The sequence below is a fragment of the Melitaea cinxia genome, chromosome 2 (assembly GCF_905220565.1).
Source record: "Melitaea cinxia chromosome 2, ilMelCinx1.1, whole genome shotgun sequence".
Classification (NCBI taxonomy): domain Eukaryota; kingdom Metazoa; phylum Arthropoda; class Insecta; order Lepidoptera; family Nymphalidae; genus Melitaea; species Melitaea cinxia.
This window is the reverse complement of record NC_059395.1, coordinates 5,776,458-5,834,320: the sequence shown is the minus strand read 5'-3', so window position 1 is coordinate 5,834,320 and position 57,863 is coordinate 5,776,458. Positions and strand designations below refer to the sequence as shown.

Below are 57,863 nucleotides of genomic sequence, written 5' to 3'. Positions count from 1 at the left end.
ACAGGTATATGTCATAGTATAGTTTATTGTATCGATACGAATAGCTAGCGTCAGAGTTTTATTATTTTAATTAATTTATTGAAATTCGTTAAATTTTTATATATTAATATATTATATTTATTAAAAGTTTGGGGGGAACTTGGGATGGGGTCGGAACCACGCTTGCGATGATTCTGGTTTTGCAGACGTCTATAAGCTACGACAATCGCTTATCATCAGGTGAGCCGTACGCTTGTTTGCCGATCTAGTTACATAAAAAAGAAAAAAAAGAGATTCTTATAATTTGATTAATTACATAAAATAAGTTAATTTTTAAACATCGCGGTAATCGTTTATAATGAGTTAGTTGAGTAGTTTCTTTATGACGTTATCGCGTAAAACTATCGTCCTTAAACCAACTTTACAGACAACCAAATTTTTTTCTATTCTAATTTTTTTCTTTATTTATGTGCGCGAATCTATACATACAAAAAATAAATTGAAATGTCTATCTGTGATTTCAAAACAACTGTGTTGTTACAAGTGCATATAGTTATTTATACGATACTAAAACACAAACAAATGGTTTTAAAATTTTTGTGTCCGTTTATCTTTCTATTTATGCGGGCTAATCTTCGGAACAGCAGAACCGATTTTAATATGACTTTCACTAGAAGATAGAGGTTGTGGATAACTTTTTTCCGGAATTCCAAAACACCCTGTTTACCACACCCGAGTACCTACCGGCCAGATAGATATGAAATAACCAAAGGTTTTGTATTAAATACGAAAAATTTTTTGAGAAAATTTATACATCTATACTAATATCATAAAGCTGAAATGATTGTTTGCTAGTTTTAATGCGCTAATCTCAGAAGCTACTGGTTCGAATTGAAAAATTATTTTTGTGTTGGATAGCCCATTAAAGGCTATTTTTTTCCTCACATTAACGCGGGTGAAACCCTGGTCACAGCTAGTTTTCAATAAAGGGACATTGATTCACGGACGAATGGGTCAAAATACTATCAATAAATTATTTAGAAACGTGATCGTTGATTGTTTTGCGCCTATGATCCAATAGTTCCAGTGTGCATTCGAAACAGGCACGACATTAATTCTGCCCATACAGAGCTGCAAGGCTAAATCGAGACTGTCTTTTACCCAATGAGATCTGTAATACATTATACCGCTCTACTCTTTGTTTCTGAGTCATAGTTTTATGTCATACTTTTAAACAGATGAAGTCTGATGAGTTTGTCTGTTTATTAATTTAAGAGCAATCTTTATAATCGATATATCAATCATTTAATATATTTAAAAAGGAACTTACAACCTTCTCTTTCTATTTTCCAACATTGAACTTTTTCGATAATAAGTATATTATAATTGTGTTTGCTCGCAAACTAAAAAAAAACGACTTCAATTACATCGACGAGTAATACAATGTAGTTCGACGAAAAAATAGTCAAGTAACTACGCGTTATCAAAAATTACTCAAAAAGTAGTTATTAGATCTCCACGACAAACATCAGCTTTCGATTAAATTTCACAAATTTAAAATTCAAATTAAAAATTATTAAAATCGGTACACCCGGTAAAAAGTTATTGCGGATTTTCAAGAGTTTCCCTCAATTTCTCTAGGATCCCAACATCAGATCCTGGTTTCCTTATCATGGTTCTAAACTAGGGATATTTTCTTTCCAACAAAAAAAGAATTATCAAAATCGGTACACCCAGTAAAAAGTTATTGCGGATTTTCAAGAGTTTCCCTCGATTTCTCTGGGATACCATCATCAGATCCTGGTTTCCTTATTATGGTACTAAACTAGGGATATCTACTTTCCAATAAAAAAAGAATTATCAAACAATATTCAGTATTCAACCTAATAATCAATGAAACAAATTATGAAAGAAAACTGAGTACAACTTACGAGTAGATACTAGAGTAGTTATTGTTTTACTTGGCAACAACTTCAAAATTATAAAATATTTATTTAATAATTTCTGATTAACTAAATCAAAATACGAATTACTTTGTACTAAGTAAATTTATTTTTCACTTTTTAGTTTCCTTTTTGAAGTCGGTTTTTTTTTGTTAAAAATTATTTTATTTTACAATTTTTAGTGATGGGTAGACCTAACAAGGATGCTTTTTCTCGTATGTCGGGGGTTCGGAAAGATACACAATACACAAGCACAAACACCCAGATCATGACAAACATCTATATGGCCAATACAAATGTCTGTCGTGCGCGGGGATTGAACCCACTAACGCCAGCGCAACAGCCGGTGCTGTGACCGCTGCGCTAACGCGTTGACATACTATGAGTAAAGTTCGCTATCAGGTGTACGTAATAACAACCGGGACTGACAGCCTAGCGTGTTCACCGAGGCTAGATTGGGATTGTGGTTCACAAGGATTAACAACTAGACCAAAAATAAATATTTATATAAACATAAATATCCACTCCGAGCCAATAGAACCCGCGACCGTCGGTGTTTAGGCGCCGCCGACACGGCACATGCACCATTATATCAAAGCGGTCGTCAAACAGCAAAAGGTAACTGCTGTAAATTGTTGAGAATTTCCCTCGAGTGTTTATGGGCTCCATCATCAAACCTGGTCCTGCGACACAGATGATCACACAGCAGGTAATTGCTATAAATCGTTGAAAAGTTCCCTCGACTATCTTTCGTCTCCATCATCAGACTTTAATGGCACTTGTAACTTATATAGGTGCAAAGTTCTCATCAATAGAAACGAATTAAGTTCAAACAGCAGGTAATTGCTATAAATCGTTAAAGAGTTCCCTCGACTAACTTTTGTCTCCATCATCAGACTGTAATGGCACATATAACTCATACAGGTGCAAAGTTCTCATCAATAGAAACGAATTAAGTTCAAAAAACAGGTAATTGCTATAAATTGTTGAAGAGTTCCTTCGACTATCTTTCTTCTCCATCATCAGATCGACTCCAGACCTTTATTAAATAGTAGTGCTTTATAGTACTTAATGAAAACATGATTAAATTTACTAGTCACCCTTACGATTTTTGAAAGTTTCCCTCGATTTCTCAGGGATCCCATCATCAGATCCTGGTTTCCTTATCATGGTACCAAACTATGAATATCTCCTTTCCAACAAAAAAAGAATTATCAAAATCGGTTCATAAACGAAGAAGTTATCTCCGAACATACATAAAAATAAAATATATATATACGGTCGAATTGAGTAACCTCCTCCTTTTTTTGAAGTCGGTTAACAAAATAATTATGTTGTTTAAAACTTATTATTACATGTATCTCTGAATAATGTAATTTGACATTTTTTTTCAAGAGTTATTTAATAATAATTATATATTTTTGCCGCGTTGGCGTAACGGTCACAGCCATTGATTGTGCTTGTTGCGCTGGCGGTCGCGGGAAGGGGAATATATCCGCCAACCCGCAAACCGCCAAACCGCCCGGAGCAGCGCGGTGGATTAAGCTCTATTCCTTCTCCTATATGGGGAAAGTGGCTTATGTCCAGTAGTGGGATATTACAGGTTGAAGCGATATATTTTTTTTAATCTACAAAACTCGATAATTATTGTTCACATCAGCTATAAAACCTTAAAATATTTTAACTAGTAAATCTTGTTCGTATCGTCTCGACCAATGTGCGTCACTGGGTCAATATTTAAGCACGAATAACGCAAGTGAATACCAAATATTAAAGAATCAACGATTATATTTTCTATATATTAAAATATTCGTCTTTAGCATTGTGATTTTATTACTAGTATAATAAGAAGATATTTTATATATGTGTGTTGAGGCCTTTTTGTTTCTGACGAACGATTCAAGCCTCTTTCTAATAATACTGTAACTTGAGCCTATATAGGGTAATTTGCAAATGACATTTTGTGTCACAATGTCTACATGACAAGTGCTTGAGGAGCGGTACATACTAGATCGTTCAATAAGTCCCGAGACTAACCTGGAAATGGCGCATATATTAAAAACTCTTTTGATTTTTAAAAAGTACTGGCTATCAATACAAGAATATGTGTCAAATTTTTAAAAATGGAACAATAAAATTATTGATTTTGAAACATTTAAGTGACGCTACGGTTGTAATTTCGATACAATGGAAAAAAACGAGTTTCGCGTGTTGATAAAACATTGTTTTTAATGGGAAAAAATACCGTTGAAGCACAGCAATGGCTTATAAAATGTTATGCAGGATCAGCTCCCTCTAAAGCAACCATTTGTCGGTGGTATGCCGACTTCAAACGCGGTCGCATGGACACCAATGATGGGGAACGCTCAGGTCGTCCAAATGGAGCAGTGACTCAACAAAATATTAACCAAGTCCTCAAAATCGTATTGGAAGATCGGAAGGTAAAAGTGCGAGAGATAGCCGAGATAGTGAAGATTTCAGCTGGTAGTGTTTTCACTATTTTACATAAAAATTTGGCCATGAAAAAGCTTTTTTCTAAGTGGGTGCCGCGTTTGCTTACAACTAATCAAAAGGAACAACGTATCAATGATTCAGAGCGATGTTTGGCGCTGATGAATCATAATAAAAAGGATTTTTTACGTCGGTATGTAACAATGGATGAAACCTGGATATACCATTTCACTCCGGAATCCAATCGGCAGGCAGCGGAGTGGAGAGCGGCTGGTGAAAGCCGCCCGAAGCGTCTAAAGACTCAGAAATCGGCCGGTAAGGTTATGGCGTCTATATTTTGGGATGCGCATGGAATACTTTTTATCGACTACCTTGAAAGGGGGCAAAATATAAATAGTGACTATTACATGTGCTTATTGGAGCGATTGAAGTACGAAATTGCGGATAAACGGCCTCACATGAACAAAAAGAAAGTGGTGTTTCACCAGGACAACGCGCCTTGTCACAAGTCCGTGAGAACGATGGCCAAAATTAACGAATTGGGCTTCGAATTGCTTCCTCATCACCCTTATTCGCCAGACTTGGCCCCCAGCGATTACTGGCTGTTTGCAGACCTCAAAAAAATGCTTCAGGGTAAGAAATTTGACTCAAATACTGAAGTTATCGCAGCAACGGAGGCTTATTTTGAAGCCAAAGACAAATCGTTCTACACACATGGGATAGAAAAGTTAGAAAAGCGTTGGAGGGACTGTATCGCTCTTGGAGGAGACTATGTTGATGAATAAAAATTAATTTTATAAAAAAGACCTTTTTTTAGTACTTATTCTCGGGACTTATTGAACCACGTGTTGTTACGACTATTAGACAGTCCCGTTACACTTTAAAAAATTATATAGGTACATTCAAAAGAATTACAATATTCAAACGTAAGCACAAAGACAGTATTATCACTGATTAAATAATTAATTATTAGGCTTAATGGCTTTCAGTTGTGCCAGGGGGCACTGTTGATTTCGCCAATGTCACGTGGGATAGAAAAAACACGAAGTTATCACTGATACTGATAACAAGGTAGACCTAGGTACTAGGTTAGTATATATAATTATATTTAGGCTAATAAATTATTTATTTTTGAAGTGAAAACTTCTTAACGGCATTTTTTTAATATATTAAGTAGTTAAAAAAAAATTTGAATTTAAATCATTTTTATATTTCGAATTCCAACAACAACTCCACCTATATACATCCTCGTTGGATATAGAAGTAGCTAATGGTCCATTGTACAATTGTATTTTGTACTGCAGAAGTTACTTAAATAAGAATGAAATGAGTGTCAAGAAATCGAGATTTACAAGTACCGATAAATCAATGACAACGGCTGCTTAAAAATATTCTTATCTTATTCCAAATTAATTTGTTTAATACTTAAACTTTTATTTACAACAATCAACAAAAATCTTCGGTATATATGAAATATAGACAATACGATACAATTGTATTGTCACTTTGTCAATAAAATTATTGTAAGTAAATATGTTACTTTATCCATATATATATAAACCAGCACAAAATATACTTATACGTATTAAAAATTTAAAATTGTACAATTAAGTAATAATACAGAAAAAAATATTTATATCTGAACGTAAATTAACAATAATAAATCATATTGACTGAACTTTTCCGGTGTTGGGCCGGCAGTACTATCAAGGGTTATCAGTTTTGTGATACTGTTAAAGGTTCCCTTGTCATGTTACAGACAATCAGTGTAAACATAGGGCAAAGGGATAAAACACATAAATCATTTATTTCCTTAAAACCAATATATATATATTAATCATTTTATATTTCAATAATCACAACAAAAAATCTTAATGTTGAAAAAATTATGATTTTTAAACGACGTTTCCTAAATGAACTAGAACATATATGTAGGTAAGAGTTAGAAGCATTTAGAATATTTTTTCAACGTGCTAGTTTTTCGGACGCGTGGATTAGACGGCTCTCCTGATAAAATATAGCCAATTTTAATTAGTGATCACGTAACATTATCCCGTTGAAACGCTCCATTTGTATTCTAGTTAGCCATTACAAAGAACCATCTTTATAATATTAGTGTTGACAAATATTTGTCTACATTCGCAATCAAGAATAAAATGTCTTTAATAAATTAGCATAAAACTCTATGATAAAACTACTATAATTTTGTCGAGGATAACAGAACCTTAAAAATTAAAAATAGAATATACGACCCGACCTTTACAATGACGGTCAGAGGTGACCACATAAAATACGAGTATTTATTTCACTATCTACGAAGGTAGACGAGGTAGTTGAGAATTCGAAAAAGTTCTGATGTCACTTGTCGCACGCGAAATTAATGTGAATATTAATAATTTAATGATGTTTTTTGAAATACAAAAAAAAAAAAAAAAAATCGATATACTTTATAATGATGAATCGCAAAAGTATTGTTTTTTAAGTTTTTTTTTTTTTGTTTTTTTTTTGTGTTTGTTATATTCACAACAAGGTTCGTTCATATAAAGAAAATAAAAATAAAAACAGATATTCACGAAAAAAAAAATATGAGTAAGATAATTTGTAATAAGAACTAAATACTAAGTAAACTAGAAACTTCGATCAATATTATATCGGGAAAATAATGTTATTTCAGAGATGCTTCTTATATTTGGAAATCAGGCTTACTTGTTAAATGCGGTTGTCATACTTTATAGAAAAGTTGGTTCGGAGGTTTTCTTTTTACTATTAAAATATACTGTAATGCATATTTCTCCGAAATATATAACATTAAACCTATAAATATAATATACAGTAGATAAATAATAATTGTGATTGAATAGGAGTTGTCTTGACTTCACATTTTTTGCAAAATTATTAATAATTTTTCATTAATAATTATCTTTGACGGTTCGCAGGAAAGTGGACAAAAGGTGCCAATCAAACCACTAATTGCAAATTCATGCGACGTTTCGATCCTTTATTGGACCATCATCAGGCATCTAAAAAATACATACAAACATTGAAGAAAGCCGTACAACTAATTAATCCATACAACAACAAAACAAAGGGAACTAAACCATCAGTACCTTTAGTCAATAGACATCTCCTTATTGTTGTTGTGTGGATTAATTAGTTGTACGGCTTTCTTCAATGTTTGTATGTATTTTTTAGATGCCTGATGATGGTCCAATAAAGGATCGAAACGTCGCATGAATTTGCAATTAGTGGTTTGATTGGCACCTTTTGTCCACTTTCCTGCGAACCGTCAAAGATTACTTATAATAAATGGACACAACAATAAATAATTAATAATTATTTTTCATATTATTTAAATGAGTTACTTTTTTACCTTTGACTTTTTATGTATAGTGCTTCTGACATTTTAGGTGACTAACTATATTATTCTAAAGCATAAATTTATAAACGATTTATAAAATAAATTTAAAACATTTATAATCTTCAGAAAATCCATTATCATTAATACTGTAATTTATATGACCGTAAATTATTTTAATGCGTGTTCAAGCGTCTGCTGTTGTTTGGGTTTTCTTTTCAAAACTTCTGTTATTTTATATAAGGAAATTAAGCTACAAAATTAGAAAAAAAAAATGTGCTAACTCTTGAAATATGATATTTATAATTTCATAACAAAATAGTCAAATTTTATTTGAATATTTTTTCCATTTCTTTTAAAATTGAGGGATTGAAACTGTTTACTGTTTTCAATACCAAACGACAAATAACATTTATATTCAAGCTACTTTTTTGTGATGTATTGGTGTTCATCTTGTTGGTGCAACTAAATAAATAAATAGTTATACCTTTGTACCATATGATACTCTGTTAAAATCAATCTGATATGTATTATTTCTGTTTTGATGTACAATAAAGTTTATTGTTATGTTATATTAAATTTAAGAATAGTTTATTATTAAATTATTAATTATATTACAAATTATTTTATTATAATTCTTTATTACACAGTAGAATTGCTTCGCATATTAGTCAACAAAGTTCTATTAATACAGTCGTAACTTCGTAACAACGCTTTATGACTATTTTAATAGCATTTCCGGATTGTTAGATTTTAACAACACATTCATTGTTTTCAAACATTGTAATATAAATTCTTATAAAGTACATCTGCTGTTTTTTACTCATATGAATATCTTATTGTTTCTATCTGGAGACAAGGCCTAATAAAATGAGTATAAGCCTGACTGCTCACTTAGTTATGGCATACAAGGATAAACAGACGTGATCAGAATGATTTTAACATATGTTGATGATCTTTAGAAACGGAAATAAAAAACAAAGGATCTGCTTTACGAGATGGGTATTTATTATGTTGGCAAGTTATAATTATGTACATTGAAAACTCGTGTACATGATATTTGTCTTAAAAGTAACTATAATAATCTTTTATATTATTGTTTCTTTTTAGTGTAGCTATAATTTTAAATAGTATTAAACATATGAATCTGGCTAACTGTGTCTTATTTGGGAGTTGATAGCCACAGAATTTTACTATTGTAGCTACCTTCATTTATGTTTGAAACTGTATATACCTATGTACGTTTAAAGACTTTATCACTAGTTGTTAAAACAAATCTTTAGAGTTCATTACATCACAAACAATAAACTGTGACTTTTGATGTCACTGGTTGAGAATAATAAAAAAGTGGACTTTGATGACGAATAAGAATTAATACATGTCATCAGTATTTGGTGTGTGTTGGAAACAGCTTCTTAGTCTAAAGCTTTACTGTACAATCTTATACTTAAACAGAATCTCCTGTCATGTAAATATGAAAATTTTACTGTAATGCACTTATCGATCTTAAAATATATATAGCTGTCGATAATAGAAAGAAGACCTCAACCATATGTTACAGTTTTTTATAAAAATTACAAACAAATTATTAAATCCTTAAAAAAAAGAACTAAAGAGGATATATGTATAGAAAAGCAAAAGTTATAAAAATATATATAATACGTTAAATGTTTACTACCAATAAGGCAAAATAACCAACCAGTTATATACTGATTATAAATTACCACTTATTTGTCAAGCTATTTTTGCACGAGACACATGGAAATACCACAGATTTTACTCTAGCGTTTGAATTCATTAAAAATATTTAAACAGAGAGATTTACAGATTTCAATTGCATTTTCAGTTGTTATAAATTAAGTTTAATAGATTTAGAGCTATATATATTGTATGTGTATGGGAAAGAGTTTCTGTTAGTCTTTATAACATTTTTATTAGGAGTCAAAATATCGATATATGCATGAGTATAATCACTTCAGCCTATCGCAGTCCACTGCTGGACATAGGCCTCCCCAAGTTCGCGCCACACATCCCGGTCTTCCGCAATCCTCATCCAGCCTACACCGGCAATCTTACGTAGATCGTCGGTCCAACGGGCCGGAGGACGTCCCACACTGCGTTTGCCAAGACGCGGTCTCCACTCTAGGACCCGTCTACTCCAACGGCCATCGGTCCTGCGACACAGATGACCAGCCCACTGCCACTTCAACTTGCTAATTCTGTGGGCTATGTCGGTTACTTTCGTTCTCTCGCGGATAGTCTCATTTCTAATCCTGTCTTTGAGAGAGACCCCAAGCATAGCCCGTTCCATTGCACGTTGAGCGACTTTAAACTTGTGGACCAGTCCCTTGGTCAGTGTCCACGTCTCGGCTCCGTATGTTAACACAGGCAGGACGCATTGCTCGAAAACTTTTGTCTTCAAGCATTGCGGAATCTTCGAAGTGAAGACTCGACGGAGTCTGCCAAACGCCGCCCAGCCCAACCGAATCCTCCTATCGGCCTCCTTCTCGAAGTTGTTGCGGCCTAGTTGGATAGTATGGCCTAGGTAAATATAATCCTGAACAACTTCGAGAAGGGTACCATCGACCGATACCGGTATCGGTATGACTTGGTTGTTAAACATAACTTTCGTCTTATCCAAGTTCATACAGAGACCGACACGTCGGGAGGACTCGTTTAGGCCGGCCAGCATTTGGCCTAACTCATCCAGCGTCTCCGCAAAGATGACAATATCGTCGGCGAAACGAAGGTGAGAGATGAATTCACCGTTGACGTTGATGCCCCGTTCCCCCCAATCCAAGGTCTTAAAAACATCCTCTAGCGCAATGGTAAACAGTTTCGGTGATATTACATCCCCCTGTCTTACCCCGCGCCGGAGGGAAATAGGTCTTGTTCTTTGGTCATTGAAATGAACGGTCATCGTCGCCGCGTCGTACATAGATTTTAGTACCTCGATATATCGCCAGTCGATATGACATCTCTGCAGAGAGTCCAGGACAGCCCAGGTCTCGACGGAGTCGAAGGCTTTCTCGTAGTCCACAAATGCCATACACAGCGGTTGATTATATTCTTCCGTCTTTTGGATAATCTGCCGAACAGTATGGATGTGGTCCACGGTGCTGTAGCCATTTCGAAACCCAGCCTGCTCTGGTGGTTGGAATTCGTCGAGTCTTCTGGCGAGACGATTCGTAACAACCCTCGAAAACAGCTTATAGACGTGGCTCAGAAGTGAGATCGGTCTGTAATTCTTTAACAGAGACTTATCGCCTCTCTTAAAGAACAGCACCACCACACTCCTGGACCACGCCTCCGGCGTAGTACCTCGGTGGATGACGGCGTTAAATAGTCTTGCCAAGGCTTTCAGGACAGGTCGCCCTGCGGCTTTAAGGAGTTCAGTGGTAACTCCGTCATCCCCCGGGGCCCTTCCGTTTTTAAGCTGCCCGAGCGCTGCACCAATCTCATCCTCTTCGAAGTCCGGGATACACTCTGAATAATGGCGCAACAATGGTGCCCGTGGATCTTCGGTGTCCCAAGTCGCAGGCTTGCGTGCGCTCGACGAGTACAGCTGTCCATAAAAATTCTCAACCTCTTCTCGGACCTGAGGGCGAGAGCAGACGGTTCTGCCATCTGCTGTTTTAAGCTTCGCAAGAAGGCTTCTCCCCAATGGTCTTTGGAAAACTTTGGACCCCCTATTCTGCTCAATCAGAGTAGCAACCTCTCTCGTATTTGAGCAGCGGAGGTCTCGGCGAATAATTTTCCGTACCCTCTTGGAAAGAGCCCTCTGTTCTGGCGAAGCAGCCGGCAACTCGCGCCTCTGCCGCATCAGATCCAAGGCTTCGGGAGAAAGTTTGGACTGCTTCGTTGGCTTTGTTGGTGGAAAGTGCCTGCGACCCAGTGTACACACCGTCTTCACCACGTTGTCGGTTATCTCGTCCACGTCGCTAGTAGTTTTCAGCGAATCGAATCGGTTTTGGAGTTCCAACTGAAACTGCTCGGAGCCACATAGTATTTGGGGCAGCGTAGGTCGGAGAGTAGATTTCATCAAGCGGGTCCGCTCCTTTCGGAGACATATATTCAGAGTGCCCCGTACTAGCCGGTGGTCGCTGCCGGTGTTAAACCTGTTAACCACTGAGACATCTCTGAATATATGCCTTTTATCCGCTATGATGAAATCTATCTCGTTCCTCGTCACAGTATCGGGGCTTTGCCATGTCCACCTCCTTTGGGGCTTCTTCTCAAAAAATGAGTTCATCAAGAAGAGCCCCTCCGATTCGAGGAAGTTGACAAGCGTCTGCCCCCTGTGATTCCTGTGCCCCAATCCGTGTGGTCCGATGCTCGATCCGTCGCGGCCTTGTACTCCCACTTTAGCGTTGAAGTCTCCCATAACAACGCTGTAGAAGGTCGAAGTAGTGCCATGTATGGCCCTTGTAATATCTTCATACAAGGCTTCGACTTCATCGTCAGAGTGTGCCGAGGTCGGCGCATATACCTGTATCACTTTCAGGGAGTACCTGTCGGTGAGCTTAAGTACAAGGTACGCTACCCGGGTCGACACACTACTGACTTCCACAACGTTGTTAGTGAGAGTCTTGTGAACCAGAAAACCGACGCCACCTTGGGAAAGCCCATCACCTTCACGGAAGTAGAACAAGTGCCCGGAGTCCAGGATCATCGTGTCCTCTCCCTCTCTTCGGACTTCAGACAACCCCAGTATGCTCCACTTAATGTGACTAAGTTCTACCTCAAGTTCGGTGAGGTGATGGTCCAACCGTATCACCAAAATCGGTACAAACCGTAGAATCTCGTCCTATTTTTGAATTCGGTTAACAAACACTTAAAGAATGTCTGTATATTATAAGTTATTTCAAGTTATGGTCATCTTATTCGACATGTTGTCGGTCGTTCGGAGAGCTGTCATTCGTGTCAAGGTCACTTGACACGAATGAGTATAATATGGATATCGAAAAACACTACGATTTTCAATTTACAAAAGAAAGCTAGTGTATTCGCTCTTTTTGCTTCAGCCTATAATATCCCACTACTGGGCATTGGCCTCTTTCCCCAGAAGGATCAGAGCTTAATCCACCACGCTGCTCCGATGCGGGTTGGAGGATATATTCCCTACTATGAGTAACAATCGCTATCAGGTGTAGATGATTACAACCGGGACCGACAGCTTAACGTACTCTAGGCACGGTGGGGAGACCCACAAGGACTGCACAAACACCTAGACCACGGCAAACATGTGTATGGCCAATACAAATGTTTGTCCTGTGTGGGGATCGAGACCAATGCTATGGCCGTTGCGCCAACACGTCGCGTCGTCTCTTTAAAAACATAAAATTATTTTCCGTGACTTTTTAAATTTATTAGCGTTGACAAGACGAGTGAAATTTTAGAATCATAAATTCAATCAATGAATAAAACAACATTAAAAATACAACAGAAACAACATATACAAAATCGAAAGTAATCAAGTATCCCTATTCTGGGAGCTGTACCGGGTATTGAGGAAATGCCTAACCAATTGATGGTCTTCATATAAGGTATACATTAAGGTCAATACGCAAGAGACGGCAAACATGGGGTCCGGCGGTTTCGTCAACGCAACATGAAAGTGACCTTGACACGAATGACAGCTCTCCGAACGACCGACAACATGTCGAATAAGATGACCATAACTTGAAATAACTTATAATATACAGACATTCTTTAAGTGTTTGTTAACCGAATTCAAAAATAGGACGAGATTCTACGGTTTGTACCGATTTTGGTGATTCTTTTTTATTCGAAAGTTGATAGTACATAGTCATATAGCTATCCCTAATAATGTGTACTGTACTATATTTGTTGATGTTAATTTAAGTCAGCCTTTTTAGTTTGAGAAGAATCACAATTCTTTAGGTTCTTGTTGACATACATTTTAAAAGTATTTATTAAGTTTTTTGATGTTTATTTGTACCATTTACGTTACGAATCAGCTGCAGTATCACGCGAACTATAATTAAATTATTAAAGTAACAAATATGGTATGATATTTGTAAACCGAATATATTAAAGTATGTTTTTTAATTTCGATTTGCTTTTAATATATATATTTTATATATATACATAATTATATTGCCTTTAACCAAACATAATTTAAGTAATAAATTTGTTGTAAGATGACGATTCGGAAATGAATAATATCCTAGTTAAATAAAAAAAAATTGTTTTTCAACTTTTTGGATGCATAGTATTTATTTATATATAGCAGAGGCTTACGTTTTAACACGCGTAATTCGCAATCCAACTTCAAATTAGCGATAATAAGTGTTTTTGTTATTTTAAGGGTTTTCATTATATACATAGCAAGATGTTTCTAAGACGTTCACATAGTTTCGTTATTGAATTGTATTTGATAAATATTACTTTAGGAGTGTCACTGACTTTCGCATTTATAACGTATATGCGGATTAAAATAATTAGTAATGTCACTTTTATTTTATATTGAATTATATGAATTTTAAATTACTTTGAAATGTTAAGAGCTTACTTCGATTTCTTATCGAATTGACGAATTACTTCAATTTAAAGTGTTACCACAGCCTTTGGAAAAATGTATTTTTAAAATAGAAAAGATAGAATATAATTGTTTTTGCGGGCAAACGAAAGAAAAACCGACTTCAATTATATCGACAAGTAATATAACGTAGGTAGACGAAAAAATAGTCAAGTAAATACGCATTATCAAAGATTTCTCCAAAAGTTGTAGTCAGATCTCGATAAAATTTAAATGTGACCACATGATAAATATCGGCATTCGATTATATTAAAAATCATCAAAATCGGTACACTCAGTAAAAATTTATGCGGATTTTCGAGAGTTTCCCTCGATTTCTCTGGGATCCCATCATCAGATCCTGGTTTCCTTAACATGGTACCAAACTAAGGATATCTCCTTTCCAACAATAAAAGAATTATCAAAATCGGTTCATAAACGACGGAGTTATCCCCGAACATACATAAAAAATATATATCCTCCTCCTTTTTTGAAGTCGGTTAAAAATCATTTAAAGCTTAATCTGCTTCATTATTTATGAATAATGTGTGTAGAAAAATAAAATGGTAAAATTCTTAAATATTCTTCGAAGATTTTACGTCCAACATAAGTATAGTATAGATAATACAAAACTGCGTAACAATGAAGTGAATTTTCTAAATTAATAAATTAATTTAGTAATCAAAACCTTTTTTTATGATATAAAATATAATATAAATATTTATTTTACAATCAATTTATAAGGCAAAGGTAACAATTTTCATCACAACTTCAAGTTACTAAATAAATATTTCAACACTTAAAACGATTGCCAATCAAAGAGATGCTAGTTATCTGCAGCTTGCAAAATTCGCATTTGAATACAAGCGATATTTTATCATACGTATTTTTTAAAATATATCAACCGTTTTATTTTTACCGTTTTTATGTGTATACAAACTCTTTGGTTCTCTAATTATTTTGCTAATTTAAAAAGATTTGTTGTTATAACATAAATAACAAATATTTATTTTTTAGATGTACTTACGTATTGTTGGTGAGTTATCATTTTCCGCAGCCTCTCCATTTTGACTGATTATGATAAAACAGAAGACCAAAAGCGTTTTGAAAATATTTTGAGCCATCGTAATTTTTTTTTCCTTAAAAAAACTACCTATTCTAAAATTTAAAACAGTTCGCAGGCACAGATCAAACACTATTATTTTCGATTTTCTTTTTTTTTACAATTTTCGATTTAAATTTGAAATCAGCCGCGTCCGCTGTTCCGCAGAATCAGTTGGCAATGGCGGGCTGGTCGTTCGTCGGACGAATAGGTACGCGTCTCATTTTGTTTGAAGTGAAAGCCTGAGACGTTGTTTTATTCGGGCATGGTTTTCGACATCCCTCAGCTGACCCCCCTCCTCGGCTGACTATTTACAAACACCACGTGGGTCGCGCTAGCCTGTATTATCCTACACTTGGATTCGTCTATGTTATGTCACAAATATATTCAATAAGAGGGCTCTTGTTTTCTTGTTGTTTTAAATGCCATTTGTACTATTTTTCGATATCTTAATTTTTTAACTTTCTTAATTTTATTATCTTAATTAAGATTCATAAGTTGTTAGGTGCTATGGAACAATTTAATTTAGATTTTACTTTTTAATTTGAATTTTCATTATAACAATAAAATTACAGCCATTGTGTCTTATTTAGAGGTTCTTTGTTCTCAATCTATAAAAAAAAAATATAATTGGTTTTTATACAGTACGTGCTAAAAAAAAAAGTTATTTTTTCGATATTACAAATCAAATGCAAATCAGGACTTACGTATCATCCTTATTAAAAACTAGGTAGTTTATTTACGTACTTATGTATACTTGAAATATTAATTTGCACTATTCCCGGGACCTGGCTTACACCGAAATTAGATAATTAAGTATTAAAGTAAATATTAAATTAAAATTTTGCGTTATAAATATGTTAATAGTTGAGAACTTTAATAATCCAAGTTTTCAATTTTCATTTACATATCAAGTTTCATCACAAATAATTTAATAGTTTTTGGGTGAATTAGTTGTCTATCTATTCCCATCCACATCTCCACATCAGACTTTCATACTCTTTCACAACTTTGAATAGCCTGAACCAAATCCTATTTTACGGGTTCTTTGCAGTATTGAAATATATACGTGGCAATATATATGTAATGAATGTCTTACTTTTGTAATACAACTGAAAAAGTCACAGCAGCAAAGTGTGACGAACAATAAGAATATTTTTATATTGCAATATAATTTAAGATTATTTTAATTGGAAAAATATGAATGAGTGGTATTTTTAAAGTATTTAATATGTATGCTTCTAGTTGTGAGAAAATAACAAGATATTTTCTTAACTAATCTTACATAGTTTTAAGGCATTTGACTATTGTAGTTTTGTAGGCTAGCTGGCATTTATTTTTTATTTATGTATATTATATTTATTTCTATTACATATATATTAACTACTAGCTGTACCCCATGGTTTCACACGCGTTAATTAGAAAAAAAAGCCTATAGCATTACTTTATAAATGGGCTAACTAATACTGAAAGAATTGTTCAAATCGGACCAGTAGCTGCTGAGATTAGCACGTTCGAACAAACAAACAAACAAAATCTTCAGCTTTATAATATTAGTACAATATTACTTTATATATATTTAATAAACAAGCGTATCCGAACGATATCCGTAGTATACGGCGTATGTGACATTAGCTCTTTCTCTCGCGATTTTTACACAAAATAACAATGGCATTTCTAAAGGAACGATCTAGAAAGAGCTAACAGCGCATGATCAAGAGTTTTGACAAGGGCTAGTGTGACGTAATTTTGTGATTTAAAGATTGAATGGTAAAATAACGAAAATTGCAAAATCATTCGCTAAAGTTTTATCTATTACTTTTTTTTTAGATTGCTACTGCTTTTTTTTAGATTTTTAAAACTTTTTATTTGATAATTTTAATTTACTTTAAAATTGTCTAATAAGATTAAAAAGCCATAAAGTTTACGATAATAATTATCAAAAACACAAATTATAAGTATTTTTATATAAACTTTATTTATATTATAGTATCTATACAAGCTTAACCCTTCTTAACCCTTCCAAATGTTCATATATTACAATATTACCTTCACACGTAAACGATTTAGGAAAATATGTTATTGGTACGTACCAATTACAGAAATTGGAGTACATTCGCGATTTAGGTATCACTATTGATGCTAAGTTACGTTATAATGTACATATTGACAATATATGCAGGTCGGCACGCAAGATGTTGGGGTTTATTTTTAGAAATTCTAAACAATTTAAAAAACTTAAAACCAAAAAAATATTATTCACTACATTAGTAAGGAGTAAGCTAGAGTATGGAACACCCATTTGGAACCCAAACTACCAGACCCATAAAGATAGATTGGAAAGTACACAGAGACGGTTTACGCAATTTTATTCTATTGGACAGAACAAAAGAGTACTACATATATACATATACATAATACGAAATACTATACTATTCGCTAGAATACAGAACAGAATAAGAATACTATACTACTTGCGGCTAAATAAGTGTCGGTTAAACTCACTCTCAAACCGGCGCAAACTACTCGATATGGTTTTCTTACACAAACTAGTGAATGGAACTGTGGATAGTTCAGAACTCCTAAGCAAAATTTCAATTAACGTTCCCTCTCGCATACCACGATATCCCATTTCACTATTTGCTTATAAAACCCAGAGAACAAACCTCGGTTATTATTCCCTCATCCCTAGACTAAGTAGGCTCTACAGAGAATTTAAAGTTAAAAACGAGACATTAGACATCTTTGCAGATAACCTAGCTAATTTAAGAAGAAAATATTAGTTATTTGATTATTCAAATCAAAAGCTATGTAGCACTAATATTAATTTATATTAATTTATAATGATAATAGTTATTTAGTTTTTTATATTGTATGTATTTTTTTTTTTTTTTTGTTTAAATCCCGAATGTTCAAAATCTTTTTAATAAGCAGACGACTTAATTATCTAAAGCGCATACTGCAACTACCTTTAAGAGGAATTATATGTATATATTTAATACCTTGGCATATAACTGATTGTATTTTTTTAAACATGTAACTCTGTTGGTGGTTCTTACTAAATAAATAAATAAATAATCAAGCTTTGATTTATACCAATATTTGAATATTACGTAATAATAAATTACGACTGTTAATTTTTAATAGACGTCATCAAATTTGGTAATAATGCTGTTCAGCACGCAAAGACAAACTTACTACATTTTAATTATTGAGTCATTTAGGTTTGATTTTCCCTGTAGTTTAATAATAATTGATAGCCTTCACCCATGGCCGATGGCAAGTTAGGATTACTGGATAAGCTACGGAATGCCAATTAGTCTAGCCGATACCAATTGTACCAACCTAGGTCATATTATACTGTCTTAATTTCAACACTTGCTTACTCATCCATTATTACTGGAAAAGCCAACTCCACATGGTCTGTAATAATATAATTCCTTTCCTGCCCAACCAAGTACAAAAAGGAGGGGGTTCTCAATTCGGTTGGTATATATTTTTAAGTATGTACATCGATTACGCCAAGGTTTTTAATCTGATTTACGTGATTCTGTTTTTTTTTTTTGCTCAACGCAAATAGTTGCCATTTGATCGCATATAACTTTGATTCAGTTTTTATTTTCTGAGCATTTTTGTTAACGTCGTATTTCGATTTAATTTTTATGTGTGTTGCCTTATAACTTTTTCCTGGTTTTAACAGAAACAACGGTTCGTTTATTATTTAATTTCCTATAATTAGTAAAATATGTAACAATAAAACACCACTCAAGTAAAAATGGGTCAATCGCTGTATGTTGCTGTTCTTTTAAATATAAATTTGGTATTGATGTTTCTTTCCCATCCTCGTACAGCAGTAAGATTACTAACCCTAGATCTTGTTTTTGTGCATTCAGGCTGTATCATCCCACTATTGGACAAAGGCATCTTTCTCCACGTAGGAGAAGGTTTGGAGCTTAATCCACCACGCAGCTCCACTGCGGGTTAGCGGGTATGTTACCTACTATGAGTAACGATTGCTATCAGGTATTTATGATAACAAACGGGACCAACAGCTTAACGTGCTCTTCGATTCACGGCGGAATGACCCATAAGGAAATAAATTCAAAGCGGAAAGGAATATTTGTACAAAAACGAATATACATCCTAAGCGGGATTCGAACCCGTAAACCGTCGGTGTTTTAGGAGACTACTTACACCACTACATCAGGGTTAATTTAAAAGTTATAATTTACGCTAATTTTAGTAACTGTCAGCTGCTTCAATTCTTCAATTTTTGTACTGCGCAAGGATTGTAAGCTAAGTATTCGAATTAGAATTATTATTTTTTTTTAAGTTTCGGTTTAAGCTAGTTATCGTAAGTTATCGTATCGTTTAGCTAAGTTATCGTAGTTCCATTAAAATTCAGAAGCCATGACACAAGTTCAAACTCCATGCACAACAAAGAATCGATAATTTATTGAGATAATTAAACATCTTCCCAAAATCTGTATTAGTACAACTATTGACTTATAATGCTGCTCTCAAATCGACACCAGCAATTTATACTAAGCTAACTCTTAAAAGTGAACTTTACAATAGAGGCTTATAAAAGGGAAAAACGTGATACCTTTTATATTAATTAAGAAACCTTTTTGAAATTTGGTGTCTTTAATAGTTAATTTATTCATTGCAATTTCACAATTTTTTTATTACATATAAAAACACATTTTATCAAGTTCGCATTAAAAAAACAAACTTATCGAAAAGTATAATTGGCGTAGTATAAATTGTTGGTGTCGAAATGTTGTATTTCTGTGGTGAGTAAAGTAACCAGAGCTCTTGTAAAGGGGACGGAAGTTGATCGCCAACGCGCTTGCAGTGCTTCTGGTGTTGCAGGAATCTGTAAGCTATGGTAAGCGCTTATTATCGGGTAGACCGTACACTTGTTCACCTCTCTAGCGTTATAAAATAAATTTAATGTTCCTATGTATACGCATATATAGACTGTCTATAGGTCTGTGTGGTCTGTCTGTCTAAAACTACGACCAAGATGTTATTAAATAGGCATATGTATGGTAACTCATAAAGTTCAAATTTGAAAAATGTCAATGACATATAATATGATATCGACATTATTATATCTACTGTTTACACAAACCCAATTAAAAATGATAAGGATTTTATAATAATAGTGTCTCGAACCATCACAACTTAACAAGATAAATTTATTCTTCGCTAGCTAGTAATTTCCGCGCGACTTCAACCGCAGAGTACCCGATTTGGATTGTTCTTTTTCTTTGCTTAAAATATAACTTCTTCGTTAAAATATAGCTTATTTCACTCAGTCAACGTAGCATTCTACTGGTAGTATTTTGAAAATCTGCCCAGTAGGTTTTGAGTCTGTCCATTACAAAGAAAATAAAATTCAAGTATTTCTTTTTTATTATATTAGTATATATTACATTGCTTCTTTAAAATAGTAAACCATATCATTTTATTTAAATACATCAATGTATGTAAAATTGGCTCAAAGTTCAAAAGTTCAAAGTAATCATTATTGTTTAAGTATTGTATCTTCTTTGATATTCCTGAGTCAGTTGTTTACCCGCTTTCATAAAATAATGACGTTAATAGCCTTATAATTAACTTAGATTATAAGTTATGAAAATATTATAATTTAAGTGTATATTTGTGTGATTTGAAAATGCGTTTCGAATTTACGAGAAGACAGTGGTTGACGGTGGTTGTTATATCGATTGCAGACTTTTGTAATGCAATATGTGTTGCGTTGCAAGCTCCGTTTTTTCCTCATGAGGTTAGTATAAATTACAAAAATATATATAAAGTAAATTACATATTTAAAAAGTTAAGTAAATAGATGTTCCACATTTCTATGTGTAGAATTTACGTTTCTATGTGTTGTTATTCTATAACAATATTCCTAATTTATATTTTATTTATTTTTTATTTTACTTTTTGCGGTGGACTGCATAAAACGCATGAAATCGATCTTACCATTCAAGCCATCGTAATAGTTTAATTTGTTCACTCAAAAAATAATAAATGAATGTCAATCAATCGTAAATTTCAATCAACTTGTTATATAAAATACGTTGATAAGTAAAATAACGACTAATCTAGTTTAAAAACTGATTATACGAAAATTAGTTTTAATGTCCCATTTTATGAATTATTCACATAAAACGAAAATAAGAAAAACTATAAAAATAACAATATGGCGCGTAGACTATATTCAAGTAATATCAAAACTACACTTTTGCAGAAAGAATCCAATTTTAAATGTACTTTGCGATTGTGAGGGTGCCTGCATTTTTATTGCTTCCATACGTATTTTCTTCGCGTTAGCGCGAAAATTTGAAATAAGTTATCGTAGTTCCATTAAAATTCAGTCATCCGTTAAAATATCTGTGTATTATGTCTATGTACTCGTATGTCTGTATTTTGTAATATTTGTATAGCGAACTGAGGTAGGGCACAGCAGGAATTTTCTACTCAAAATATGGAGCAGCCCGACTGGGGTAGTACCTCGACCTTACAGAAGACCACAGCTAAATAATACTGTTTTCAAGCAGTATTGTGTTCCTGTTGGTGAGTAAGGTGACCAGAGTTCCTGGGGGGATTGGGGATTGGGTCGGCAACGCGCTTGCGATGCTTCTGGTGTTGCAGGCGTCATATAAGCTACGGTAATCTCTTACCATCAAGTGAGCCGTACGCTCGTTTGCCGAACTAGTAATATAAAAAAATAAAAAAAAAAGCTTTTAAATGGCAAAAAAAGTACATATAAAGATATAAAATATGTATATTCCAGCCCCAAAAATCCTCCCTTCCGTAGTAATAGAAGTTTAGGGACCTCGAAAATTTGTCGAACTTATCATGACACAAATATGATCACATCCCAGTTAACTAGATCTATCATAAACCTACACTAAAAGTTATCATAACTTGATACTGTTGACCGTCATTTAGGTCTAAAAAATAAAATTTTAATTTTATATTTAAAGTGCTCTAATTTAAAAAAATTTTTAACGTTCAGTATTATAAATTTTACTGACATTATATTACCTGCCAGCATTACCATCATGACTCAGCAAATCTATATTTTAAACCATATATATTGATATACACTAAGGTTAAGATTTTTGCTCCCTTTTTGGACAAAACTACACAATTACTCCATATAAATTATATATCATTTTATAGATAATTGCTTGTCCTACCGGCATCCACACTAAAAAAAATTATTATTGCTTTTGTTTTTGTAAATTAGTTAATTAATAAAATTATACATATATGAAGGCTTTAATATTGAAACAACGTCAACATGATAGACGGTCGAATTTTTTTTTACTTATTTAGTGCGAATTATTCGCACAGGTATTGCTAGTAATATTTTAATTGTAAATAAAATAAAAATCTTTCGGTAAGATAAACCTTGAAAAGGCTTTTCCTCCTTTCTCTTTCGACTGGTTACAGTTAAAATTTTAAAATAGTACTTTTAAATCATTGAATTTTTTAATCATTGAATCATGAATTTAAAAATGCGTCACATGCCTTTGTCTTGGCTTATACATAAAATTGCGATTTGATCTCAGCGTAATCCATCATCGTATATTATATGCTCATATGTATTCTAAATACTAAATACGTCAAGGTTATGACCCACCTGCCTAGCGTGGTGACTATGAGCAAAACACATGAGTTCACGCCATTTTCGGTGCGAACTTGTGGAGGCCTATGTCCAGCAGTGGACTGCGATAGGCTGATGTGTGTTTGAGTATATAGGAATTTCTTACGATCCATATAACGTTGGTATTGTTTTTTTTTTTCATACTATCTGTTGTTAGATATACAAACATAAGGATATGAATAAAATGAAATGGTTGTTCAAAAATAATCTTCATTACAACAATATAATATTTTTAAGAGAAATATTTCCCTATTATAATAAATACCTGATAATCTAATAAAGTAGCCTAAGTTACCCCTTACTACATCAGCTATCTGTCAGTGAAAGTCCCGTCAACATCCGTCCAGCCGTTTCAGAGATTAGCCGGAAGAAACAGACAGACAGATAGACAGACAGACAGACAGACAAAAATTCTAAAAATGTTATTTTAGTATATGTACACATCCATATACAGCGGTTATTGTAATATTACAAACAGACACTACAAATTTATTTATTTGTATAGATGTATAGATTTACTTAAAACCAAAATTATTTTTAACTGAAAGATTTTCAACGTTACCTTAAACGAGAGTTTACTATAAATATTGATGGATACCTTCCTTAGATTTTCTTTCATCAAATATAAAGCTCATTTAGCCTAAAAAAAGACAGTAATAAAATATAGAACGACAAAAACTGTTCTTTTGATATTTGATGTTTACTAACCTAATTATTCTCAGTTATATTTATAGTAGAATATAGCAGTTTTTCAAATGTTTTTAAGCTATTTTAATATTCCTGTATTCTGACAAACAAACTAAAAACAATGAAATAAGTTTACAATCAATATCTTTATGATCGGATATGTACATATTGCTAATAAGGGCTTAGCAAATATTTTTGCTGTTAAGTGTAAACATGATATATTTTACGCGTACGTTATACATATATATCATCGGCTGCTGAGAATGCAGAAGATAACCTTTGCGTCGGTTATCAAAAGCACACAATACAATTACAGCCGTAACTTTACGCACAGTATTTAGGACGTACATAAGTTAACTAAAAACGCTTGTTGTCGTTCTCATTTTCTCTGAACGATATAGGTTATAACTAAAGGTTTGTCGGTTTGAGATGCATTTTTCAAAGATCATAGGGATCTCTTTAAGAATTTTATTGTAGTCATAAATGTCTGTGCGTGATCAAGAGATGTCTCGTTACTAGTAACTGTAACTAAAACAAAACTGCTTCTTTAATTATTTTTTTTTTTGTCGTCGAAGTAACTTCACAAGCGCTTACCTCACGAATACAAGACACTAATAAGTAGGCGATAGGGATTAACGTAAACTTTACAAACTGCGTTTAATTCGAATGAAAACATTTAAGTCTGGCACATGGATTTTTATTTTAATTGCTATTATAAGATTGATCGTGTGGTGTCGGCCGCGTAGAATAGCACCACCCCCTTTCTTCCCGTGGGAGTCGTAAAAGGCGACCGAGGGATAAACCTGGCTCAAAATCATCAGGGTCCTAAGGAAGGAAAACTTTATTTAAAAACCGGAATGGGGTCTCCGTCAAGCATTCGTGGCATAGCTCTAAAATGCGAAAGACTCCTGCAGCCGAACTAGCTCCACATGTATCGACTCGTCGTTCCTGTGGGCCTAGCCAGTGAGGTCGAGAGGGTGGCGCAGAGCTTAGGCAACTCTGCGTTTTTTTGAAGAGTGTCCTAGGCGACACAGTGTTTGTCCAACATGGTCTAAATCGTCTGTAATAGACGGACTAAGGCCAATGATGATGATTATAAGATTACAAAAACAGCAATGAAAAATGTAAACGTAAAATAAGAATAAATATAATCGTATACCATATTACTTAATAATTTAATTTTAATTAAAATTAATAATTTTATTTTCATAAATAATATAACAGCAACAAATCTTCAATAATTTATGGCTCCAAAAATACAGAGCAAAATTTTTAAGAATCGTATTTCTATAATCTATAATAATTAACTGAGGTAGGGTAACAGCAGGAAATTTCCTGCTCAAAATATGAAGCAGGGGTAGTACCTCGACCTTACAGAAGATCACAGCTAAATAATACTGTTTTCAAGCAGTGTTGTGTTCTTGTTGGTGACTAAGGTGACCAAAGCTCCTGGGGGATATTGGGGATAGGGTCGGTAACGCCCTTGCGTTGCTTCCGTTGTTGCGAACGCCTTGAGATGAGCCGTACGCTTGTTTACCGACCTTGTTATGTATAAAAAATATAGCTATTCTGTATTATATTTCAATGCTAAAACCGTTTTAACAACTTTTTGAAATATACTCTAATACAAGTTATTATCCTTTCATGATCACAAACACTATGATTTATGTAAAATGGGATTTATAATATTAAAGTGCCCCTTTGGTCATGGTGCTTGCCGCCAAATATCAAAAACTCGAAGAAGAAGAAAAATGTCAAAAATCCAGTTTGACATATAAATCACAGTATTTCCTTAATTTTTTTAAATAAAAAATAACGTCTAATGACCACGAAATAAGTCTCAATGAATATAAATTTAAGACACAAGTTACCGACAGATACCAACTGTGATCGAAAGAAACACGTTTTTTTTTATAAGATTAATTTTAGAGTTAAATCTATTTACGCTTAAATTTAACAAGTACTTGAACTGTGTAATTGGACTTCAGGTCATTTTATCTTATCACCAGTGCCTAAACAATGTTGACGCAGTGGGCGAATGTAATATTTGACATCCAAAGTTAATTATCTTATTGGTACAATTTAAATAACACTTACGAAACAACACGATCTTGTAAACAGTTATTAGATGAGTTGAATAATAGTTTAGAAAACTTTTCATATTCCTCACAAGTAGATTTTGAAATTTTTGTTTTTTCTTACCAAGTTCACCATATTACTAAAACTGTTTTTTCCATTAATTCTTACGTCTGTAACAGACTTGTGTAAAAAGTTTATATTAAAATACAGAGACTTAAAAACAACAGATAATATTACTGTCTAACACACACTCAAAATGTTAGATAATAAAAGCGAAGAAAAAATTCCAATTCCAGGAAACTTGAATCGAACATAAATCAATAATTTCTTTAAACATTAGGCTTCTAAAGCACTAGTGAGTCATCGTTTCACAGAGTATTTTGTATATTATATAATAAATATTTATATTTAAAGAAACTCAACAGTTAGTATTTTAAATTCCCATCAATCATTTTTAATTCTGTTTTTAATCGGACATCAAATACAGCGCTACTAAACCCACTCCACTTTTTCATTAAAATTTCTTTCCTTGTATATAATTAATAATTTCATTGTATATTTTAACTATAATAATAGCCTTATTAAGGGAAACTTTAAATGTATTTACTAAAAATCGCTTGTGTAATTTTATATTATACACAAAGACCAGAGTATTTACTCATTTAGGAATCGTGTCATTTCTTCCTTTAGTGATTCTTTTTAAGATGATAAATTATACGAAGATTGCTTTCAACAGAACTGACTTAAGTGTGTCTAGCAAATAACATATTTTTTTAATTTTTTCCAGGCTGAATTAAAAGGTTGTTCAGCGACGGAGTATGGTCTCGTGTTTGGTATTTTCGAGCTGGTGGTTTTCATAGTCAGTCCATTTTATGGCGCACATCTCAACAGACTTGGACCTAAGTTGGTGTTTAATGCAGGAATATTAACAACTTCGACATGTGCTATACTGTTTGGGTAAGACTTAATTTTGACATTTATATATATTGTTATGAATTAAGCCTTTGGATTATTCCAAAATTGGAACCAGATTTGTAATGACAATTTAATTCGAGCTGAACACAACAACATTTAACAATAGTTTACCTAAACGATGTTAATTTAACTAGCCGAATAGGAACCGTGTATTTTCTCAGAGAGAGGTAGGAAACTAACTTATTGTTGGCGAATATGTTCCCTGCTATGTGTAACGATTGCAATCACGTGTACATGATAACAACGGGACCGACAGCTTAACGTGCTCTCCGAGACACGGTGGGGAGACCCACAAGGACTATAAAGCAGACCGGAAATAAGTATTTGTATACACAAATATTCACTCCGATCAGGAATCGAACCCGCGAATGTCGGTGTCTAGGAGCCGCCGACACGGCACACGCACCATTCAAATCAATGCAAATGCAAATCTAAAAAACCTTTCATACGTGTTTTTATTGCATTTAATAACATAAATACTAAATTTCCTTTTTAACCGACTTCCAAAAAAGGAGGAGGTTCTCAATTCGACTGTTTTTTTTTTTTTTTTTTTTTTTTTTTTATGTATGTTACATCAGAACTTTTGACTGGGTAGACCGATTTCGACAAATTTTGTTTTAATCGAAAGGTGGTGTGTGCCAATTGGTCCCATTTAACTTTATTTGAGATCTAACAACTACTTTTCGAGTTATATCTAATAATGCGTTTTTACTTGACGCTTTCTTCGTCGACCTATGTTGTATTATACCGCATAACTTTCTACTGGATGTACCGATTTTGATAATTCTTTTTTTGTTGGAAAGGGGATATCCCTAGTTTGGTACCGTGATAAGGAAACCACGATTTGATGATGGGATCTCAGAGAAATCGAGGGAAACTCTCGAAAATCCGTAATAACTTTTTACTGGGTGTACCGATTTTGATAATTTTTAATTTAATCGAAAGCTGATGTTTATCATGTGGTCACATATAAATATTATCGAGATCTGAAACTACTTTTTGAGTAATCTTTGATAACGCGTAGTTGCTTGACTATTTTTTTGTCGATCTACGTTGTATTACTTGTCTATGTAATTGAAGTCGGTTTTTTTTCGTTTGCGAGCAAACATAATTATTTTCGTACCAAATATAGTACGCCTCTTTACTCTTTTAAGGGCAGCAGGACAAAAACACTTAAAACTTATTCAAGTTTTATTTTTTATGTTTAGAGTATGTATTTGTGCGTAAATTAAATGTTTTATTTATTTATTTATTTATTTTATTTTATTTTATTTATTCAGAAAAACTTACAGCTATACATAACAAATTAAAAATACAATTAAAAAACTAAAAGCCATTTATAAGTTTTTACAATTAACAACAAAAGAGTGCTGTACTAATTAAGAGCTTGAGTAAAACAAAAATTAAACTTAGGATGGTTTGAGAACTTAGCTGGATCATTAAGCTGCTTAGACATTATTAACTATCGGAAGAGAAGTATTCTGTGGTCACCAATCGTCTAATAGAGTAAGGTTTAATGAGAAAAACATCAACGTCACGATGGTCGCGCAAAAAGTCATTAAATCGCGTAGTAGATCTGCAAATAAAGGAATTTCGACGATAATTACTATGACAAGGAGGGACATAAAATGGGACAAAATTACGAAGGAACCTACTGGGTACATTAAATTTAATTATGTTGTGCAAGTCTGTGTTATCTATAATATTGTTGATAATTTTATTTAGATATACTAAATCAGAAACATTTCGACGTAATCTCAAGGGAAGAAAGTGGTATTTTTTACATCTGCTTTCATAGTCAACTAAATTATCACCACATTTATACTGCAAGTATCTTAAAAACCGTTTCTGGATACATTCGATTCTATTTACATACGTACTATATGTTGGGTTCCAGATTTCAGAACAATACTCAAGTATACTACGTACGTATGAGCAGTATAGAATTTTTACAGACTTGAGTGTTCTAAAGTTTTTGCAAGATCTAATTACAAACCCCAAAGCCCTTGAGGCCTTTTTTACGATATATTCGACATGCTCGTTGAATAACAACTTGCAGTCTACAACTACACCTAGGTCTTTAATTTTATTTATATGTACCATTGTTTGATCTTTTAGGATGTAATTGTATCTAAGTGTGTTTAATTTGCGAGTAAAATTCATGATGTGGCATTTCGAGACATTAAGATCTAATTTATTAATTTGGCAATAATTGTTGAATCTATTTAGGTCCTCCTGCAGTAATCGACAGTCATCCATTGAAGAAATACGTTTTATTATTTTAGCATCATCAGCATACAATAAGCAAAGAGAATGATGAAAACATGATGATACATCGTTCAGAAATATGGCAAAGAGAAGTGGCCCCAATAATGAGCCTTGCGGCACTCCAGAGGGAACAGACACCCAGGCAGAGACGTAGCCGTTTAAAGCTACTGCCTGGGAGCGATTATTTATATATGAGGAGAACCAACGGAATAGATTTCCGTGTATTCCCGCCATATAGATCTTTTGAAGCAGAATACAGTGGTCAATACGATCAAAAGCCTTACTAAAGTCGGTATATATTATGTCAACCTGTGCACCCGAATCCATTGATGAGCTAACATAGTCATATGTAAGAAGAAGATTAGATGTAGTCGAGCGACCCTTCAAAAAACCATGCTGCTCTGGAATGAACCAAGCCTGAATTGTAGCATAAACCTGTCGATAAACGATATTCTCAAAGATTTTGGCAAAAATGCAAAGTTTCGAGATTGGTCTATAATTTTTTATGTTAGTTTTATCGCCATTTTTATATATAGGGGTTATAAACGCCGACTTCCACATGTTTGGTACATAGCCTTCATCCAATGATCGTCTAAAAAGCATACTCAAAGGGGTAACAAAGCTTTTAGCACATTTTAAAATCATCAAAGGAGGAATGTCATCGGGGCCGGCACCTTTATTTAAGTTAACGGATTCCAAAAGCTTGAGGAGCTCGACATTATCAATATGTATGTCTCCAATATTGTAGTTATTTATTTTCTGCGTCACGGGGTAGGTGAAGTTGGAGTTCGGACTAGACTTAAGAAAGTTAGCTTGGAAATAATTTGAAAACAAATCACAAATTTTGTCACCAGTGGAAGCAGTTTCACTATTATAAGACATGGAGGAAGGAAAATTGGAAGATGTTTTGCTATTGTACTTTATAAAGGACCAAAAAGCTCTAGGATTAGTTGTTATAGCATCTTCAGTTTTATTTATGTAAGCTTCATAACATGAATGTTCAAGAGACTTAGCCCTTTTTCTAAGTAGTGAAAAAGTCATATAGTCGCTTTGGTTCCCATAAAGTTTAAATTTTCGGAAAAATTTGTGTTTTTCTTTTAGTACTTTAATAAGAGCCAAACTGTACCATGGAGGGTGAGAATTCGGCTGGATAAATTTATGAGGTACATAGGTATTACGAAGATCATATATTGTGTTATAAAAGTATTTCACAGCGTCATCTAACGACTTATTGTACAAGCTTTCAGTCCAATTAATAACATTTAAAGAAGTACTAATAGAATTAAAGTCGCCAGATTTGTAAAAGAACTTAAGTCTCTTTTTCGATTTTAAGGAACTTTCAAGGGAGTTTGATAGGCATATACATAGTGATCTGTGATGGGGTATATCGTCAGGTACCAGGGGGTCGTCGCAGGGGCTGATATCAAGTTCACAGTTTGAAAACACTAGGTCTAAGAATCGATTATTATTGTTACGAACCTGACTACGCTGAATGAGGTCGCATTGAGCTAGGGTGTCGATAAAATTTATTTGAGCTCCACTGAGAGATATTCCACCCACTGTGAGGTAGTTTCCTTGTGGGTCCCAGTCTATATGTGGCAAATTAAAATCCCCCATAATAATGAATTCATCATTTGGGCAGGAGTTGATTATGTCAGATAAGTTATTTGAGAAATTTTCTAATTGCACAGAGGAGGAGTTGCCCATGTTCTGTTTACACAAATAAAGAGTACATATATGTATTTTAGCAGAAGATTTACCATTTGCGTAGGGGATAATAGTTACCCATAGATCCTCAGACGTAGAATGCCACTCTGGACGACCGATCATCGCCAAATCACGACGAATACCCAACAAGACACCCCCTCCCAGTGACTGATTAGTTAGAGAATAGTCCCGGTCTCGACGCCATACCGTATAGCGATCATCAAATAATTCCTCGTCGCGTACACTTCCCAATAGCCACGTCTCAGTGATCGATATCACGTCATAATTATTAAGTAAAACATTCCTTTTAAAACATGAGGTTTTAGTACGTAATCCTCTTGCATTTTGATAAAAAATGCTTATTTTAGAATCCATTTATGAAAAATATCCATTAATAATGGAAATAGTTACGGTTAAGTTTATTTTGAAATAATATCTTATTCCAACATAAAAAAAAAAAATACTAACGCAAGAGGGCATGAAAAAATCATTATTATAAAAACAATTTTAAAATAAAATGTTATGATTAGAATGAAATAAATAAACAAGACGTGTATTATACCAATTGAACTATGCAAGAGTGAATTAATCATATTATATATTAGTGATTCCATATATAATATGTAGTAGCCACCAGACAATAAGCTTAATATAGATATAATATTCAAATAGTATTCGGTAATAATCTTATAATAATTGAACAATGATAAAATGCAGCATCTCATCAAAAAGCAGTGATGCGGACTTTTTACTGCTAGTATAATATTAAAATGTTCGCACAAATTGCAATCGACATGATATATTTTACGAATGTATCGATGTAAAGTTATTACTAATGAATAACCACAAACACACATGCATTTATGTGAATAAGTAATATAAACCGCTAATAAATATCTTATACATACACCTAAAATAGTGCAATATTCTGTACAAGACATCATCACATCACCCAATCTCAAATTCATCACATTTATCAAGTAGATATAAAAGATTAACAATATTAATATATCAATTCGCATTACATAGGACCCAGCCATAACACTTAAATACCTCTTAAGAAATATAATTGTGGGTATTTTCTTTACTAACAGTAACATATAATAATAACATGAACATCGCCTTCTAAAGAGAGTATAAAATAAAATTAAATTTGTGCCAGTACGTAATTTGTACTGTGAGTAAAAACTATAGAACGTAACAAAATTAAATAAAAACAGCGCATAGTATCGTCTAATATATTGCGGCAACGATATCGTCTCGAGTGGCGGGTAGGTGCTGAACTCAATAGTTGTGAGTCCGTCAATGTTGGCCCGTCGGACTGACGTAGCGCATGGGATATTAGACAGCAATAACACACGAGTGTAGTGACTGAGGGGCGATAACCGTGTACAAAAGAAATTACTTACGGATGTCAATAGATTAGCAGCGATCCATCTATTCATAACTCTGTGTAAACAATAAGATACAAATTCAACGCCAGCAGTTCTCAAACCAAATAATAAAATAGAAATATAGAGAATTAAAATAATTACGTGATTATGATAACATAAAGTTAGCAATAATTTAAGATACATTTTTTTATTTATTGAGTTATCCTTGCAAGATCTTTTTCGTTTTTTATAAAAAATACGGGCGATGAATCAGTCTTTCTTGCCATTATTTTTGAATGTTTCACCCATATATATTTAAATCCGACCTCCTTCGCACGGGATTTGGCTTTGCCGAGCAAACTTTTATAATGTTGAGTTAGATGGTCATTTATATAGAACGTAGAGGATGAGGAGTAACCGATATCGGATATATTTAGATTACGTTTCCGCGCAACAGCCACCAGGTCTTCTTTCATATAGCGATTATTAAAACAGATTATGATTGGCTTGGCCATATTAGGTGATCGCGTTGGTACGCGGGCAATGTAGTTTATATCCTCTTTCTTAATAGGAAAGTTGACACAATTCCCAATGTTTTGTACCAAGCTATATAGGTTTTCATCCTTTTTTTGTGGGATACCCTTAATCTCGACATTATTGGCTCTTGCCCATTGGTCTCTCTCTTCCAGTTCGGAGTTCAATCGGGCTATTTCCTTTTGAATAATGGGTATATCGGAGGCAATCTTCTCAACATCTTTAACTTTGGCTTCGAGTGATTGGACTTTATCAAGAAGCTTATCCGTACGCTGATGAGCCATTTCAACCGATTGTTTCAAGTCCGAAAGGTCATCTTTTATAATTTTTAAATCTTGACTCAGGATAGGAAGTGACGCAAGTTGCACCAAAATGTCATTCAACTTCTCCTGCATACTATCCAATTGGTTAGGTATTTGGAGATCTGGATATGCAATAGAGGGAACTGGCGAGACTGAGGGACTTGCTTTACATTTTGGACAGCGCCAAGTATTTTTTCTTTCGCCCAAACGCCTGAATCCAGTCTCCGTAACTCCAACGCAGCCAAAACCATATTGTTTTTTGCAAATATGGCAAATAGGTCCGTCGGTATGAGACTCGTCACAGATACTACAGTGAAACATTTTGAGAACAACTGGAATTTACGTGGTCAACGACTAGGTGCACTCAAAAAACACAAGCGGTGCCAAGCGATGCTAGGCGATGACTGCTGAAATACTGCTTTGCTTGAAATATACCATGTGCCAATGTCTTTACAATTATTATTCCTAAACAATTAAATTTAAAAACAAACTAGCTTAAAAAGTGAGTAATTTTATTTAATAATTTTGGTTAATATTAACAACTCCAGGTTACTAGACAAAGTGGACGGACACATACCATTCGTGACGCTGGCGTTCACGATAAGAATCATAGAGGCGATGGGGAACGCTGCCTTCCTGACGGCTTCCTTTGCAATTATCGCGAAGGAGTTTCCCAACAATGTCGCCACTATGTTTGTAAGTTGTCATTAGTATTATAATTATGAATAATGAATCTGATTCTTGATTCATGGATTTATTATTAACGACTAGCTATGCCCGCGTCTTCGTGCGCATGGAATTTAATGAGAAAGTTATTGTTTCGCATAGTTACAAAATAAATACATTTCTAAAATAAAATTAGCCTGCCAGTGAAAGTCCCGTCAAAATCGGTCCACCAGATTAGCCGGAACAAACAGACAGACAGTCAGGCAGACAAAAATCTTGAAGTTTATATATTCATATGCATTTAGTAAAAAGTGGTTTTAGACACTCCAGTTTTAATTATTTCTCTATATATATGTTTTGTAGTTTTACTTTAAGAAAGAGAAGAAGATATTCCAACCATTCTAAAAAACTAGTCTAAGCACTATGACTGCACTATGGGATGAAAAAACTAGAGATTTGACTCTCGTAGGGTACGGCTATCGTTATTATACTTATGTTTAATTAATGATTTCGTTCAGACCGCACTTTAAGGTTATCTACATAAGTAAAATAAAAAGAAGACAAGTAGATACAAATAAATATTTGAGTCTTCTTATTGACTATTGTGTCAAATACATCATCATTTTAGTGTATTTTTTTTAGTATATTGTAAGGTTAAGCTTTCACACTATGATACCTATAATATTTATGTATATATTGTTTTATTTATTATATATTAATTTATTATATATATTATTTTAACCATAAGTTTCGATGATAATGAGTAGTTAATATTATTAGCATTAAAAATCAGAGCAATGACGGTAGACATCAGTTTTGCTAACTACTTTTAGCTACTACAGAAATTTTATAAAAATATATCATACACTAGCTGTGCCCCGCGGTTTCCTTGATAAATGGATTATCTAACACTGAAAGAATTTTTCAAATTTGACCAACAGTTCTTGAGATTAGCGCGTTCAAACAAATGAACAAACTCTGCAGTTTTATAATATAAGTATTGATTAAATTTAACTATACTCCATATAAAGAAGTCTGTAATATACTTTTATTCAGTTATATGTTGTAAAAAGAATGCATGTATTACTGTAAAGTCCCACGACCATGATTGCTGTAAAGTAGCCGAAACGTCGACCATGTAAAAACCCAATAAACCGCAATAAAATCCGAAAAAGTTGTTTCATCATAATTAATTAAATTCGCGTAAACATTAGAAAACAAGAATGCATTTAGTTTAATGATTTTTGAGTAGTGTTAAAAAATATTAAGTGTTAAATCTGTACTGCATTTTGAGCGCCGTTAACAGCTTAAAACATTTACGTCGTGTTAAATCAAAGAGTAATTTTTCTCGTTCTAAGTTTATTTATAATGTCTTAGAGTATCATATTTTTAATACCTATTTAACAGTTTAAAAGTCTAAAGCAAGTATTTTTATTATCGTCTTAGTCGTAAAGAATTCAAGCAATTGAAGGCTTTTTTTAATATTATCAGGCATCATTAGAGACGTTCTTCGGTCTGGGTCTCATCGTGGGTCCAATGCTCGGTGGGGCCCTTTACAGCTGGGGCGGGTACTCCCTTCCATTCGCTGTACTGGGTCTTGCCCTTTTCTGCACTGCCATACTTTGCTACCTGACCTTGCCGAATACGCCTGACGATGAAGATATTAAGCCTACTGGACGTAAGTTAATTAATTTACGTACAAACAATAATTATCTAAAGGTACAAAATAATTCAAATATTGTTCAGCCAAAACAAACAACATCATAGAAATCAAATGCAATTAAAATAAAAATTTGTGAAAAGGCAGTCATATCGCTAAAAGAGTAATCTCTTACTGTCTATCTTTTGAAAAGACTATCAAAATTATTAAGTTATAAAAATGTTTATTTTGAATAGATATTATAATTAAATTTTTAAGAGTTTAAGATGATTGTCTACTTAAATTCTAAAAATAAAAAAGCTCTTGTTATTAATTAGGTAAAATAATTAATATTTTTTGCCACAGCAACAATGGTATCATTGTTGAAGATTCCTGGTGTACTTCTCGCTGCAATAACTATCGTATCGACTAGTTTGAGCATTGGATTTCTACAGGCGACTCTAGAGCCTCATTTACGACAGGTGAATACGTACACTTCATGAGTGATTTCTTCATCAAACATAGTCATTAAAAAAAGAAAGTTAACATTTAAAAAAGCAATCTATTTAATTGTACTCGCCACATTATAGCATACCCAAAAAACTGTTTTAATACCATCATTATTAAATTGAAGCCTAATTCTTGATTTTGTTACACCAAATTATTTCGTAAAGTAAACAGTATTTTACCTAAACTTTTAACATAATATATAAAGTTTTCAGTTCAAATTTCTTGAAAGATAACAAAAAAGATATTTTTCACTTCATATCATAAGTAAACAACAAATATTAAAGCAAATAAATAAAATAATAAACGCTTTACACTCAAAGGCTTGCTGTGTGGTTACAGCAGTAAGAATATGGCCACTCCCTCTCTTACCGTGGGTGTCGTAAGAGGCGACTAAGGGATAAAACAGTTCCACTACCACCTTGGAACTTAAAAAGTCGACCGATGGCGGGATGACCATCTAACTGCTCGCTTTGAAATACACAGACCGAAGACGGGCAGCAGCGTCTTGGGTGTGACAAAGCCAGCCCTGCGGTCACCAACCCGCCTGCCCAGCGTGGTGACTATGGGCAAAACACATTATTTCACGCCATTTTCGGCGCGAACTTTTGGAGGCCTATGTTTAGCAGTGGACTGTTTTAGGCTGAAGTGATGATGATGATTCAACGGCTTCCACTAGGGTTATTTCTATACGACAGCCAGTGCAACAGCCAGTGCTGTGACCGCTGCGCGCGTCATCAAGCAAAGCTATTCATAAAATCACCTTTCAATCAGAAAAACAAGTGAACTATTTTTAAACGACTATTTCAGTTCAAATTCTCACCAGTGATCCTTGGTTTACTCTTTGTAATAAACGGAGGTGTCTACGCACTATCAGCTCCAACCTGGGGTTGGCTCTGCGATCACCCCTCTATCAAGCCAAAATATGTAACAGTACTGGGGCACATATTTATAACGGGCGCGTTCCTGCTAGTTGGACCTGCACCTTTCTTTGATATGCCAACGTAAGTAGTTGCAAAACCTCTATTTAACCTTTACAGTAAAAATGTTTAAATCACTGCCCTGTTTTTTAACACATGAATGAACAATGGTACTCTATTCTATTGACTGATTCATAGCCGCCTAGCGTAATGAAGCAATGCATTTACAATTTGGTCAGGTTACTTATGTAACCTGAACTCCGTTAAGAAGAGTTTTTAAAAATTTGTATGGAAGTTGTTTGTCGTTTTTGAAGCTGAAGAAAAAAGATTTATTTTAAGAAATTTGAATAAAAACCGAATCCGATTCAATTATAAAGAAGTAAAATATAAATATTTATATAATATATATAAATATTTATATTTTAAATAAACTTGCAATAGCTTGTTAAATTTTTGTAAAATCATAACTCATTATTAAGTATATTTGTTTAAAAATGTTTGAACACTTTTTTCTAGGATATTATGGGTTACAATTGCTGGTCTGGTTCTGCACGGTTTGGGCATTGGCAGTCTTCTCGTGTCTTCCTTTTCTGATGCCCTTGGAACCGCAATGTACGTACAATTTTGTTTTAATTTTTCTATATAAAACCTGCTTAGTATTTAATCTCGGAATTACATTTGTCATTTTATAATGCCTTATAGAAATTTTATCGTTAAAAATGTATTATTTACTAGCGGTTACAAAAACTATCGGTGTTACTCTAATCATATATATGCATCATAATGTACGTATTATACATATAAACTTTCCTCTGGAATCACTCTATCATCAAAATCCATTGTGTAGTTTTAAAGATATAAGCAATATACAGACAGCGGGAAGCGACTTTGTTTTATACTATGTAATTATGTACTAATTCTTGTTTTTTAATATAGATAAATAGTAGGTATGACTGAAAGTCAAGTTGATAGTGTATCTATACAACTTAAATTAGTCATAGCTTTGTCTTGGAAATGTGTCAACGACGCGCCAAAAACTTTTATCAGAGTTCACAACTATCCAGATAAGCTTGTAATGAAGAGATAACTACACACCAATCATTAAGACTATAAAACGAAGCATTTACAATAAAATTAATATCCATAATTACAAATCCCATTAATGTTTTAAAATTACAATAGCAACAAAGTAATCGATAAAAAAATATTAGTTTATATTAAATATCGATAATTATTCTTTTAAAATATTTTACAAGTAATTAGGATATTGACCTGCAGGTTGCGTAGTTTTGATATCATTAATGAGTTTGTTTTTATGCAAAGTTCACGGGTTCAGTCTAGATATGGGTAACATGCGCAAAATCTTATTAATTTGAAGGTTATCATAATTTTTTATATAACAACATATCATTCGCAGTTTTTTTTGCCTTGTAAATTTTGACACTTAGGTACCTAACTTAATAACTTGTATGCTTAAATGGTTACTTACCCAGCGTTTCCTATAACTGGTTAATAGTCGCCACTGTTACAATAGTAACTGCTACCAAAACGCGTAAAACTTCTAATCGTTTTATTGGAAGGACTCAAAATACTAATAGAAAAAACGACCACCGATATTACACACCGCTTGCTTTAACAAACGCATAGATACATTACACAACCATTGTCTATTTGATATTATAAAAACATTTCGAAATAAACAGGATTTATTGTGTCTTAAAAATTTCTGTCTCAATCTGTTTGTGATCGCTAATCTAACTCCGGTGACTCTCACTTCCAAACTACGAAATTGTAAACAATTTCACCTAAACCTGCTGCTTAACTATATTTAGACCAACAAGGTCTAAATATAGTTTAAATATAGTGTAGCAGCACACAAATCCATATGAAAATCTATCCAGTCTGGATAATTTATACGTCGAAATTATTTGTACCAATAAAATAACGTTTGCTTCTCACCGACATATTTTACCTATTCCATGGAACTAACTTTTATTTTCCATAGTACTACTTATTACATGGTACTAACTTAATTTATAGACACAACTATTTTGTTTTCAGAGCAAGCGGTTTACCCAATTCCATAGAAACGTATGGCTTAGTGTCGGGAATGTGGACTTCCACGTTTGCATTAGGTGCGTTCATTGGACCCACTGTCTCTGGTCTGCTCTTCGACTCAATTGGATTCAGAAGTTCGACCGTGTTTGTCGTCATTCTTCATATTTGCGTCGTAAGTAACTTTATCAGTCATACAAGAAAATAAAATTAAGCATTGCGTTTTAATTTACATCACCTACCTCGCAAATTCTTTCAATAAATAACTATTTATCTCGTGCGTACTTTTAATTTCGTTTCTATTTATATCTGGTTTATAAAGAAGTTAGTTTTTCTTAATGTAATTATATAATCTTTAATTAATTTTTTTTTCATTTTAATACTATGTCATGTTATTTTTGCTTTGCAAATAGGTTTCTTATTTATTGAAAGCCATTAATCAAGAAGAAGGTTTCTTATTTATTAATTTGACAGCAGTTGACAGCTTAGCTATGTATTTTATTTTAACTTAAACAATTATTTAATACGACAATTGCTGTTAACACACAAATATGTAGATAAGTTGTAAGGGTTTACGTCAGTCTAGACGACAGACACAGGATTTCCATCGTACTCACTACTCAATGATCCCCACTATAGAGTGTGTAATGTTTATTTAATTTGATTTAAATCGTGATGTCTGTGTACCTTAACAAATAAATAATCTGTCGTGTAGATGGGCGTCGTCCTCTTGTTCCTGTGCACGTGCGACCGCTACAAGATGGAGGTGTCGGTGTCCGCCGGCGACCTCATGCAGCTCGACGGCACTCTGGACGAGAGCGTGCTCATAGGAGATAAGTTTACGCCTGCCACTCGAACTAAGAGGTATTATATACTTACAATAATAATTTATTGAGATAGCGGTTGAGATATGTCATAGCGGGTTATATCCTGCTCAAATTCTGGAGCAGCCCGTCTGGGAAAATACCTCAACCTTTCAGAAGATCACAGCTAAATAGCACTGCTCTGAAGTAGTGTTGTGTTTCTGTTATGACTAAGGTTTCCAGAGCACCTGGAGGGTCAGGGTAGAACCGGCAATACCGATAAGCTACGGTAAATGCTTACCATTAGGTGGGCCATAAGCTTGTTTGTCGTCCTAGTTGATATAAAAAAATATTATTTAAGACCGGCAATGCACCCACAACTCTGATATTTCAGTTGTCTATGGCCATGGATGGCAGTAGCTATAAAGGGTCAGGATGATATCTATTTGTCTGCCGTCATTTATTAGTCCGAAGTTTTATCCAAATTTAAATGTATATAGGCATTGGTTTAAAAGCTGGTGTTACTATAAAGTTTATTCCATTCTTTACTACGTAGATAGAAAGTAATATTTTTAAATAGTTGAAATTACTATAAAGTCATTTCTGTGTCAGTTATTTAAATTATTACAAATATTAATTTAATTTAACACTGACAAATATTAATTTTGGTGGCGTTCTAAGTATTCTAGTTTCATCAGATCTGAGTTCTTCTTTTTCACATAATATCCCTCTTTAAATTTACCCCTCATGAAATTTAAAGATTTCTACCAATAAGTTTTTATTAGATTATTTGGATAAAATTAACAATTATTAGCCTATCCTTTTCCAGCCGTCGCTACGGTATCAGTGTGGAACAATCACGCCCGCCGGCTATGAACAGTCTCATCGCTTGCTCCAGTTACAAGAACAGGAGAAGCCCTTGGAGCCAACGCACTCCGAGATATCGACCGTCCTACGGCAGCTTAGACCATCGCTTCAGAGCATCACTCTCCGTAACATAAACTAAAAATAAACAAGAGTAACTCTGTGTATTTGTAAAGTTTATCTTACTGTATCCTAGTCAATTTACCAAAGGGAGTGCTGAACAAGAAATACCGAGCTAAAAACTTGCAAACTATGCGTTCTGAAATCGCTAAAATACAACAATCAATTTATTTTTGAATCATAAGATGTTATATGAGATGTAACAAATATATATGCGTATCTAGGTATTTTAATCCTAATAATCAAGTATATAGGTATAAATATATCATACTTTTATATGAATACGTACAAACAAATCGCAACCACTTTCTTTTATTATCATACTGGTGTATTGTAATTAAATTAAATTGATTTTATCTTCCATTCAAAAACATTGTTATTGTTATTATTATTTTAATTACAATGATGTTTATCTATTCAACCTAAGTAGCGATACGTATGTATCTTATAAGTAAATAATAAACTTGAATAAATACAGATAATTAATGTAAATATTACTATTAATAAATAAATATAATATAATACCTTTGAGCATTTACTTTTCTTGTGTACATATACCTATAATTTTTAATTTTGTATTAAATTTTTAATGTAATCATTGTCACATAAAGGCTTAATAAGCTTAATACATTCTTCTTATTCATGCTTTTCTCTAAATATTATTAACTTCAAACTTTTTTTTAATATGCATGTATATTTATCGAAAATAAAGCGATACTATCCCGGACTTAATTTCTCGACTTTTTTGTAAAAATGTACATTGGCAGATCAATTACAAGGATTACTTTAATATTTTAGAAAAGGCTAAATAAAACTGGCGGACTAATGTATTAGTTTAGCAGTAAATCAAAGCTTAAGAAAGATCAAATATCACAACTTTCACGTCACTTATCTGACGTTCATGTCATGAGATATTCAAAGTAATTTGACACATTTTGAAACTTTAGAATTCGACTAGGTACTAAATACTATAGGTACTACTAAATTCGATAGGTAACCTACGAAAGTTACACATAAAATTGAAGTAAGCAGTATAGAAGTAGAAGATTTTAACCAATTTTTCGTTATATTCATAACGTATATATTATATAAGATGTATTTACTATTAATATTCAACGTCTCAGCGCGAAGGTGTATAATTTTTTGAAAGCAAGGACGATCGTTATTTGTAAATACTTCGCGAATCCAGGTCGTTTTCACTTCCACCAATATTTAGTATTAGGCAGCAACTCGATAGAATTACTACAAATGATTTAGTTTTTTGTATTAATTTATCGGTTACGTTAATGAATACAAAAATTTTAATTTTTTTTTGTTGTCTCCACGAGCTGCTTTTAAAGCAATATAACTAAGGTGATATTTTGCTATTATTTTTGAAACAGGCGTTTGTAAAAATAGACAGATATTCAATGATTATAAGTAATAACAATTAACATTAAACTATAAGATACATTTTCTATTTCAAATTACCCTATTATTCTATTTTTTAAGTATTATTTTACATTTTTTACTGAAATTGATTTAATTAATAAATTATTAGTTCTGAAATGGATAATTTCCGTTTTGATATTAAATGACAGCCCTAACATTGCCTAATATAGTTAAATAGCACTCCAATCGTCTGAGATCGACTGCAAATATAGAGAGAACATTCCAACCAGTTTCATAGTTGCAGTATTTATCTAAATATCTTAAAGCATTTTCAGTTCACACCTCGATGACATAGATTGCCATATGGGACATCGATAGAGTTCCCTATGCGTATACTCTCTATGAAAATAAGAAAGTCATCATCATCATCATCATCATCATATCAGCCTATTGCAGTTCACTGCTGGACATAGGCCTCCACAAGTTCACACCAAAATGATGTGAACTCATGTGTGTTGCCCATAGTCACCACGCTGGGCAGGCAGGTTGGTGACCGCAGGGCTGGCTTTGTCGTACCGAAGACGATGCTGCCTGTTTTCGGCCTGAGTATTTAAAAGGCAGCAGTTGGATGGTTACCCCGCCATTGGTCGGCTTTATAAGTTCCAAGGCGGTAGTGGAACTGTGACTGAAACGGCTGGACCGATTTTGACGGATCTTTCACTGACAGATAGCTGATGTAGTGAACAGTAACTTAGGTTACTTTTATTTTAGAAATTTATTTATTTTAAAATTCTGCGACCTGAATAATAACTTTTTTGTTAAATTCCATGCGAACGAAGTCGCGGGCACAGCTAGTCTGTAATATAAACGAAAATATGTTCTAAACAACAAAGTGAGTTAAAGACTCATACTTAACAATAAATTGATGTGACATTGTGTTTTAAATATAATTGTAATGTAAATACAATTTAGCTGAGGTCTTCGGTAGGCTTAAATATTTTCTAAGAAGGTTTGTATTATAGTATCATCCAGTCAGCTTTAGTCATAGCTTTACGTGATCTACAAATAGGTTCTTCATTATAAAATTGAAAAATACTGTCACAAACCGCACAGAATATCTAACAAAACCGCACAGAATATCTACAAAATAATTTTGTCGTCCCAGATATTTTTTGTTTTTAAATTACATGTATTGTAGGCGAGTTTTGCGAATCATTATGAAATTCAACTTTGCCTTCTTTTTATCGTGATTTCGAAATATCTTGTCACATTAATTGACTCCAATGACCCTATACTTAATCACTACACAGCAACAGATTTTGTGTAATTCATTTTTATTGGGACGATAAAAACGATAATTTTATATAGACTTTTAAAATCATAAATGATTATTTCAAGTGCCTAAACATAGAAATGGTATTTTTAATGACACTTTGTTTGGTAATCGATTATTAGTATTACGAGTAAATCAAGGTAAAGACTTATCTATTACTTTTATATAGAAATATTAATACAAAATCTGTTAAAATGTCCAGCGCAGGTGAACCTTCTTTTTTAATTAAAATATTATTCATCCAGCCTTATACTCGTATTTCTTGCATCACTGTTTAAGTTAATTTAAACACAGTTTTTCAATCATATTAAATTTAGCAGTTCAATTTAACTAGCCCCGAGGACCGTGACCCTGCTTTTTGCTTTAGGAATTGTGAGCTTAATCCTTGCCACGAGTCTTGGGTACATATATTATTTTGTAAAACCAAAAAACCTTAGCTAATAAGCTGGTTGTTATCAAAAACAGAGCCATTAAATTAGCTACCTAAGGAACAGACGTATGTTAAAAATACAAAGTTAATAATAATTATATTCTTGTAAATTGCTAATTTATTAGTGACCCAGGTCTCTGAATCTCTTAAAATTATAATCCCACCCAACTGCTTCAGTCCCTATCTCTTTTTTAACTTACTAGTAGCTTACCTAAACTTTTTTAAAAAAAATTTAGCGGAATCAAGTGCAACATTAAGCTCTAAAGAGGTTAACGGCGTCCTAGAACAAGTTTCTTTAATATAGAAATATACAAAAATTACTATAAAAACTAAAGTTGTTTTAATTATCACTTGTATAAGTTTCTATTTAATTTAAACTTTTTATAAGGTTAAAAGGACTTCATATTACGTAGATGAGGACATAGTAAAAGAAACGAAGGAAAGGGAATTTTTATATTTAAAAAATTACCTACTGGTAACAGTTATAATTTAGTATTATAATATATTTAGTAGTATAATTTAATGCTATAAGATGAGAAATATAACTACTATTCGAGAGGATTGTTATGGGAACATCCGAACATATCGCAAGCAAAGGTCACATTCCTAATGTAATCTTGGAAAGGTCAAAGCGTCTTCTGTTACTATTTAAAATAATACTAGAGATGATCAAACGTAAATAGGTAATAAAACTGCTTTATTTTGTACTGGTATTAATGAAATAGATGTCATTCAATATTGTGACTTATTTTAAGTTGAGGTTACTGGATAACACCGAGTACATTGCCTAAGTTTGAAATGTACCTAAGATGAAGCCATTATCTAATTGACTGTTTTTTACTATATTTTATGTTGATATTTTTTGTGAAGTTCGTTAAATGTGCATAATTTTCTTATGGTGAAATACATAATTTCCTTTGATTTCATTTTCATTTTGATGTCTTAAAAGTATAAAATAATAGTACTAGCGTACCTCTAGCTTTAAGTAGAATTCCTATATTGATAAAACGATTCGTTTACGAAACGTTACATTTCAAACACTTTTACAGTTAAATTACATAAAGTTACAATATACAGAAAACGATTTGTTTTACAAACGATTGGTTTTCATAAAAACCAACTGATTGTATGAAAATAGTGCCAGGAGAATAAAGGGCAAATAAAGGCGTTAAGTAAAACATCTTTCAATAGAATGTTTGACAAAATGTAGAACTTTTACAAGTTTTTAGTCCTTACAGGTTTTATATAAATAAGTTTAGCATCCTAATAAGTGTTTTTAAACACAGACTAAGCAATAAGCAAAAATGTAAGCAGAGATTTTAATATCAATGCATTTTTAACAGATATATCGCTAACTTTTATTGACATATTATAAACTATGTAAAAATGTCTTATATCTACTTATCAACAAAACTATTTAGCATATTTAAAAATACAAAGATACCAAAAATATTGATGACGTTTACCATTAGTTAGGTTGTAAAACACTCTTAGTCATACACATATATTAAAAGAAAAAAAAACTAAACATCTCCACCGTATGACGACGTCATTCCTCTTACACTGAATCATATAGATGCTTATCTATATATTTTAAAAGAAGCCTCACGTCATATCGAAAATATGCTCAATAAAAGATAAAAGAAAGAAATACTCTGACTCTCAAGTTCATTATGGGAAGTTTCAAAATACCAATTCGGTAAGTCCCGTAGAATCAAATCATAGTGGCTGTGGAAGTTTAATAAGATATATAATTTGAATAATTGCAACGTATCGTAATAACCGTAGATCATTAAATTCAAAACAATTAGAATTTGCCTCCCTAATGCTATGCAGCAACTCTACGATAAAATTATATTTGGAAATACAGATAAAAAATATTTCGTAATTCTTTTTTATCTTTTCTTGACTTATCTGTAATTATTATTATTAGTATCTTCATAACTAAGTATGCAACGGATTTAATTATTTCGATCACCACACAAATAAAAAAATATTACAAATTTTTGAATGATCAACGATGTATGTAGGTCATACATTATAACTTGACATCTGAGAGCTACATTATTAGAAGTTTTTCGTAATCTGGGTGGTTAGGCTATTAATTGTTTCCTCCATTCGATACGTACTGGGGGTTGTTGAGAGTGAATCGTTTAATTTAAGAAAACAAGTGTGACATAGATCACACCACTGGACCACACGACACAAGTAAAACTTCTTTAGCTCCATCTGACTTATATCTCCCTCTGTTCCGTTCGCCTCGCCCGATCACACTTTTTGTGACGCATTCACCAACTTACTTCCCAAGTCAAGTGTGCGTAAAGAAGTTTTACTTCAAAAATAAATAATATTGTCAAAAAATAAATCGCTTATAACTTATAATCTCTTATATATATATATATATACTACTACTACTTACTAACATATAACGTAATATTCGGTACAAACAACTGAACAACAAAAAACTATGATGTACCCTCACAAACATGAGATGACGCTGATGGTAGCTTCGTTATATCAAAGCTTTGTAAAGTTTGGAGCACAATGCTATAAAGTATTATAGTTATTAGCTAAACAATAAAATGTATTTATCTTACGCTTGAAAGATGCTAGCTTGGTGCAAAAAATAAAATACAAGGCCAAGAGTTGAATCTTGATTCTATTCAATTGATTCAAGCCAATTAATGGTTAAATTTAAAAATGACTAAGCGCACTTCCTATATTCAGAAAACGGTTCGTTTTGCATACGAACTGTTAAATTTAGAACACATATTGTATGAAATTTAAACGAGCTATTTTACTGAATATAACAACCGAGCATTAGGAACACGTACAGATAGATCTTACTGATAGTGTCAGTAATCCTCATCTCCCAGTGATTACATATGATTACATTACATATAAGGATATCTAATTAATGTCGTTTAGTACTATTTTTCTTGATCCTTTAAAATATAGCTTTAATTTGAAGTTAGTAATTCATCCCTCAATCATCATCAAAAACTGTACGTCTCTGAAATTATATCAATAATATCGCTTGAGCTGCAATATTCTTGAAGTAAATACACGTTACGGAATATATTTCTGTCTCGTTTTCCCATTACAGAAACTGAAAGAGACAACGCATTGAGTGAATACAGTTTCCAGTATAATGTTTGTATGAAACCTGTTGGACAACCTCTAGTCACGACTCTGGGTTCAAATTTCGAGTAACCGAGCTCTGGAGACTAAATAAAGCGGTATAAGTGAGAGTCAAAAGTAAGGAAATTGTTCTACAATATTATATTGTTACTTAAAAGATTGTTGTGATTGTTGTGTATTGTTACTTAAACATTATAGTTATCGTATTAATATTATTAACTAGCTGCTCGGGGACCGAATTTTTTGATAATTTTTTAATTTTATTTTGACAATATCGAAACAAAAAGGATTTAATCCAATTTGGTGCAAAAACTAAAACTACTGAAGTGACTGTAACGAAGCTTGCTACGTAGATAGGTTGAGAGCAATAATATTATACCTATATGTTACTTTTTAACCCGATATTAACACGGGATCGAAAATTGCGCAAGTAAAACTGCGAGGAGTAGCGGTCGGTCCGTAAAATCTAGTAAATAATAAATAATAATAATTAAATAAACATCTTATAACATACACACACGGTCAACTGTTCTTATGTCAAGCAACTTAATGCTTATGTTACAGGTAATAGCCGACTGTTATAGCTATTTTTTTAAATATAAATATACATAGAAATAAAACATATATAAATTTATAAATGCATAATTTACACCCAGACTCAGGCGGAAATCGAACCCGCATCCCGCGGAACAGAAAGCAGAGCCACTACAGACTGCGCCACCGGGCTAGTTTAAAACTGAAATGAGTAAATAACTGAAACCACCTTACCTTCCTACAGTGTGTCATCGTAAAGGTCAAAATACTAAAACCTTTTTTGTAACTGCTTCGCTAGCGGACACGGGTTCGATCCTATCACATCACAAATGTTTATACAGACCATACAAATGTACAGTTAGGTTATTTATGTTATATGTTGGATATTTATATGTGCGTGTTTTCGAGCCCCTGACAGAAGATTAACACCCTACTAGGAATCGTTGAGTGTTAGGTTATCATAATCTTTTAATTTATATCGTAATCTTTTGAGTCGTTGCTCGCGGTCTTAACCACAAATTTTTATGTGCGACAAATCATACTTAATGTTATATTTATTAACTAGCTGTGCCCGCGACTTCATCCGCGTGGAATTTATCAAAAAAGTTATTGTTCAGTTCGCAAAATTATAAAAAAAATATTCTAAAATAAAAGTAGCCTAAGTTACCCTTATTACATCAGCTATCTGCCAGTGAAAGTCCCGTTAGAATCGGTCCAGCCGTTTCAGAGATTAGGCGGAACAAACGGACAGACAGAAAAAATTGTATAAAAAATGTTATTTTGGTATATGTACCGTGTATGTATCCACCGTGTATATATCCACATGCATTTAGTAAAAAGCGGTTACTTTAATATTACAAACAGACACTCCGATTTTATTTATTTGTATAGAATATCAAAACTCATATGAAATGTTTAGTTGCATTCGTACTATCGTGCGTGCAAGTAGCTCGTCACTTGCCCCCACCTGACGGTGAACCTGTCACTTCCTTTGATCAGGTGTTACAAAACATTGGTTCCTTTTACAAATAATATTTTATTTCAAAGTCAACTGTGACGAAATATTCGTAATATTTTAGGACTACTATTTTTGTTTTTATATAGGTATGAGCCTTCTTCATTGATAACCGACTTCCAAAAAAGGAGGAGGTTCTCAATTCGACTGTATTTTGTTTTATGTATGTTACATCAGAACTTTTGACCGTGTGGACCGATTTCGACAATTTTTTTTAATCGAAAGGTGGTGTGTGTCAATTGGTCCCATTTAAATTTATTTGAGATCTAACAACTACTTTTCGAGTTATATCTAATAATGCGTTTTTACTTGACGCTTTTTTCGTCGACCTACGTTGTATTATACCGCATAACTTTCTACTGGATGTACCGATTTTGACAATTGTTTTTTTTTTGTTGGAAAGGAGATATCCCAAGTTTAGTACCATGATAAGGAAACTAGGATCTGATGATGGGATCCCAGAGAAATCGAGGGAAACTCTTGAAAATCCGCAATAACTTTTTACTGGGTGTACTGATTTTGATATATTTTTTTTTTTGTTGGAAAGAAGATATCTTTAGTTTAGTACCATGATAAGGAAACCAGGATCTGATGATGGGATCCTAGAGAAATCGAGGAAACTTCTTGAAAATCTGCAATAACTTTTTACTGGGTGTACTGATTTTAATAATTTTTACACATATAAATTTCATTGAGATCTGATAACTACTTTTTGAGTAATCTTTGATAACGCGTAGTTACTTGACTATTTTTTTTGTCGATCTACGGTGTATTCTGGTCTGGTCTGGTGGTTTTTTTTTCGTTTGCGAGCAAACACAATGATTGTTATATTAATTATAATATATTTGAATATCATATTGATATACCTGTTTCATTAGTTTGTGGAAAGAAGTACACAATATTTTCAGAATCATAAGTTCGAAACTTTTCTATAGAAATAATTTTATCAAGCGATTTACTTTTGTCATCAACTAGTAATGTGTTAACGCGAGTTGTTATTAAAATAACACTGAGATACTAGACACTAGCAAAACTACGACTAAAGTCTTTTAGCTAATTGTCGATTTTTTTATATTACTAGCTGACCCTGCAAACGTTGTTTTGCCATATATGTTATTAACCCCCTTTAACTTAAGGGTATGGAAAATAAATGTAGGCCAATTCTCAGACTTACCCGATATTCACACAAAATTTTATAAAAATCGGTCCACCCGTTTCGGAGAAGTATGGTAACTAACATTGTTACACGAGAATTTTATATATAAGATTTCTATAAACTGTCTATAACTAGAGATATAATTTTAACTTCAACAATATACGAACTGAGTCAGTAATCTACCGCTAGTAAGCAAAATCAGAAATGGATAGATTATTAAAACTGTCCATTAATCGAATAATATTTTGCAGTTATAAAAACTATGAATCCTTATATGAATCATATGACCTAACATTCTTAACCGGTTTGGAGACACCAATATATTTTGTTTGCCTTCTGACACCGAACCCCAGATTAGCATTAATATATTCATCACTATTCAAATTTTATACAAGCCTATAAAACGAAGTATATTTAACGCAACTTGTGAAAAAAACCTGCGGATTTCTTGCAGATAGAATGTCTTTAAAGGTGAATTGACTTGTATTTTTTAACCTACTTCAAAAAAAAGGAGGAGGTTACTCAATTCGACCGTATATATATATATGGTATGTTCGGGGATAACTCCGTCGTTTATGAACCAATTTTGATAATTCTTTTTTGTTCGAAAGGGGATATCCCTAGGGTGGCACCATGATAAGGAAACCAGAATCTGATGATGGGATCCCAGAGAAATCGAGGGAAACTCTCGAAAACCCGCATAACTGTTTACTGGGTGTACCGATTTTAATGATTTTTAATTTAATCGAAAGCCGATCTTTATCATGTGGTCACATTAAAATTTTCATTGAGATTTGATTACAACTTTTGGAGTAATCTTTGATAATGCGTATTTACTTGACAATTTTTTCGTCTACCTACGTTGTATTACTTGTCGATGTACTTGATCTCAATTTTTTTTACGTTTGCAAGTATTAATATTGCTATACCTAGAGTAAAATTAAGTGCTTTAAGTAATTAAAAAAATAAATAACTTTATCCTCTCTTTGGCGTAGTTGGATTACAATTTAATAAGTCGTATTTTGCTTTAAATTTCTTAACTGTTTGCAAACTATAAGTCTTACATCTTTTCTACTGAAGACTCTGGAAAGGCTGTGCGAACGGGATCTGAGAGAAAACGCCCTAGCTACAGTACGCCTACATCCAAACCAACACGCGTACAGCCAAGGTAAATCAACAGAGTCAGCTCTACATGCAGTGGTCAGTAAAATAGAAGAGGCCATTGAAAACAAGGCTATGTGTCTTGGCACCTTCATCGACATAGAAGGAGCCTTTGACAAGACTAACTTCAACAGCATCTCGTCGGCCCTAGTTAAGCACGGGGTACACCCGATGATGATCGACTGGATAGGTAACATGCTCAGAAAAAGAGTCATCAAACTTACATCAACTGAGGCACAACATGCACTGGTAGCCAGAGGATGTCCACAAGGAGGGGTGCTTTCCCCACTACTGTGGAACCTAGTGGTAAACGACCTTATAACCAGACTGAACCAGCACAACTACTTCACGATCGGGTACGCTGATGATATCGCCATCCTAATCAGCGGCAGAGTCAGCAGTACCGTGTGCAGTGTCACACAGCAGGCGCTACGAATTGTGGAGAGATGGTGCATAGATAACGAACTCACCGTCAATCCTGGAAAGACGGAACAGGTAATGTTCACTAACAAACGGCAATTGGGGAGCTACAAACCCCCTAGACTGTTCGGTACGGAGCTACAGTTCAGCTCGGAGGTAAAGTATCTAGGAATTATTCTAGATAGCAAACTGAACTGGAGCAAGCATCTCAACAGCAAAATTGACAAGGCTACAATAGCCTTCTGGCAGTGCCGCAGAATGATAGGTAAGAAATGGGGTCTATCCCCAAAAGTCACTCTGTGGCTGTACCAGTCCGTCATCAGGCCAATTATCAGCTACGGTGCTGTGGTTTGGTGGCCGAGAACCAGACTAATCACCGGAGAAGCAAAACTACAACGACTTCAAAGGCTAGCTTGCATGGCGACTACGGGCTGCATGAGGACTACTCCGACAGCCGCCCTGGAAACCCTACTGAACCTGCCGCCGCTGCACCTGTTTATCCAACAGGAGGCGGGAGCGGCTGCGGTAAGACTCAGGAAGCTAAACCTTTGGAGGAACGTAAAGGTAGCACATACAGGAATACTTGGCGAACTGGCAAACAGGGAACCGCTCGTCGAAGCGGTTACCGACAGGATACCCAAACAGTACGTATTCGACAAAAGATACAGAATACAATTACACGAAGACCCAGGTGAAGGCCTCAACCCTAGGGAGTTAAGAATCTTCACAGACGGGTCGAAAACATCAACAGGTACAGGTTCTGGGGTCTACTCAGAAGACCTGAATATCCACATCTCATCGCCATTAGGAATCCACAACACCGTCTTCCAGGCGGAATGTATGGGAATCATAATGGCAGCAACAGCGATCAAGTCTAGAGAGGTACAGGGTTTTCCAATCCGTATACTTTCCGACAGCAGATCGGTCCTGCAAGCCCTACAGAGCGACATTATGACATCAGGGCTAATATACGAGTGCCATCGAGCTCTGACGAAGGTAAGTGAAACAAACACCATTACCCTTCAATGGATAAAGGGACACAGTGGATCGCGAGGCAATGACGCGGCCGACCGACTGGCGAGGAATGGATCGGAGATGAGGGTCCACGGACCCGAACCCATTCTGCCTCTGCCATTCGGATGGCTGCGCAGCCAGCTGCGACACAACACCAAGGTAATGCACCAAGAATATTGGACAAACCTAACTACCTGCAGGCAGACCAAGGAAGCTCTTCCGACGATCAACCCAGGATTGTCCCGCAAACTTCGCGGTTATGGAAGAGCCCAGCTCCGACTACTGGTCGGGGCGCTTACGGGACATGCCTTGCTTAACAAGCACTTACACAATCTAGGTGTTACAGACAGCCCCCTGTGCAGAGCGTGCCTGGAGGCAGAGGAAACGGCCTCACATATCCTGCTGGAATGCGGTGGTGTGGCGAACTACAGGGCACTACACCTTGGGACACCGAGGTTGCTCCAGGAAGTCGTCGGCAACGTGAAGGGTCTGCTAGGCTTCCTCAAGGAGCTTGGCTGGCACGAATAGTGCCCACCAGCCGATCACGCAAAAAAGGCGCATCAAGACGTCGAGTTGCGGAAAATAGCCCGTGTACAACAACAACAACAACAACAACAACTGTTTGCAAATTAAATTAGAGTGTAATTGTGAAGTCGTCAACAAAACAAATCCGGTAGTGAGTCAAAATCAACATTAGCTTATCTATATTATTTCAAATAAATTTTAAACAGATATATATATATATATATATATATATATATATATATATATATATATATATACATATAATTGTTTCTTTCTCATGGCTTTATTAATATTATATCGAAGACTAAATGAATATTCTCTTATATCGAAGTAACAAAGATGTTTGTCAGTCAACATGTTCATCCAGAAATGAATAAATGGTAAATTAGATTGCTTAAATACTCATAGAATATATAAATTAATTAAGTCAATTTCTATGTTAATTTAAATTCACATTAATGTACTTTACTTTAAAAATGCTTCTGACGTATCTACGTATTATAAAAAGAAATTATTAATTTTCAAAAAAAATGTTCTACGAAGTAGGTATTTTTGGTTGATATGATAATACATAATGAACTATTATACTTTAAAAAAATAAAAATAAATGGATAGATTTTTTTCATAATCAAAAATAAATTAAGTCAAACAAAACTCAAAATGTCACAAATTTAATCATCCATTGTCTTACGATTTTTTACAATCTATACATACTATATAAATATAAATAAAATTGGAGTGTCTGCTTGTAATATTAAAATAACCATTTTTCACTAAATGCATATGGATGTATAAACGGTACATATACCAAAATAAATTTTTTTACTATTTTTGTCTGTCTGTCTGTCTGTCTATCTGGTTGTTCCGGCTGATCTCTGAAACGGCTGGACCGATTTTATCTGGACTTTAACTGGCAGATAGCTAATGTATTAATAAGGAGTAACATAGGCTACTTTTATTTTAGAAGTTTATTTATTTAACTATAACTCTGCGAACTGAATAATAACTTTTTTGTTAAATTCCACGCGTACGAAGTTGCGGGCACAGCTAGTATGCAATACAAATTTAAATAGATTATAATTTGTTTCAACATTTCCGTATCTCATATTTTATCAAAACAATTTTAAATTTTTTAACATACAAGTATTATACATAAATAATTATATCATAATCTATGCAATTATCTCATGGCATTTAACATATAACCGATTAACTTATCAAGAAGTCTCTTTCTTACTCATATAAAAAAGGTAAGTATGAAAGAGACAAAATATCGTTTGCTATTATGGAAGATTCTTGTATGAGTCATTGTGTTTGTATTGTAACGGTTGCAAACGGTGGGATTTGGGAGTGTACTAATGTTTTGAAACTTGTGTTACAGTAACTCTGTGACTCCTCTGAAACATGTTTGGTATTTACTCATTTATTATTTGGGAAAATTAAAAGCTCTATAACTCTAAGGATAATAAAATTAAGTTAATACATTTCTACGTATACAGTATATATAAAATAAATCCTAATATATAAAAATTACGCGTCACGTTATTTGTCCGCGATGGGCTTTTCAACTCCAATTTGCACACCGTATGCAGTTTGATCCAACTTGAAAGATAGGCTATATTTTATTTCGATATAAATAATTATTATATTCACAAAAAAATAAGGCCAGCTAGTTTAATATATAATAAACTTAGTCCTTTAAAAAAGGATATGCTTTTTTTTTCACGCGGAATGTCATCAATTACACCTACAAAACTACCATTTGAAGAAACATAGTTACAAGTCGATCATACTACATATATATTATATATAAGATAAATTTTAACAGCGAGTTAATAAAATGTTATAAACATCTAATTTAACGTTAATGGAATTCCTTGCGTACATCTTGATTCAAATAACGTTGATGATTCATTTGTAATTTGTTTTTTGTATCATAATATGTTTTCAATAGAGTCAAAGTTCATCGAATTCCTAATTGTGTTAAATCTGTACTATATACGTACCTACTATACACTGAGCTAAGCTATATAGCTCCTGGGGGGAATTAGGAATAGCTTTCTAATGTTTACGCGAATTGCACTCATTATAATGAAACAATTTTTTAGGATTTTATCGTAGTTTATTAGGTTTTTAGATGCCTGAAGTTTTGAATACTTTACAGGGTTTTTTATAAATCAAGGACTTTACAGCAACCATATTCACGGAAGGAATCAAGGAGTAATAAACCGCGATAAAAAACCGAAAAAAACGGTTTCATTATAATTATGGATAGCTGTTATTAAATAATCTTTAAATGATTATTCATTCAAAACGACTAGGCTTCCTTGACTGCTTTATTGACCTTATGTAACCAATGGACCTTGTTATTATAATAACAACTGAAGTACATTTAAATATTTCTTTCTATGTAAAATGTTTTTTTAGTGTTTTCTCAATGTCGCAATAAATTTTACAAACCTTTTTAGTATAATATTTATTAAATAACAAGATGACACGCTGACAGATTAGAAAATAATACTTGATTTTCGATAATGCCTTAAAATTGCAAGTGAAGAACACGGCTTAGGTCATAATTATTTTGTAGTCTTGTACATATTTATAAACAAAAATATGACGCGGATGTAACTGTAAAAGCTTAATACTTACTTAGTAAAACTTTATTTCTTTACAAGTCCAACTTCAAAGTTCATATACGTACATAAAACAAAATTACAAGTTTCCCATTATAATTATTCGATTTCTGTCTTAAAATATCACATGATAGTAATCTTAATGATTACAATGAGAAGAAGAAGAAGAAGAAATATACGTTATTGTGCGTACACGTTAACATACATAGGTATACTAAAATAAAACTTACAAAATAATATAATGCACAAAGGGGGTATTAATTTCTTTTGAGATATATTGTAACCAGATAAACGCGTAAGACTTTGTGGACGCCGCGTTGGCGCAACGGTTACAGCCATGGATTGTACCTGTTGCGCTGGCGGTTGCGGGTTCGATCCCCGCACATGACAAACAATTGTATTGGCCATACAGGTGTTTGCCATGGTCTGGGTGTTTGTGCAGTCCTTGTGGGTCTCCCCACCGTGCCTCGGAGAGCACATTAAACCGTCGGTCCCAGTTGTTATCATGTACACCTGATAGCGATTGTTACTCAGGACTAGGAGGGAATATATCCGCCAACCCGCATTGGAGCAGCGTGGTGGATTAAGCTCTGATCCTTCTCCTATATGAGGAAAGAGGCCTATGCCCAGTAGTGGGATATTACAGGCTATAATATTACAGGCATATGTATATTTGTTATATATTGGCCAATAAATTGAAAAAAAAATAGGTTTAAGTTTAAAAAACGGTCAACAATTACAAAAAACAATACATCATAACAAATAATGATGCAAAATATGAATATATTAATATAGGAAAAAACTGTAATTTAAATCGTTCATATTATTAATAGGTATACCAATCAACAATTGCTAATATTGATTTTATCTGCAGTATTATTTAACTGTGATCTTCTGTGATTTTTGTGATCAAGCCGGATATTATGCTTCCATATAAAATTTTATTTGTTTGATTTTTAATTTAAAATAACCAACACCGTTTATTACTTAGAAGTGCAATATCGATGTTATCAAATGTTTATTATATACCTAATTGTTTTCTACTATGACAATGATAGCTTTATGAGAATAAATATCTTTAAACCATTTACAGTAAGTGAATATTAATTGAGTAATATTACGATAGTTCTCAGACTCAACGAACAGCTTGTGTTCGGAATTCCTTTTTATATCCCAATAAAAAAATCCATCACATCCTTCCATTCACAACTCAAGCAAGGGCGGATACTCACGACACTGAGTACGTGTCCCGTTTAGACATAGAGCAACATGTCTTTTAGAATTGACATGAAGTATAAAAATAATAGAATTATCTATATTTATATGGAACTAGCGACCTGCCCCGGCTTCGCACGGGTGCAATGCTGATACTTAATATACTACAGAATGTCTTTATTTATAGTGTGAAGCTAGCTTATAGCATGGTTATTATTAACATAATAACAACAACATTCAAATATACGTCGTTAGATTACGCGTTGTTACAGAATGCGTTGAAGAAATAAAGGTTCACTGCTCGTTCCCCGTAGGTGATAGCGTGATCATTTGTAGCCTATATGTTGACCCGACTTCTTAATAATATTCGTGCCAAATTTGAAGTAAATCCATGCAGTACTTTTTGAGTTTATCTCGGACATACATACAGACAAACAGACAAGCAGACAAACAGACAAAAATTCTAAAAACTATATTTGTGGCTTCGGTATCGATTGTAGTTCACACCCCAAGTATTCTTTTAAAAAAATCTTCAATGTACAGTTTTGACTTTCCTACCATTTTATTATATGTATAGATTATAGTAGTTTCATTTACGTAAAACACAATTAGTAAATTTACCTAATACATATATTGGCATTTTATTTTAGTGTGCAATAGCTAACCAGACGGGAATTGTCCTGTCTGGCGAAGGGTCATAGGCGCTAAATTTGCTGAAATTTTACAAAAGTCTGTCAATTTTTATCATTTTTAGCTGTAATAGTTCTTTAGTGTTAGAAAACTTTATACATAGTATATAAATAAATAAATAAATAAATAAATAAATATGAATCGTAGGAGCTAAATCCCTCACATTGGATCATTACAATTTTTAATAATTATTGCTAGATAAGTCATAAGTGTTATGAGTATCAAAAATAAAGTAATTAAATTAAAAAAGAAAAGAATATAATAAAATTAAATTTAATAAAACCGTCAAAAATGAGTCATTATGATGAATGGCCATTCTATTAAGAAATTCTTTCTGTGTCCACAAAATATGCGAAGTTCTTTATTTAAGGATAATAAACCCCGTTGAACTCTTGTCAGTTTCCCTTAGAAAGTTTAAATTCTTCGCATTTGATTTATGATGCATACAAAATGCTATATTATCATATCAAATACAGATGCAGCACGCAAATATATTAGTGGAGATTGCATTCATATATTTAAAGGAATTTCAATGCATTATTTTTATAATGATTCCAACAAGTTCTGGTAACTGGTAAGTATGTTTTGTTAGGGCAGAGTTAAATATAGCTTTAGAACAGCTGTGATTGTCTTTTCTCAGTTTAATTTTTATAATACCTTAACTTTGA

General features: G+C 33.4%; 1 protein-coding gene and 1 long non-coding RNA gene across 2 annotated transcripts; one reads left to right on the top strand and one right to left on the bottom strand.

The window, feature by feature from the left end:
• The first annotated feature begins 21,054 nt into the window (after positions 1-21,054).
• On the top strand, positions 21,055-41,196 carry LOC123659933 (MFS-type transporter SLC18B1-like). Its single transcript, XM_045595099.1, has 10 exons — positions 21,055-21,165; positions 26,612-26,781; positions 33,532-33,679; positions 35,141-35,327; positions 35,655-35,770; positions 36,606-36,799; positions 37,232-37,327; positions 38,777-38,945; positions 39,486-39,634; positions 40,403-41,196. The coding sequence occupies exons 1-10, from the start codon at positions 21,055-21,057 to the stop codon at positions 40,572-40,574; spliced, it is 1,512 nt and encodes a 503-aa protein (XP_045451055.1). The 3' UTR covers positions 40,575-41,196.
• LOC123659945 lies at positions 40,335-41,420 on the bottom strand. The gene is made up of 2 exons (XR_006744105.1): positions 41,083-41,420; positions 40,335-40,575 (listed from the first exon to the last, which is right to left on the bottom strand). It is a non-coding gene; the product is annotated as an uncharacterized LOC123659945 (long non-coding RNA).
• Positions 41,421-57,863: the final 16,443 nt, after the last annotated feature.

Excerpts from the sequence above, each read along its gene's own strand:
- LOC123659933 (XM_045595099.1), top strand. The coding sequence starts at position 21,055 with ATGCGTTTCGAATTTACGAGAAGACAGTGGTTGACGGTGGTTGTTATA. Across the intron at positions 38,946-39,485 it reads TCATTCTTCATATTTGCGTC|ATGGGCGTCGTCCTCTTGTT; the intron begins GTAAGTAACTTT and ends TCTGTCGTGTAG. Across the intron at positions 39,635-40,402 it reads CCTGCCACTCGAACTAAGAG|CCGTCGCTACGGTATCAGTG; the intron begins GTATTATATACT and ends ATCCTTTTCCAG.